Source organism: Sorex araneus, chromosome 4, assembly GCF_027595985.1.
Source record: "Sorex araneus isolate mSorAra2 chromosome 4, mSorAra2.pri, whole genome shotgun sequence".
NCBI lineage: Eukaryota > Metazoa > Chordata > Mammalia > Eulipotyphla > Soricidae > Sorex > Sorex araneus.
This window is the reverse complement of record NC_073305.1, coordinates 185,264,950-185,335,897: the sequence shown is the minus strand read 5'-3', so window position 1 is coordinate 185,335,897 and position 70,948 is coordinate 185,264,950. Positions and strand designations below refer to the sequence as shown.

Genomic DNA, 70,948 nt, shown 5'->3' with positions numbered 1-70,948 from the left:
ACCCACAGTGGAACCCGCAGCAAAGGGCGCCCGCCCTCCGCGGCCGTCGTCGGGGCTGGAGGGAGCGGTCACTGCGCCCTGGACGGGACTTGGGAGGGAAACAGAGGCCAGAGGGGTGGAGCTGCGGGGGACAGGGAACGGGGTTTGCAGGGGAGAAGCAGAGTCGGAGAGGGAGGGGGCGCACGGGGCCCCTCTGTGCCTTCAGCAACCCAGCAGCCCCCTGGGGACCTTCTCCTTTGCAAGACCCCCCCCCCCCGGTCTCCCCAATGCAGGCAGGTGGCGGGGCCAGCTGGGGGCGGGGTCCTGCAGAGCTGACCCTGGGCGCAGTCCCAGAGCGGTTCCCCGGGCCGGCCGCTGCACGCCCGCGGTTCCGCAGCCTCAGGCGGGAGTCAGGGGCCCCAGGTGACACGGCCCTTTCCCCTGTCACTTTCCGGGGGCAGGCGGCGCCGCAAGCACTTTCCCTGCGCGCCCGGCGGCGCCCCGCGTGGAAAGGGCCGGCGGAAGGGCAGTTTCCGAGCCGCAGCCTCAAAGGGCAGGTCCCTGCGTCACGGGTCCCCGCCCACTGCGCGCAGGCGGGGCTGGCGGCTAAGCGGGAGGGGGCGGCCGGAGGGAACGTGGGGACTGCGGCGGGGGGATGCACGCCCGGGAGGGGGGGTGTTGGAACAGTGCAACACTGCAAACCCCGTCAGGAGCAGCTCTGTGATGGGCTCCCTCGCCGGATTCAGTACAAGTGTTTAAAAGGAGAAGAAGCCGTGGCCGCGCTAGGCTGGACCGCGGAGGGGACTCTCGGAGCTGCCTGCGGACAGTGCGCCCGGGACGCGTTTTCAGCTGGTTCCCCCGGCAGCTTCAGGCGTCCTACTGCAACACCCAACCCCAGCCCGGCTGGCAGAGCACCGCAGGGAGGGCGCTTGCTTTGGAAGCCACTGGCCAGGGTTGGAAACCTGGCATCCCGCATGGTTCACCAGCCCCGCCTGAGCGCAGGCAGGAGTAACCCCCCGAGCACTGCCAGGTGAGGCTCGTATACCAAAATATATAGTATATATGTTACACACACACGCACACGTGCACACACACGCACACAAATACACACCACACACATGTACACACACATGCACATACACACATGGGCACACAAACACACTACATGTGCATGCACAGGTACACACATGCACATGCACATGCACACATGGGCACACACATGCACACACAGGCACACAAATACACACCACACATGTACACACATGCACACACATGTTCACTCACACACTCACACATGCACACACACTCATCTTCAAGTGGCAGCTCCTGTGCCATGTCACTTCCTGCATTCTATGGTGACAAGGGTGAATTGGGGTGTACTGGGGGGAGCTAGGGGGTCCGAGCACTGCCCTCCATGTGTGTGTGATTATTTAGAGTCACTTGACCTTGGCTAGAAGTTTGACCTATTGACTTCAATATAATCGGCAATAACATTGGCCCTGGGGCAGGGCATGACTTTCTGCCATGATCCACGACCCTCAAGGACCCCCTTCTCAGGTTACCCCCTTCCAGCCTGTCCCTTAGGGGGTGCAGGGGTCCCTGGATTGGGCAAGCGGGCTCTATGGGGTGTGAGAGACACCGTCGGACTCCAGACTCCTGGGTTTGACCTGAGTGTTTGTTTGGGTGCCGGGACTCAGGGTTACTCCTGGGTCTGTGCTCAGGGGCCCACATGTCCCGTCTCTCCAACCCTACCCTCCGTTTTATGACGACTGTCTGGCTTTTCCTCTGGGTCAGCTCAGAGTAACTCAAAAGGCATTTGCAAGCAGCAGAGAAGCCCAGCGCTCCGTTCCTCCAGCTGGGTCCCGATTCCTGTCACTCTCTTCCTCTCCCGAAGGACTTAGCGAGTCATCCGCAGCACTCGAAAGGGCCAGAGAGATTACCCAGGGGTTAAGGCACCTGCCTTGGATGCTGCCGACCCAGTTCACTCCTTGGCACCGCAAGAGGTCCTCCTGAGCACTGCAGAAGTGCCGCTGAGCACAGGGCCAGGAGTAAGCCTGTGAAGCAGCAGCGCCTGCTCCTCCAAACAACAACAATAACCCCCCCCCCTAAGAGTTAGCCCTCCGCAAGAGTCGAGAAGTCCCTGACTTGAGCACCCCGGGGCGTCCCCGTGCCCTTTCCAGACACCCGCTGGTGTGGTGAGAAGGGGGAGCGGGTGGGAGGTGTGGGGTGGGCGGAAAGGTCAGAGCAAGGCGGTGAGAGAGCAGAGCCTTTGCTGCCCTCTCCCGGGGCTGGGCCAGCCCTGCCACAGGGGTGCTGAGTGCAGAGGCTCCTGTTTGCTCCGCAGCTCCCAGCAGTGCCCCCAGCTGCCAGCCACCCGGCCCACCAGCCGCACCCTGTCCTCCAGGCTGGGTCGGTGGGGCCTCCCTCAGCCCACCCGCACAGCCCCGCCTCCTTCTCCTAGGAGAGGGGTGTGATCCCACTGGCAGTGAGGAGGAAACTGCTTTCCTCCTTCCCACCCTCGTCTGTCTGCCTTGCCCGTCCCCGTCACCTGAGAAGTGAGGCTGTGGCCCGTGGACCACATACCACCCGTCACACAGAAAGCCGGGACAGGGAGACTTGAAAGAGGTGCGAGGGAGCTTGAGCTGCCAGGGTCCGAGACCGTGTATTGCTCAGTCACAGAGCTGCCCGTGGGGCCACAGAGCGGGCTCGGACACTGCTGCCCTGCCAGCTTCACGGAGGAGTTGCCAAGCTGTGCCCAGGAGCCTTTGATCTATGTGTCACAGGGCGCAGCGCAGCCACCTGGACCTTCAGGGGTGGTGGTTTGTAGGATGACATTACTTTGCCCTTTCCCTCCTTGCCACAAGTAGCTTGTCCCGGTTTTACCCAGAGTTTAGGCTTACCCCAGTCTCACCCATCAAGGTGTTCCCGAATCTCTCCCATCCCTTTGTTTAGCTATAATCACTTCTCCATGCTCTCTTCCCCAAAAGAGTTAATCCTCGGCTTTCCCTTAATCCGACTCTGCTAATTTGCAAGGTCAGACCTTCCTAGGATACTGAATTTATATTATATAAGTTAATATTGCCTTTCTCTTCTTCTTGTGCCTTTTGAATAATTTACTTTAAAGCTATGACTGTTTTGTATAGACACAAGAAGACAATATTATGTTTCTATAACTTGGGAATTAATTGGCCTCGAATATTCCCTCCCGGGCCTCTGCTTTCTCCACTTAAGCCTCAGTTGCCCTCAGTTCCTAGCACCCCAAAGTAGGGTCCCCGACGTGGGACAGGAAGGATCCAGGGCAAGTGGTGAGTTATGTGCTACCCTGGCATCGAGATGGGCCTGGCCAAAGTGCCTAATTCTTAACTATAAGTTAAGGGCTTGATCATAGACAAATGCTGTCATGATCCAATAGTAATTATGAGACTGGGACCCTGCCAGGGATAGGAAAGACTGATCTGGCCTGAGCACTGTAGTCTGAGATTGAGATGGCCCCAGGAGAGCAATTCTATAAGCTTTAATGCATCTCTTATTGTGTCCATACAAAATAATTAATATTATGAATTCTTATATGTTTGCTGGCTGAGGAGAAGAGAAACACATTCATGGGACTCCGCCCTTGGGTGGATCCTCCTGCTGAAAGAGAATTAAGTCCTAGGAGAAGCATCCCCTAAGGGAAAGGAACCTTACCCTGTTGATGGTGACCACACCTATGTGTATGCCCCAACCCCCTGATGCTGTGGAGATTTAACTAGGCTGTGAGAGTGGGTTGGGGGACCAGATCGGGGGCCAGATCCACGAGCCAGATCCACGGGACAGATCCACGGGGAGAGATCCAGGAGAGCGGGAGAGAAGCGGAGGGAGAGAATGAAATAAACGGATCGAGCAACCAGTTTGGCCTTCCTTCTTCCTGCCGTCGCCTGCCCTCGACCGACGGCACACACTGCGGTTCCGGAGCACCGGACGCGGGTGGTGAAACAGAGCCGCCCAGAGAGCCCGCGAGTGCACGCGCCCCCTCGGCGCTTTTTAGTTTTTTACAGTGGTTCTCTGCCAGACGCAAGGTCACGCTCTCGAGAAGCCCACCCCGGTGCCGTACAGCAAGGATGACGCTGCTTGCACTCGGCTGACCCAGCGCTTGATCCTCAGCGTGGAGCTCGGAAATAAACAGCAGCCTTCACCTCAGAGGGGCTCCCGGCCGCACACAGCTTCACAGCCCTGCACGCTTGCTTCCGGTGCCAAAGGACGTGCCAATCCCGGGTCCTGACGAGGGACACTGCAGCTCTGAGGACAGGATCACTGTATCACTGTCATCCTGTTGCTCATCGATTTGCTCGAGCGGGCACCAGTAATGTCTCCATTGTGAGACTTGTTCCTGTTTCTGGCATATCAAATACGCCACAGCTAGCTTGCCAGGCTCTGCCGTGCAGGCGGGATACTCTCGGTAGCTTGCCGGGCTCTCCGAGAGGGATGGAAGAATCGAACCCAGGTCGGCCGCGTGCAAGGCAAACGCCCTCCCCGCTGTGCTATGGCTGCAGCCCAAGGACAGGATACAGGAGGGCAAAGGGATGCAAAGCCTGTGAGGTGTCTGGGCTCGGTAGAATCCCACATGAACTGGAAAGCCACTGGAAAGCCGTTATCTGGGAGATGGGGGTGGGGGGGGAGGGCTGCTGCTCAGGGGGAACCCTGTGGGCCTTGGGAAGGCAGCTCTGCTGAGACCCCCCTGCGCAGGGAGCCCAGGTTGTAGTTCTAGAGCACAGCCCGCTGGCTGCTGTGTCACAGTTATTTCTGCTTGGGGGAGCACACCCAGCGGTGCTCAGGGCTTACTCCTGGCTCTGCCCTCAGGCTCACCCCTGGCAAGCTCCGGTGGCCATATGGATTGCTGCGAATCCAACCCAGGCTGGCTGCGCGCAAGGCCAGCGGCCTGTCCTCGGTACTGTCTCTCTGGCCTCAACGTCACTGCTGAGTCGGGATTCAGGGGGCTGGATCCAGAGCGACCCGCGAGCAAAGCCAGAACTGAGCACCCCCAATTGGCCACCCACCAGAACAGGCGGCTTGGGGCTGCTGCTGGCTCCAGCCCCCAATTCCGAAGAGGGGCTGCGGTCAAAGCCCAGCACTGACCACCCAGTACTGGCCCTGGACCCTGGTCTGCGCGGCAGGAGCGCGCGTGCGTCTCTGGGACTCCCAAGATTCTCAGAGAGAAACGGTCAAGCACGTCTGAGCTTTGCATGGACGCAGGCTTAGGTCTGGGAGAAGCATCTGGAAATAGTGCTGCCTCGGGGGCCCCCGGAGTCAGCAGGGTCTTCATGCCAAGCCGGTCAGGATGGTGGAAGAGGTTGGGGTGGGGTGGGGGTGCAGAAAGCTACAGGCTGGAGGAGAAGACCCTCGTTTGCGTGGGCGTGGGAGGAGCTTTGGTTGGGGGCAGAGGTCTTCGGACGAAGACCACTTCCATCGTCCTTAGAGTTTTGTTGAATCTCACTGGAAAAGTTCTATTTTCTGCCTCTGGGGAAATGTTCACGTTTTAGATGCCTTCTCCCCACCTACCCATCACGATGGTTGTTTTTGAGATGCGAAGAGATTTCAAAGAATTCAAAACACAGCTGGCAACCCCCCCCACACACACACACACACCCCTCCAGCCGGGCCGGGATGTGCGGTTCGGGTGCCCTGAGAAATCCCCGGAGAAGCAAACAGCGCGGGGAAATCCTGCGGGTTTCTGTCTCCGCTGGCGCAGTGCACACCCCCCGGAGCGAAACGGGCCGGCTTCCTGCCCGGCGGCGCAGCGCTGTGTGCGGACGCGCCCTGGCTTTCCATCCAACGGCACCCCAGCCCCCTAGCCCACAGGCTCGTGTCCACCTGCCCGCAGGGGTGAGCCCCGAAGAGGATGCGGGGCAGCGGCTGGGGACCCTCCCCAGGGCCGCGGGCGTCCCGCTGCAGGACACCGCTACGCCGCCAGGGGGAGCTGTGGGCAGCTGCAGGCACCTGAGTGAGCCCCAACGTGGCCTCCGCGGCCCTGGGACTGAGCGCTTGCACCCTGGCCGGTGAGGGAGAGCAAGACTGGGCGCCTCCTGGCACCTCCCCAGGGGAGACCCCGGCTAGCAGCACTGTCTCGGGTCTATCCCTGGCACAGCCTTAGGAAACCACTTCATCCCTTCTCGGGGAGCTCGGCTCCTGCTGCCCCTGCACCGTCCCCCCTGCCCCTGCGGGAGGACACGGGTCCAGGAGGTGGGTCGTAGCTCTGCTTCCCGGAACCGCACTCCCAAGCCCCCTGGGATGCCCTGATGTCATCTGGAAGGCAGGGCTGGTTCCTAGCGCCCTCCTGGAGCCGCTGGAGGTGCGAGACTAAACGGTCTAGCTGGGGTTCGGGGGAGGCCGGCCCAGGGCAAGGGGTTGCTAAGAAGAGCAGCTTCTGGAGCGGCATCTGGATAGGCCGGAACCCCGGTGTAGACTCAGAAGGTAAGAAGGGGAGCGCAGCCTCCCCGACTCGCGGAGGCGCCCAGCTTCTGTTAGCTGCAAACAGGCCACCACTTCTCTCCCAGGGTTTGTCGAAGTCAGACCGCAGGTTCTCACAGTGCAGAGAGGAGGTGGACGCGGAAAATGCACAGCCCAGGTCCAAAGACACAGTGACAACCAAATCCTTCCACTTTCCTCTGTTCCTAAGCTCCTCTGTGCAGGAAATGCATCCCGATTATCTAATTTCGTTTCAAGCAGGGCTTCCTACCCTGTGTTTTCAGGATAGCCTTGGTACCATATTCAAATATGCAGTAAGAGAAAACCCGTTAGAAGTTTTACAGTATTAAAAGATTTAGTACCGGGGAGGGGGAGGGCAGAGATAGGATGGGGGGAGAGCTTCTTGCCTTGAGCACGGCCTACCCTCATTCAACCCCCCAGCACTGTACTGGGTCCCCCGAGCACCACCGGAAGTGACCCCTGAGTACAGAGAGGTGGGAGCCCTGTGGGCCACTGGTGTACCCCCCCCATAGTAAAAATGCAAGATGTAATATCATAGTTTCAAAGGGTCTTGAAGGAGAGTGTATCAGCCTTGGTGAGTGAAAAATTGAAGGAAATCCCCACCACCTGCTGTCCAGTGCGAAGAGAGACTGTTTCGGTTGCGCTTTACTATAAATAGCACAGACACAAAGAAGTTACTTGCATGTCATAACTTGTGCTTATGGTTTTGAAATATCCTCTTGGCCGCCAGGCAGACGGGCCATGACCAATGACCAGCACGCAGGGATGGACTCCGTCATCGGCAGGGCTCAGGAGGATGAGAACTCAGGGGCGGCCGAGACCGCAGAGCTAGAAACCCAGCCCAGGGCCTTGGTGAGCCTGGGGGTGAGCATGCCACAGGACACGCACCCCCAAGGCAGGCCCCTCCCCCACCCCTGGATTTGACAGATTCGAAGTCATCAGAACCACTGAAGAGCGCCCCAGTCTGGGCCTTACCTGCAGTGGTCAGCGGTATTCAACCCTGCCTGTGTTCTCCACAGACCTAATTTCTTCTTGGTTTATAATGGATGAAATTTAGCCTCAGTGGAAAATATTTTCCATCTGGAAAATAACTTCTGTCAGTGCCCTGCTGCTGTTTTCTTTGAGCTCCACAGATGCCTCGGTTTGGGCTGAAGGTGTGGATTCAGGGTAGACCTCACAACCGGCCCCCGACCAGGTGTCCCTTCGACGAAGGGTGCTAAAGCCAGGATGGGGAAAGACAGAGGTGGCCGTCTCTCTGAGTCAGTGGACTAACCTGCCCGACTCACACCTTCACAGGGTCCCTGTGGAGATTTAGCCCAAACAGCTCGTTGGGAGAAAGAAATCTTCAGATGCCATAAGTTGTTTGGTTTTTTGTTTGTTTGTATGTTTGTATTTGCTGGCCACAGTTCTAAGCCCCTTACTTGTAGCAAATCGTTTGTTCTAGAGAACAAAATCCCATCCAGAGGAAACCTGTCAACAGTTCTGCCACCCTCTGTTTGTAGAAACACGCCAGCATGCCCGGCCCCCTCTCAGAGGGCGGGCAGCGGGGATCAGGACAGGCCTCCCCTCTGCTCACAGTCCACAACAAACTCACGGACGTTCCCACAGGGCCCAGAGACATGTGCAGTGGGCAGGGCCCTCGTGTGAAGGGAAGAGAGAAGGGGACGAAGGCCTGAGCCCTGCTCACTTCCGCACTAAAAGGTTCTCTCAGATCTCTGGGGTCTTTTGGGAGTTGGGTTGGGCAGCCTCGCCCACACCCCCTGTGCTTCTGGAAGTCCTGACAGCCACGCCCACCTCCCACAGTCCAACTTGTGTCGACTCACCCGATCCCCGACACAATCTCCGCAGAGGTGCCCACCAAGCCGCCAACACTCACGCAAACACCAGGCCCTGTGGCTGAAGCCCGGGGGAAGCTTGAGGGGTGGGTGGAGCAGGTACCCTCCCTGCCGACACCCCAGCAGCTGCGCCCACACCCCACTGCTGCCGCCACGTCAAGGGCCCAACCCCACCGATTCTCGGTAGAGACGCCGACCCGCCCGGCTGAGAACTCAGGGTGGGTACCCTCCTGCCACCCCGGCACACTGCACCTGCCTCCCAAAGCCACCACCATGGCGGCACATTGGCCCAGACCGCAGGTCCTAAAGTCTCTGGACGATGCTGCCACAGGCGATACCTCCTACATCCTCAACGCTGAAGTTCTAGTGGGAGCATCAGATCAGACAGGAAAGTATCAGAAGCCAACTCCGCTCAACAGAAACAGTAACACAGGAGGCCCAACGAGCAACAAACGGCCCAGCAAATTCATAGACAAGGACTTCACCCCATGATGGGATATAACAATTCTCACACTCAAAAATTTATGTTTTCACAAGGGCATAATGGCTCCAGGGTGAGACGCAATAATCTTCACACACTTTCTTCTAAGGGAACTTTTCAAAAAATCATTTTTAGCAGATTATTCATAACAAGCAATCACAAAATAAATAATTTAGGGTCTGCTCTTGGGGTAGGCTTGGGTGGTGGTTGGGAAAATTTGAAATAATGGTGGTGGGAAGGTGTAATGGTGGTGGAATTAGTGTTGGAATATTGAATATAATAAAGTACTGTGAACAACTTGATAAAAATAAAATACAATTTTATTTTTGTCACTTGTCATCTTGTTGATCTTCGATTTGCTTGAGTAGCCAGTAACGTCTCCCATTTGTCCCTGTTTCGTGCTAGTGTAGCCCAATGATATCTGCTCGTTCCAGGAACAGGAAGAGCCTCAAATTGTTTATTCAGGGTTTTGCCGAAGAGGTCTGACCATCTCGTTGGTGGGCTGCCACACGGTCTTTTGATGTCCTGTGGAATCCAGTCGGTAACAGCTCTAGTCCAGCGTTTGTCTCTGAATCTCTTAATCGCATTACATGACCGGCCCATCTGATTTTCGACGCCTTGGCAAATGAGACAGCGTCCCTGATTCTTGATTGTCCACGGAGGTCGGAGCTCCAAATTCCTTCTCTCACTTGAGTGAAATGTGATATTCCCAGCATAGCTCTTTCATTTCCTCTTTAGGATACCCAAATAGTGTTCTCATCCTGTTTGCGTAGGGCCCAGGTCTCTGAGGCATATGTCAGTGCAGGAAGAACGGTGGAGTCAAAAAGATGTGCCCGGAGCCGGAGGTTCTTTATTCTCTTAATCACTTCTTCGATGCTCTTGAAGGAGTTCCACGCTGCTCTCTTCCTCCTGCGCAGTTCTGGCACCAAGTCATTCCTCATGTTGAGTTCCCAGGTACACACAGCTGCTGCATTCGGAGATGTTTCATTCCATTGAGAGCAATTTTTTCCACTTGCTCTCAAAATAAAATTAATTCTTAAAAATGATGTTCTAGTACTTTAGTATGGTAGCTTTGTTATGTAATCAATTTCAACTCCAGAATTGTGTCAACAGTTGCGGCTTTTATCTACATTAAAATAAATATTTTTTTTTAAGAAAATTTCTCTCCTTGCTCCACAGAAAGGTTGAGTCTTGCCGGTCATGCAGTTGGTTCCAAGCTGCGGGACCCCATTTCCAGCACCTGCACCATTCTGTGCTGATGGAAGCCCAGGTCAGCAGATAAATGGCCAGTGAAGAGTCACGGTGGCGCTCACCCTTCGGTCTGGCGGAAGAGCCCTGATGCCAGTGTTTCTCCTTGGTTCTCGGTGTCAGTGTCTGGCCCCAGCCCACCCCGCCAGTCCCGGTCTGCTCGTGGGCCTCTGCTCCTGTGGGCAGCACATTTCTGCTAAGCAGCCCTGTGGGCAGCCTTCTTCGCGAGCCTTGGGGTAAGCTGGCTCCAAAGCCCTGCTCGTGAGGAGTTCCTCACCCCGTGGCTCAGACAGGGAGGGGAGCGGCCTAGCAGACGATGGAGAGTGCCGGGAGGGTGCTATGACGGGGCCAGGCCGTGGACCGGGAGGGTTTAGTTCTTCTCACAGGAGAGGAGACGCCCCAGAGGCCTTGATGCATCAGGAGTTTGGAGCGAGGGTCTGGAAAGGGTGGGAGCGGAGCAGGGTGCCACTGGCTGGGGAAGTTCCCCCCAGCAGCGACCGAGGCAAGAGCACAGGCTACAGTGCTCCTGATGGGCGGAGGAGCAGAGGCCAGCGGGCCGGCAGGGAGCTGTGCGGGCAGAAGGGGCGGCGTGGGGCGGCCTGTGATCGGTGCCCTGTCCCAGGGTCTGGCGCTAGAGGACAGCAGCTTCCCCTTTGGCCGAGCAAGACGGGACACCGTTGAAAGGATTGTAACAGGCACCACGCGTGTATTTTCAAAGAATTGCTGCTGTGAAAAATCACCCAGCGCTGGGGCCACCCCAGGTGCTGGGCAGACCTGTTGACCACAGTCGCCAACTGTGGGCAAGGGCTGTGGCACAGGGCAGAGAGACTTGCCAAGGACGCGAGAGGGGGCAGGATTCTGAATCCACCTCGGAGACCTGACCGAGCTCCCCCGTGGGAAGCAGGGTGGGAGAGGAAGGCAGGAATCTGAGGACTCGAATGTGTTTTTTTGGCCCAGATAACCGAAAAGACAGAGAAAGGGAAGGCGAGAGCTAGAGGTTTGTCCGGGTGGTGTGTGGCATCTGAACTGTTTGTTAGGCATCGGAGAGAGTGTGGGCGACAGGTGGGTCCCGGCAGGCGGCCCCTCTGCTGACTCCCTCCAAGATGTAGCAGCCGGCAGCGACCGTCCTTGATGCGCTCAGCAGTGGAGTTAGAGTTCAGGGATCCCTCGGCTGGGTGGGTCTGGCTGCAACCAGGCTGGGCCTGGGGTCTCCAGCATCAGTTTGGGGAAAGACTCACTGCCAAGCTCACCCACCAGGCCCTTGGCAAGACTCAGCTCCTTCCTGTGAGGAGATGCCCCCGTGACATATGCCCCTGCTCAGGGCTAGAAGGGAGACTCTTCCAAAACGGAAGCCACCGTCTTTTACACCCCGTTCCTGGCAAGGGCGGCCGCTTATCTCCACCCAAGCGCATTCAGCGGGAAGCCAGCCGGCACATCAGCTCACACCCTTTTTAGGCCATGTTGGCACTGCTCAGGAGCTGTTCCTGGCTCTGCACTCAGGAATTAGTCCTGGTGGTACTTGGGGAGCCAGAGGGGGTTTTGATCTGGGGTCCGCCATGTGTGAGGAGAATGCCTTATCACTCCAGCACCTGCTATAAAGCTTGGAATAGCTGTGCACTGAGTATTTGTAGAAAACAATAACAAGATGAGCATAACTAAGATCAATAAGAAGTCATTGACATTTAAAGTTTTAATTTTTACTTTCTTGTATAGCAAAATGGGACCAATTTGGGCAATATTTCTTAAATTTTCAGTGAAAAACAAGCAGTCAGATTCTATTAATCAGTTTCTTATTCCTGATCAAATTGAATTCTAGAGTAAAGTACAAAGCAGTAATTCAAATAAAACACTGTCTATGGAGCAATGCTGTTTGGTTTTGCCACACCAGGGACAAACTTGAAATTACTTAACCTGGAGATGATGCAACATCAGGTCTTCGGGCACCCTGGAGGGGCCCTCAGAGGTCCTTGCTGAGGGACCAAGGGGCTCCTTCTCCAGGAGGCTGGTCTCTCTCCTGCTTAAACCTGCTTAAATCTCTCCATGGCGGGGTCCAAGCAATAGTACAGCGGATAGGGCGTCTGCCTTGCATGCTGCTGACCTGGGTTCTCTCCTGGTTCAACCTCTGGTGCTCAGAGGATTGAACCCAGGTCAAAACCAAAAATCAGAAAAAAAAACCTCTCCCTGGCTGCAGGTTATCACATCTTTATTCTCAAGCTCTTTTAACATAAATACAGTAAGCACCCAATTAGCTCAGTTGGTAGAGCATGAGACTCTTAACATAAATACGGTGAAGATTCCAACCATCTGATTAAAACAGTTAGTTTTGAATAAAATATCTTGTTTTTTATTTAAAACTTTATTGAATCATGAGTAATTTTATTTTATGATTATTAAAATGGAATCATTGTTTTAATTTATGTAAAAACATTAAACTAGTCCATGTTACATAATATTACACACTTAATATGCCATTATTAGAAAACAGTCACAATGCATGCAGCAACCCTTTCTTTAACTGAAAAGTGTAGGGAAGCAAAATGAAAATATATTCAGATGAGAAAGGAAAAAATAAAGCAGAAACAACTTCACATTGGAAATAAATTTAAAAACATAAAAATGAAAGGTTTTAAATACCTCCTTTGTATTAACAAACTAGTCCATAAATAAGGTGTAAAGTCTTATAAAGACTTTATGTAATATGGAAATATAGCTAGGAGAATATCAGAATAAATCTAAGGAGAATGTTCCAGACCTTTATCAAGAAAGCTTCAATTAAACATGGACTAAGAGCAGTTGCAGAGGTGCTGTGTTCATGGACAGGCAGGGTTGGTCGCTGAGTTACCACTTCTTCCCTATTTCCACATACTGGCTGGCAACGACAAATCCTCATGGAGAGGTTTTAATAGGAAATTCCTTCTCCTTAAACGCTTAAATGTGCGTATAGTCCGAGCAGCTCTCCACAACTGGAGCAACAAACGCAATTTGCTTTATCCACTTCTTGGGAGATGCACAGGGGGCAGAGCAGTGCCCCTTAGTGGAGGCCTCGAGGGGGCATGCGAGGCAGCCTCTGTGAGGGGTGTGAGTGCCGGGTGAGGGCAGCACGTGTCCCCAGCCCTGTCCAGTCACCCCTGAGCTCTGGAGCTGGGGCTCCGGCTCTGTCACCCACACATGGGGACAGTCCAGCTCCCTCTGTGTTCTTATTTTTTTAATTTAAATTGATTTTTATAAATATGTTCATCATGGTTTATTACATTCAATATTCCAACACTAATCCTACCACCATTACACCTTCCACATCATTATTCCCAATTTTGCCAATCACCACTCAAGCCTGCCCCACTAGCAGGCCCTAAATAATTTTTCTGTATTGCTTGTTATGAATAATTTGCTAAGGATGATCAAAAAAGATTTTCTTTAAAAAAAGTGTATCAATGCTTTAGAGGCGAGACAGAGAGAGAGAGAGAGAGAGAGAGAGAGAGAGAGAGAGAGAGGAAAAATACCTGCCACAGAGAGGGGTGAGGGGTGATGGGAGGGAACATGGGGACACTGGTGCTGGGAAACGTACACTGGTGGAGGGATGGGGTTGGAACACTGTATGACTGAAACCTAATCATGAACAGCTTTGTAAGGGTTTATCTCAAGTTAATTTAAAAAGCTTTTAAAAATTTTTTAATTGAAAAATAAAGCTTGCAAGATAACAGTATATTCAAGAGAATTTTGTCTTTGTGAAGGAAAGAACAGAAAATCAAGGAAATAGAATGAACTTCCTTCTCTGAGAAAAAAAAAGTGTGTGAAGATTGTTGTATCTCACCCTGAAACTCTTAAGCCCCTGTATAAGAGATGACTAACATGTTGCTACCGGTTAAGCCTTGTGTATTCATATTTTCTTCATCGATATCGGTAGCCTCTACTTTACATTCCCTCCTATGTGGTGTGCTTCCTCTGGGACACCGGTGGTGTAGAGTTTGAGTACAGTGCAGAGTGGGAGTGTGTGGCCGCATGCTCCGGGAATTCTAAAATTTCAAACGGGGTGATACAGCTTTCCTCCGTGTCCTCGCATCAAGACCTTGGTGCTTGACAGTTATCAGCTATTTTCCTTCCACACTGGACTTCAAAACTAAACTGGAGTGTCCCTGTGCGAGACGTCCATTGGTGCGGCCTGAACATTGTGGTCCTGGGGTTCCACACCCCCTGGCCACCCACACCCCCACCCTCAAAGCCATGCAGGTGATAGCAGGAAGCTGCTTCCTGCCCCGTGAGTGCCAAGCAATTCCCTGGTGCAATACCCAATGTCTCGGGCAAATCTTTGGATTTTGTGTTGCATTGAGCAGTTATAGATGCAAGTAAACTCTGAAAACTGTTAAAAAAATAAACTAGAGTGAACTTGGGGAGGAGCGGCAGCCCTCTGCGACATGTCAGTATTTCTAAATTGCTCAGCCACCATCTCTTCTGACTGTTGAGTCACGGACGCCCCTCTCCCAAGTCTGTGTTTTCCAGGAGCTCCCGAATGCCCAGACGAGGGACCATGATGGTCCAGTGAGCAGCCCAATCACAGAGCCCGGACAGGGCCGGAGCCTCTCTCCCTCTCCCCTTTGCCACTCGGAAGACTAGGTCAAGGGCATCTCCAGAAACACAGCACAGCTCGACGCGCTGGCCTGGTGGGCGGGTCTGTGGATGGTCTCCAGAGCAGGAAACAGAGAGGGGACTTTTCCTTCCTCAGAAGCCCTCTCTGGAAGCCCCAGGGCCCTTCTGCAGAGGGGAACCCCCTGAGGCCAGCCTCACTCGGTCACAACCGGATGTGGCATCTCCCCTTTCACAACACCCACCAAGAAGCCATCTCGGCTGTGGGCAGGCAGGGGACCGGCCAGAGTTTACAGGGTGGAGAGGACTCAGAGCTACTTAAACTTTTAAGAAATTTTTTTTTTTTAGTTTAACTTTGGCGCCATGAATAAAAGGGCTTCATGAATTCAAAGTTCCAGCACCACACTGGTCACTGGAGTGTCCAGTGCCTCCCCTCAGCCCCTCCCCCCACCGCTGTCAGCTCAGACCAGTTATGCTGTGCGTGGTCATCTCTCCTTCCCCTACTGCGTCTCTTTACATCACACGTGTCAGGGACCATCTGGGCCTGGCCCTCCCGGCTGACTCACTCAATGTGATTTTCTCCGGCACCTTCTATGATGCGCAGGTTTCATGATTCCAGCTGTTCTTGTGGCCAAATCGCATTTCTCTATGTGTAGACGTACCATCGTTTCTTTATCCATTTGTCGTCCACGACCATTTTTGGGTTGTTTGCAGGTTTTGGCTCCTGTACATAGTGCTGCAATGGAGTGCCAAAGTCTTTTCAAAAACAGAATTTTTAGGCCCTTGGGATAGACTCCCAGAAGTGAAATTGCTGGGTCTTATGAAAACTCAATTCTTAGTTTTTTGAGAAGTGTTCATATTTGTTTTCCAGAATGATTGAACCAGTGAACATTCCCATGAGTGGTGGCTGAGGGTCCCTTTTCCCCACATCCACATCAGTGCGGGATGCTTTTGTCTCTGTGATGTACGCCAGTCTCACGGGTATGACCTATGACCTGCACTTTAACTTCCTTACAGGCTGCGTCTCTCCTGCTACACTGTGACCCACAGGCCCTGGGCGACAGCACAGTGGGGTGGGTGCTTGTCTTGTGCACAGCCACGGGTCAGATACCCAGCATCCTGTATAGCCCCTGAGCAACTTGGAAATCAGAGCCAAGAGTTATCCCTGAGCACTGCAGGTGTCATCCGGACCCAAAAAATAAATAAGAGAATAAATAAAATGTGACTTAAAAAGCAGCCCCCCAGCACTGTCCAGGCCATGCTGCCCCTGAGCCAGGCCCTGCCCAATTCTGCTCCCCTGGGCTTGTCCTAAAGAGAGGCTCTGGGCGGCCTCGGCGGGACCTGAACTTGGAGCCCCTGCCTGTGCGTCTGCTCCCTTCGGGGAGAGCCGCCTAATCCGTGGCAATGAGCTGGACCTTGGCGGGGGGCAGGGGGCGCTTGGTACTTTTCTTATTAATGTATTTGGACCCTCGTGGTACCCCACTGAGGGTTTAAGACTTTAAAGACCGGGGCCCCCAGTGCCGGCCTGCTGCTGGCCCAGGACGGCCATGTCCCCAGCAGTGACACGAGAGGGACCCACTGGAGCCTGCGCGTCACTCACAGGCACTCACGGGTCCTGCCCAGGAGTTTATTCACACCAGGTTTACTGGATACACGAATGAGAAAAATACAAAACAAAAGAAGAAAGAAAGAAAGAAAGAAAGAAAGAAAGAAAGAAAGAAAGAAAGAAAGAAAGAAAGAAAGAAAGAAAGAAAGAAAGAAAGAAAGAAAGAAAGAGAGAGAGAGAGAGAAAAAGAAGAAAGAAAGAAAGAAAGAAAGAAAGAAAGAAAGAAAGAAAGAAAGAAAGAAAGAAAGAAAGAGAGAGGAAGGAAGGAAGGTAGGAAGGAAGGAAGGAAGGAAGGAAGGAAGGAAGGAAGGAAGGAAGGAAGGAAGGAAGGAAGGAAGGAAGGAAGGAAGGAAGAGGAACGGAGGGAGGGAGGAAGGGAGGAAGGGAGGGAGGGAGGGAGGAAGGAAGGAAGAAAGGAAGAAAGAAAGACCCAAAGAAAGAATGAAAGAGAGAGAGAAAGGAAGGAAGGAGAGAGAGAGAGAGAGAGAGAGAGAGAGAGAGAGAGCAGGGTGCCAGGCGGCTGTGACGCGTTTGCCCAGGGACTAGGAGACGGCTGCTTTCCTCTGACCATCTCCTCTCTGGTGCCCAGCCCTGTGCTCTCGGTGCCTCTGGAAAGAAAAGGGGCAGCGGAGCCGCCCTCTGGGAGTCCCACTGTCGCTCCCAGGTGTGGGGCGAGTCTTCCACGGGCCCAGTAACCTGTCAGCACCATCACACAGCTGAGCACACAAAGCCAGAGGCCCTCTGTACCTCTGCAGGGTCGACACGGGGCTCTCAGTCCCAAAGTCTATCTCCTCCCCTCCCCCTGGGGATGTGCTGTTTCTCCCCGACTCTGCACCCCAGCTCTCCGGCCGGGGCGAGCCTCAGTCACGCAGGATTCCAAGGAGCATCCCCGGAGCTGTCTGGGGCGACGGAGAAGCCGGAGCAGGGAGCCCAGTCCCAGAAGGGCCCGGGGACCCTGCCTGAGGGAGACCCGGGTACCGTCCCCTGCTGGCACGTCCCCAATCCTGAGCCCTGTCCCCAGGGTGTCCCCCGAATCCTAATCCAACTTGGGGGCACTTTCCCTTTTCAGCGGTGCAGCCGTGCCCCCCGGGCTCGCTGGGGGTGGGGGGTGGGGACGGTGAGAGGCCCCTGGCCAAGGGGTGGGAGGTGGGGGCCAGTGGAGCCTGGAAACCCCGAGGTTGGCCACGAAACCACGATGGCCTTTCACATTCTCACCCTTCCTACCCACCCTGCGGGGCCCAGAGGCGCCTGAGGTTTGACCTTGCCACCCGCCCACCCAGCAGAGCGGCTCTGGGGTACAGGGGCAGCGGGAAGCCCCGGCCTCCGTCTCTCTGAGGCCCTGAGGGTCCAGCATGAGCCAAGGTGGAGGCCCCCCGACCCCAGGCCACCCCCAGGCACCTCCTTGCCCCCAGCCTGGGTCTCTTCTTTCTTGGCTGTCTTTAGAGTTGACTCTTTTTAAAAATTTTTTTTATTAGTGGATCACTGTGAGGTACAGTTAGACTTATAAACTTTGGTGCTTGCGTTTCAGTCATACGATGGTCGAGTGCCCACCAGTGCCCATTCTCCACCACCAATCCCTCCCACCACCCCCAGCCCGTCTTCCTTCCACCCCACCCCGCCTCTGTGGCAGGGCATTCCCTTTTGCTCTTTCTCTCTCCTTTTGGGTGTTGTGGTTCGCAGTAGAGGCATTAAGTGGCCATCATGTTCGGTCTATAGTCTACTCTCAGCCCGCATCTCCCATCCCAAACGGGTCCTCCTAACACCCTTTACTTGGTGGTCCCTTCTCTATCTGGGCTGCCTTTTCCCCCAGCATGCGAGGCCGGCTTCTAAGTTGTGGAGTAATCCTCCTGGTACTTATCTCTGCTGTTCTTGGGTGTTAGTCTCCCATTCTGTTACTTTGTATTCCACAGATGAGTGAAATCTTTCTATGTCTGTCCCTCTCTTTCTAACTCATTTCACTTAACATGATACTTTCCATGTTGATCCACCTATATGCAAATTTCATGACTTCATCTTTTCTAACAGCTGCATAGTACTCCATTGTGTGGATGTACCAAAGTTTCTTTAACCAGTTTATAGATGTGTCCAACTTGTACCCATCCTTCCCCACCCACCTTGCCCCTCTGTCCCCCCCGGTAGCCTCGGTCTGTGCTCAGCGTCCAGGCCTTGGTTTTCTTGGTCATTACTCGGCCTGGTACTGGTACTTTCTCCTTTATACCCCACAAGGGAGTGGGCTCAGTGGCACTTGTCCTTCTCCCTCGGACTTGTCTCACCTATCATGACTCTTTGCTTCTCATAACCGAGGTGCTTCCCCCTGTGGATATGGGCCACGGTTTCTTTTATCTTCATGTCCGGTTTGTGGCACGTGGCTACTTCCTGATCATGGCTACCGTGGACAGTGCAGCAATGAGCAGAGATGCAAACTAGCTTTCATCCCCGCTGGTGTGTTCCTGGGGCAGAGGCCCTGGCGTGGGGCGGCTGGAGCCCGCGGGCGCTCTCCACAGTTTTCTGTAGGGGCTGAAGCAGACAGTGTTCCCCCCAGCTGTGAATTGAGGTTCCTTTTTCGCTGGACCCCCACTAACCATGTTTGGTCCCGGGATTTCTGGGCTACGCCGTTCTCGCTGGTGAGATGTATCTTGATTTCGTTTGACTTGCCTTTCCCTCATCATCAGTAACGATGAAACCTTTTCATAGGCTTATTAACTAATGCTGTGAATTCTTTCCGGAAGTGTCCACCTCCTTTGGAATGGGGTTGTTTGCTTTTGCAGGGCCGAGGGGGCAGGGATTGGGCCATACCTGGCAGTGCTCAGAGTCTATCTCTGGCTTAGTGCTCAGGGGACCATATGGAGTGCTAGGGTTTGGAACCAGGGTAGGCTGCACACAAGGCGAGTGCCCTAGCCCCTGTGCCCTCCCCTGCCTCATCTGGGTTTGTGTTATGAGACTGTCTTTTAAGAAGCCATTGTTCCTACAACGAGGTCGCAGGGCTGTGGATCCCTGAAGAAGCTTCTTTTTTGCAGACTTTCACCTGTAGTTGAATCCCGATGGGGCAGGCAGGCGAGTGTGTGTTGGTCCATCTGCCCTGCCCAAGTCCTCTCAGGGGAAGAGTTTCCATCCCCAAACTCCCGAGATTGAGTGAGTTTGGTGGCTGCTTTGCATGTGTTCTGAATTTCCAGAAAGGGTGAGATTCATTTTGCAAAGAAAGTCTCAGCCACGCCCGGTGGGGGAGCTGGTGGGAGCTGTGTCTCTGTGAAGTCCCCTTTCTGCGCCTCCTCACGAGCGCTGGGGGCTGCTGTGGGGGGGGGGGGAATTTCCCATCATCCTGCTCGACAGGCCACTGAGTATCTCCAAGGGCCGGGAAACCCAGGGGCCCGTCCTCTCTCCGTGTGTGCAGATTTGTCCCTGCAGTCTGGGCTCGGGGCGATGGTAAAGTCTATAAAAGTGCTAAGACGGAAGTTGGGGTCCAAAGACACAGGTTTCCATCCCAGTCATGCCATGTTAGCTCCCAGATTCCAGCAGCGTCCTGCAGCTTTGGCCTTTGTGGGCATATAGACACGTTGGGGCTGACAGTGGGGTCAGCCCTCCCCCACAGATTGGCAAGCTCTCACACAACACACAAATGTTGATGCTTTCTCCCTAGAGTTTGCATTCTAGGGTTTATTCATTTAATTTTGGGCTTTGGCCACACCTGACAGTGCTCGAGGGTCACTCCGGGCTCTATATAGCCTCAGGGATCAGTCCTAGCAGGGCTCAGGAAACCCCTGGGATGCCAGCGATTGAAGTTGGCCAAATGCAAGGCAAGTGTCCTACCCACCGTTCTCTCATGGTTGCCCCTACATTCTCTAGGATTTAAAATTGGTTTCCCATCCCCTCCTCCAAAAAGCTATGATTTCAAAAATGTCCATGAACTTAAGAAAACCAATAACATTTCAGCCAAAAGAACAGTTTCAGATGAAATAATAAATCAGGCAAAAAATAAAAACCTGTGTGAGGTTGGGGAGAAAGAACTTAGAAGAAAGAGTTTGAACAAGAGAAGGCTAGGAGAATGCCCATCACCAAAAAAATTCAAAGAGAAGAGGGCTGACCCAGAGGGCACAGAAGGTCATAGGGGTTGGGAAGGCGACCCCAACCACTATGCCCCCCACACTGTTTAAAGGAAAACAGTGGTGGGGCTGGAGTAATAGCGCAGAAGGTAGGGCATTTGCCTTGCATGCGGCCGACCCAGGTTCAATTCCTCTGTCCCTCTCAGAGAGCCCGGCAAGCTACTGAGAGTATCTTGCCCGCACGGCAGAGCCTAGCAGGCTACCCGTGGCGTATTTGATATACCAAAAACAGTAATAACAAGTCTCACAATGGAGATGTTACTGGTGCCCGCTCGAGCAAATTGATGGGCAATGGGATGACAGTGACAGTGATACAGAAGCAATACAGGGGAAACTTATAGACCAACCTCTTCCCCTACATTCCAAAACAATGTACTGCACTGTCTGCACTTCATCCCCGATGTTCAACGATTTGCTCAAGCAGGCACCAGTAGCGTCTCCATTGTGAGACTTATTGTTACTATTTTTGGCATATCGAATACACCACGGGTAGCTTGTCAGGCTCTGCAGTGCAGGCGAGATACTCTCGGTACCTTGCTGGGCTCTCCGAGAGGGACAGAGGAATCAAACCGGGTCGGCTGCGTGAAAGGTAAATACCCTACCCGCTTGTGCTATCACTCCAGTCCAAACATTGTACAAATTATATAACATTGTACAAATTATATAAATCCAAGTGCATGCAACTTATAAGTGGGCTCAATTGCAAGTTGGAAATGACACGGTCAAGAGTAATGAATTAGAATACAGGACTAAGGAAAGCTCTCAGAATGTGGTTTGAACATACAGAAGACACAGGGATAGAATGAGAAAGGCCAAAACGCACATAATCCGAGCTGTTGAATAGAAGCGAAAGACAGAGAGGCACTTTTCCAGAGAATGGTTGAGTCATTTCCAGGAGGCAGGAGAACCCTGAACTCCCATTGTCCACGGAGCCTGGGCCTGGGGTAGGGAAGAGAAGGGCGGAGGCTCCTGGGATTTAACCTACAGGATGTCGAAGCAGAGAAATATCCCACAGGATCTGAAAGCGAAACAAGGCCGATGGGCTTCAATTAAACTGATAGTGAGATACTGAGAAGCGAAAACAGACGTCAGAGCACTCGGGAAATACCTTTAACATCCTCAGGAAAGACAGTGGCCACCACAAGTGTCCGTTTTAGATAAGCGATCAAAGTTAAAAGCTATGAAGCCTGGGGCCTGAGTGATAGTTCAGAGGGGCGGGCATTGGCCTTGCACATGGCTGACCAGGGTTCAATCCCCAGCAACCCATACAGTCCCCCAAGCACTGCCGGGAGCGGTTGCTGAGTACAAAGCCTGAGCACCGCTGGGTGTGACCCAAAAAGCAAAAAAAAAAAAAAAAAAAGAGCTATGAATACTATTAGACTATTGGACTATTGTCCACATATGAAGATTAAGAAAACTGAGTCTAGTTTCCTTGGAAAGAGCAAATAAATACATAAGACCAACTGGTGTATTTTGTCAAGAAGGAAACTGAAGCCAAGAAGGAAATATAGAAATCCTGAAAAGCAATGATTGGCCAAAGAGCTTCGAGGCTAAGTCTGAGTAAGTGTTGACCAGCACATGACTCAGCGGCTAAGGGTGGCTGAGCACGGAGAGGAGAGGACACGGGACACACAGGACATTTGAGAGTAAGAGACCCCGGGCACATTCCACGGGGGAGTCACCCACATCGAAACATGCGGTGTGTCATCTCTGTCTCTGTATCTCTCTCTGTCTCTGTCTCTGTCTCTGTCTCTCTCTCTCTCTCTCTCAGCCCATGTTCTCTTGTGAATGTGCTACCTTGTCTCTTGCCCCTTTCAGTAACGTTTCTTTACTTAAAAGCAAGAAGAATCTAGGATGAAGTCAAAAGGGGGAAGTGATGGCCAGGGGTATGGCTTTTGCCTTGAATGCAGTTGATTTGGATTCAATCCACAGCAGAACATATGGTCCCCTGAGCCCCTGAGGTGTGGTACCTGAGCACAGACCCAGGAGTACACCCTGACGCTCCCAAGTGTGACCGCCCCTCCAATCAAAGAGAAAACATAGAATGAAGTTAAAGCAAGTTTTCCTTAATCAAGAAGAAAACAAATACTTACTTTGCCATCTTGTTAGAAATACTTCGGGCCAAGTATGCCAGTTAAAGGTATTGGGTGGGGGCCAGAGAGATAGTGCAGTGGGTAGGGCCCTTGCTTTGCACAAGGTTGACCTGGGTTTGATCCCTGGCACCCCATCTATGTCCTTTGAGCACTGCCAGGTGTGGCAAAAATAATAGCGAAGGAAAGAAATCAAGGGGGGAAGAAGAGAAGGGAAGTAATGGGTTCAGGCATCAGGACTTCAGTTGTATTGGTGGTATGGGTGAGTGGTGCCATCATGTATCCAAACACAGATTCAACAACACTGAAAACACGAGATCTAGGCTGCAGCCCCTGAAACTTTGTAATGTGCCTGTCAAGCTGACAGGTGGGAGGGAATCTGGGGACATGTGGGGAGAGAAGTTGGCACTGGTGGTGGGAATGGTGTTGAAATATTATATGCCTAAACCACAACCGTCAATAACATTGTAAATCACAGTTCTTCAGTTAAAAAAATTTAATATAGTGAATGATCGATTATTGACTGGACACAACTGTTCTGCGAGCAGTGAGCCCAACAGCGTTGAAGTGAAAAATTAGAGAGAATGTGGGGTTTCCTGTTTCTCTGGAAGGTTCAGGGACTCACGTCAAAATCAGATTAACTGGTTCTCCCCAGTAGAATTTAAGGAGAAAATGAGTGAATGACTTCTGTCACCGCTAAAATGGAATACACGCTTTCCGGAGGGAACGGGATCCAGGTTAAAAGGAGGGGAAAGAAAATGAAGAGAGGCAAACCGGTGATATCTGCGCCACGCCTACAGCTGCCCGGCCCACACGGTGCCACCTAAGTGCTCCACCGTAGGCTGCTCCCAAAGGACAGTGCTCAGAGTCCGCAAGAGGAGGGGGGAAGTGAAGCCGTGACCTGGTTGGTCTCAGCCACTCAGCCGCGAGGGACGTGCCCGGCACTCACCACCCTTCTCTGGATGGCCCGGCCGGTTGACGCCCTTCCTTGAGGCTGACCCTGGGGGTCTCCTGAGCCAGGCCCAGGCTTCAGCCACAGATGTCTCGGTCCAACACTGCCGCCGCCGAGGCTCAGGGCCTCCAGCCACAGGGTCCGGCCGCTCAGAGGCTGCCCCTCGCGCTGCTGATGATGACTCTATACCTGTGGCAGCACCCAGGGCTGGCCCAGAGACCTCGCTGGGTTCCTGACACCACAATGCCAGAATGCCATTCCAGAACGCTGAACGCCCCGGCTTCCGGACGCTTTCTCCGAGTGATTGGCTGGCCCACTCCCCGATTTAGGGGAGCGTCTGGGGGAGTCGGGGCTTCCTCTAGATCCCCACGCTGTCCCCAGAGTGTGGCATCTGGTCACTGGCGCGTTTCGCACGCATCCTGAAATTCCCGGCTGCTCCATCTGGCAGCCCCACAGCTCTGCACAGTTCTGAAACCAGCCGGAGTGGACGTGGCTGCCCCCAGGTCAGGGCATGCGCCCCACAAGACCACCCCCGCTTCGGGGTACCTGTCGTGCGGGGTACTTGTTGCACAGCCACAGCAGGGGGGCCACAGACCCCTCCTCGGCTTCCTGGAATCACTCAGAAGTGAGGGCGGGAAACACACTTGCCAGTTCCTTCGGTTGTCTTTTAGACCACATCTGGTAGTGCTCGGGAGATGCTCCTAGATCAGTGCTCATAGATGCCTCCTGGTGACGCTCAAGGAGCACTTGGTGCCAGGGATGAAACCTGCTTCTCCTGCCTGGCAAACTCAGCCCGTCAGTCTCTTTGGCCCCCCGTTTCTCAGAGAGCAGGGGTGAGGAGGCTGTTCTCTGCCAAGGGCCGTTTGGATATTTAGTTAGTACATCATTTGTGGGTCCGCCCATGTGATCCGGCCAATGATCCAGTGGCAGCCAACAGGAAGTCTGTCCCCTCATGCACCAGGGCCAGCCTACACGTTCTCATGGGCCATACGGGGTCCGCAGGCTGACTGCCCCACCCCTGCATGAAGGGGAGGATAGAGGAGAGAGCTGAGCAGCCAAATGAAGACGTGTATAGGATGAGGCCCAGAAGGCCCCAGGTGTACGAACCCCACAGGTGTCTGGGGAGCTGGGTGGGCACATGCTCACCAGACAGTGCTCTGTACCCTGCAAGACCGTGAGCCCACATGGTGCCACTTCCTCTCCGGGCAGGACCCACCCTTGACCCCATCTCCAGCCTCTCCCCTCTTTCACACGGCATGGAGGGGCTGAAAACTCCCAAGCTGCCGCAGAAGGTCTCAGTGTTTCTACTGGCCAACACCACTCCAAAGCTCCCTAGAAGCCCACCGAGATGGAAGTAAGAGATGCCCCCAGGCCAGGAGATCCCTAGGGGTTGGGATCAACTATTAGGAGAAAAGATGCTTCTCCCACGGAAACCCAGTCATGAGCAGCTTTCTAAGGGCCTATCTCACAGCGACTCAGTAAAACAAAATTAAAAATAAACTCATTGAGACATTTTACCCACTTTTAAAAAAAAGTTTAATTTTCCTTTTGAAAAGGAAATTCAGATTTCCTCCCCCAGCCCTCCCCCCTTTTTTGCTTACTGTTGTTGTTGTGATGATAGCGGATTCACACAAGCCCACGAGCCTGGTGAGTGATTGTGTGTCAGGGATCACGCACCCTGTGGTTGGGTCCCAAACACCAGTGCCCCCGGGATCCCACCCGGCACCCCACCCGGCACGTGGGCTGTGCTGGGGAGAGAACCCACAGCCTGACGCCTACAGGGGACACGGGCATCCCACCACAGAGCTCCGGCCTCCACAGGAAATTTGCCTCTCTAGAGAAAATGTCCTCTGGTAAAGAGGAAAAGTTCCTGTCACAGAGACAGGCTGGGATGGGGGGAGGGGCTGGGGGTGATGGCCCCAGGGAAACTCGGGGCATTGGTGGCGGGAAATGTGCACTGGTGAAGGGATGGGTGTTGGAACACTGTGTGACGGAAACCCAATCATGAACAACTTCGAAACTGTGTATCTCATGGTGACTCAATTAAATTTTTTTTTAAATGATGCTTCTTAGGTTCTTGTCACTTAGGAAATGAGAGCTCCAGGGGTAAAGTCAATAGTTGTGTTAGGAGGACAGGGACGCCACCAACTCCCAGCAAAGAAAAAAAAAATGGAGCACATCTCGATCTCCTTTGTTTTTTTTTTCCCCCACTGGAACAAATGTAAAATAAAAAGTAAGGCCCAACCCCCCGACATCTGGCTTCCCAGAGCCTGTGGCAGGCAGTGGTGGGGAGATAAGGTTTTGCAGAAGAAAATGACATGAAGATAAGAACCAGAGAAATGTGGCTGGTGACTTTCCCTCTGGCCGCCCTGCAGGTGCCCTGGGCCTTGGCTGCATCTCTGTACTCTGAGCTCTGCAGCTAAGTAAGTGTCGCTGCCGGGACTGAGCCTGCCCAGGAGCTGGGCTACTGCAGAAGGCCAGCGCCTCCGGGGCCCCTCTCTGAGAACTGTCACGGGGACCTCCACTGCCTTCCACCCAGTGCCCCTGGCCAGTTCCCGGTGGCCGGTCTGAGAGCCGCCCAGGATGTGGGGAGGTGGGCAGCTCTGAGCCCACAGGAGCTGAAATGTAGCTCCTGCACACCCCTCCCTGCCTCGTTCCTCCTATGCGGCTCCATCCACACCTGCAGATAAAACAAGCTCCATTCTTATCCGGGTATCGGGGCAGGAAGAGGTCACCCTGACCTTGCCAAAGCCACTCCCTGATGCCCACCAGCCTCACTTCCTGGAAAGGAGAGCTGGGGGCTGGAGAGAGAGCACTGTGGGTAAGGCTCTTGCCTTGCATGCAGCTGGCCCGGGTTCAAGCCTGGGCATCCCATATGGACCCCTGAGCATAGCTAGGAGTCAATTCACAGCCAGGAGTAAACCCTGGGCACTGCCTGGTGTGGCCCCCAAACACAACAAGACAAAGAAAAGATAGAAAGGAGACCTTGAAGGGGGGTCCAGAGTCAAGGGGCAGAGAAACAGCTCAGAGAAGGGCCCAGCCTGCACGCACGGTTTGGGGCATAGCCCCCCTGTACACGGTGCCCCCTAAACCGCCTGGGCATCATGGGTACTTCCTGGGCTGGGTTCTGCCAGGAGCAGCCCCTGTCACACAGAGGGACCCAACCTGCATGCGGCGCACGCTTCGCCTGAGCAGACCCACTTTCTCCCACTCTCCAGGAATCGTGGTCTGGGACGTGGTGGTGACCACAGCGATGGACAGTGACATTGGCAAGTCTGTCCGCGTCCGGAAGGAGTTTCCCAGCATCCGTTTGTGTGCCTGAGTCTTGACTTATCCTCCCGAGCAGCTCCAGTTCAGCCACGGAAAGGACCACAGTCCACAGGAGTTGACAGCCAGACCCAGGGCCTGGACATACACGCCCAGACACCCGGCCACAGATGGCACCGACGGTTCCAGCCAACGGAACAAGCTGTGCTAACGGCTCTCTTTCGCTTCTGGCTTGCTCAAGGCTGTGAGGAGGCACGTGGCGCATAGGCGGGAGGGCACAGGGCTGGAAAATACTCCCTGAGGGTGACTGGGGCTCCGAGTCTCTTCGGCTTGCAAACCCTCAGCGCTGAGACCCTCATCTGAATCCCTCAGCACTGAATCCCTTGAATGTGTGTGTTTCGGTGTGTGAATAAATCCTGGAAATATCTGTCCTGTCTCTGTGAGTCCCAGTCGGCGGCTGAGCTCAGACTTGTGGCCACTTAACATTTGAAGGTTCCACCGAGGTCTCTGGCCACTTAACACCACAAATGTCTCATTTTTATTTATTTTTATTTATTTTATTATTTGGCCGCTCGAGCAAATCAAAGATCAACGGGATGATAAGTGATACAAGTGATTTTATTATTTTTTTCTTTTTCTTTTTTTTCTTTTTGGGTCATCCCTGGCAATGCACAGGGGTCACTCCTGGCTCTGCACTCAGGAATTACCCCTGGTGGTGCTTGGGGGACCACATGGGATGCTGGGAATCGAACCCGGGTTGGCCACGTGCAAGGCAAATGCCCTACCCGCTGTGCTATCGCTCCAGCCCCAATATCTCATTTTTAAATGCCTACGACAGGCCTGGCCCCATGCATTGCTTCTCACCTGCCCTGTTATGCTTTGGATTCGAACCAGCACCAAAGCCGGCCATCTTCAGACAAAAGTGGGAGCAGACGCGTGAACCTTACTGCCTTTGGCTGGTCTGATGATGGGGGCAGCAGCCTGTCTCCCCAACCCCCAGCATCACTGCACTGGAGCACTGTCGTCCCGTTGCTCATCAATTTTCTGGAGCGGGTACTAGTAACATCTCCATTGTGAGACTTGTTGTTACTGTTTTTAGCATATTGAGGGGTTGGCTCAGTGGCTGACATCCCATCCTTGGTGCTATGACAAATCTCCCTTCCCACCAGGGCCTGGGCATCTGCTGGGGATTACTCACTGTGTCAAGGGCTCGGGTCCGCCCTCACAAAAACCCTCACACTTGTGGATCTAGAAATGTCACTAGGGAGTACCTTGTCTTTCCAGGCTGCAGGGGAAAAAGGGGCGCCCTGGAGCCCAGCTCTGGACAGAAGCAGAGATGGGGACAGGGCGGGTAGGGGAGGGATCCCTGGGGTGGGGGAGGCAGCATCTCTGGGAGAGTCCCCAGATCTCAGACTAGCAGAGTCCAGATCACATTCTCCTTCCCCTTCATTCCAGGTTCTCCAAGAACTCTCGGTCCTGACAGAGTCCATCCCTCTGACGTGAGTCACCTCCGGGGAGAGAGACGCAGGGCCGGGGTGCTCCCTGCAGCCCAGAAATGCTTCAGGACCCTCGTGCCGGCAGTCCTGTGTCCCGCGTATCCGAAGCTCACGGAGCCCCTGTCACTAAGGCTTCTCCCCAGTAAGGGAGAGTGTGTGTGGGCGGGGGCTGCCCTTGCTCAGAGCTATTTCTGCTTCTCACCTGCCTTTCACCCAGTATGGTTGCTTTTAAAGAAATAAAAGTAGGTTGTGGGCAAAAAATCAGGAAGAAAGTGAAGTAGTACATTTGTGTCACTTCATTACCAATTGTGGCCCGGGCAGTTGCTCTGACCATCTGATTGTCCTCTCTGCACAGCCCGAAGAGTTCAACTTGAGGCCAAGAGTTTGGGGTCCCACAAGGGAGTCTCAAAGCCTCACACTAAGGAGTCGAGGCCCCGCCAAGTCTGAGGTGGCGCTCGAGGGCAAGAAATAACTGGCATGATCCTGGTCACGCTGCTGCATTCTGGAAAGGCCGCAGACATTTCCCCGGCCCCGTGGGACTGGGGTCCCCACACGAGGCAGGCACGGGGGTGAAGTGCCCACCCCATGGGAAGGCTTCACATCGGGACAACCAGCAGCTTCCCGGGGCACACCCTGCCATAGTCAAGTCCGGCCCCGGGACACCCCTTAGTCACCCACTTCCTCTGACCACGTGCCTTTGTCTCTGGTGAGGCAAGAACCTTCCAAGTGGGGATCACCCGCGGAGTTTCCTTTTCCCGCCGGTTTTCTGCAAGTCACCCCCAATTCTTCCTCTTGACCTAAGTTGGAAGGCTCGCGCCACTCAGCCTCAGGTGACCAGCAGACCAGGGGGTGTGGGTGGGGGTCCTCTCCGGACCCCACGGGATGCCAGTCTGACCCAGCCCTTAGGTGGGGCCCTGCTCGTCGCCCTCTGACATCAGCACAACCCCCCGGGAAGCCCCTCTGCCTGGCGTGTGTCTCTGAGCTCCCGGGGAGGGGGCAGAAAATTGCAGAGAAGCAACTGCGGGTGGATGGCCCTTGGGGGGGGGGTTGTTCGGGGGGACCATGGGGTCAGAGAGGGGTTCCTTCAGAAGGGCGACCAACAACGCAACCCAGGTCACCTCCCTGCTGTGTCTGCTCCAGCCTCTCCCAAAGCGGATGACAGGGTCCCTCCGGGCGCCTCTTGGCTGACGGGGAGGGGGGCCGGTCTCGGGTGCCACCGAGGATGCTTTCTGCCTGTTCCCTCAAGGAGGTGGATAGCAGGACAACAGGACAGAAGGACAGCAGGCAGGGCTTTGGCCTGGCGTGCAGCCAACCAGGGTTCAATCCCTGGAATGCCACGTGGCCCCCTGTACCCCACCAGCAGTGAGCACGGAGCCACGGGTAAGCTCTGAGCACCACTGGTGTGACACTACCAGGGGGCGGAGGTAGATCCCTGTGGGCACTGAATGACGCTGGTCTCTGGGGATGGAGCTGGGTCCGATAAGGTTGAGACCTCTGGCCTCTACCCACTGCCACGTGTGCTTCATGCCGGGTCCCACTGTCCCCTGTGATAAGGACAACAGGCCCAGCTGGTCTGGGCGAAGGGGCTCATTTTAACTCAACGTTCCCTAGAAAGACATAATCTTGGGGCTCTGCCATATGAATCTGGGGTTGGCACCAGCCACATCTGAGAGGTGGAGGAGTTGGGGTGGGGGCCGGGAGACGAGTGTGACGAGCGACTGGGGACCAATTTCCCCCCCTCCCCTTGGCCTCCATGCTTCAGGCGACCCTAGGAGAGCGCCAGAGGCGGGTGAAGGCGGCTCAGGGTACCTCAGCTCATGCGTCCGCCCAGAGAGAACAGTCAGGGGGGCCAGTGTGCGAACTGGGGGTGGAGGCAGAGAAGACGAGCAGGGAGAGTTGGCAGCAGCACCCAAGACCTGGAGTAGAAGGAAGGAAGAGTGGCCAGAGAGGCCGGCCCTTCCTCTGGGCCCTTCTGTCCTGCCGCAGCCTGAACTTGTCCCAGCTACAGAGACATCCCGGGGGCCACGGACAGCAGCACCAGTGGCCAGCAAGAGGGACAGAGTCCAGAGCGACTTCCTGGAGCTGCAGTGACCGACGTGTGTTCTCTCCCCCCCACACTGGGCACCGTGCCCAGGGCTCCTGTTGGCAGACCATGCTTTGCCTAGCACGCCTGCCACCTTGCCCCCTCCCGCCTCCTCTCTGGAATATCCCCGAAGCACCCCAGCAGGTGGGCTCAGGGCGTTAGTGCGGGAGGAGCACCAGCAAACACTGTCGGGGGCATGGGGAGTGGGGGAGAACTTAGACATGTCTTTCGGGGTCTGGGGACTGTCCTCTGTGGCCATGAGCCTCACACGGGGAGAAGTGGCAAGACTTGGGGATGAAGAGCAGGGCTTTCCACGGAGAAGAGTGAGCAGAACATTCCAGAAGGGGAACTGGCCACCTACAGACACTCCAATCCAGCGGTCCACCGCACGGTTCCCTGCACCGTCATCAAGGTCACGGCCTGACCCAGCACGGAGTACTGTCACGAGACAGAGATGCTGAGTGAGAAACGTGCCACCACTCTGGCCTGTGTTTCCAAGAGCTGTTGACTCCAGTTCTTACTAACTCCCGTGCTCCGTCGGAAGTGGCCAGAGAGACCCGTGCACCCCAGGGGAAGCCCCCACCACAGCCTTCCAGAGTAAACGGATCTTCGATACGATGGTGACAAAACCTGGGTTCTTGAGAAGAGCACGACAGTCCTGTGAGACTCCTGGGAGAGGGGAGGCAGCATTCCTGCAGACAGCCCTCGCCGGAGTCCCGCGTAGAGAGAGGGCCACAGAGCGAGGCTTCGGGGACGGGCCCCACAAGGGGAGAGGAGCGTTTGTGAGGCCATCTTGGACTCCCACTGGGGTTCCACTAAGGTTTAGGAATAAAGCAAGAACACGAGTCTAGGAGTAAGCTGGGGGTGAGGGATCGGCACTGAGCTCCCGGGAAGTAACCAGACTGAGGCGTGACTCAGGCAAGTCACAAGCCTTGACGTGGCCGGAGAAGCTTCAAGGTTGGGTGCTCTGGTGGACGCAGGAGCCGAGGCTGGTGGGACTCCACCAGGCCCGGACCCGCCCAGAGGGCGGAGCCAGCAGGAGCGAGGGGCGGTGGGGAGGACAGGGGTCAGACACCAAAAGCCCCCGCTGGCCCTGGACGGCAGCCCTGTCCCCAGAGCGAGCCCCGAGTGGGTCTGTCGGGAGAAAACCTGTGGGACTGACTGCATGGGTGGGCGGCACTGCCCATTCTGGGGTCCCCCGCATCTCAGTTTGGAGTGTCATTCCTTTCTCTACTTTAAGGTGTGCTCCAGACTCTCACCCCTCTGAGGAAGCCAGGCTCGCTCTTGAACATGTCTCTCTGTCTCTGTCTTTCTCTCTGTCTCTGTCTGTCTGTCTGTCTGTCTCTCTCTCTCTGTCTCTCTCTCTGTCTCTCTCTCTCTCTCTCCACCTCTAAATAAAACTGTTTTCACTTGACTACCTGAAATTCTTTGCTGGGAGTTGAAAGCGCCTGGGCAGAGGTCTGGGATGGTTTTCCCTCCCAGCCTGAGTTTCATGACTCCCAAGAAACAGTGAGGAGTCACTCCCATGTCCTGTAGCTCACGAGGGACCCATGCACAGTCTGACGTCACTGAGCAGGCCGTGTAGGGCACAAGCACCCATGCTATGTGGGTGCTTATGGCATGTTTTCTCAGTCCTGGCCTGAAAGGCTTCCCTGGGTGACTGAGGCTGTACTCACCTCTCGGGGCCACTCCCTCCCTTCTCCCCACTTCCCTGAAGTTACCTGCCGCAGGAACAAGGTCCCCCTACAGGGGCGCAGGGGGGCAAAGATGGCTAAGCACAGTTGCCCTCAGGAAGAGCTCAAATGTCAGCTGAGGGACTTTGGGTTGATCCCGGAGCCCAGGGTCCCTCTTGCCTAACTCAGCTGTGCCGGGGTCAGCATGGGGTGCCTGACCGCAAAGAACTAGGCGCCAAAGGTGAGCCTGGTCCCAGGAGCTGGGACTCCAAGGAATACCTTTATCCTACCAACTGGCACTCACCTTTCACCAGCCACCCATAGATAGAGCTGATATAGCCTGTGCAAAGGAGCACTTGCTGGTGAGCCCGGGCCTCGCTGTGACTGGAACCCTGTCTGCCTGCTAGTAATGCCTCTGGCTGCTCATCACTGAGCTCCCCATCTGTGCTCTTACTGCGAAAGTTTGGTCAGGCTTTTCTCTAAAACCCACTCTGAGTCAGAGCGAGTGAGCTTGGGCCGGGCGTTTCCAATCACTGAGCTTCTTAGCCAGAGCGGAGGTGGGACCTTTCAGCACAGGCTACTGATCCCGCTTTGACATGAGACAGTCACCGCCCAGCTTACTGAGAAGGAAATTCCTGTAAGAGCAATTTTAATTTCAAAAGATAGTCTTTGCCTTTTCTTTTCGTTGGCCTCTAACTTTCTGGAAAAATTCTATTTGGGGCTCAGTTTTCTCTTGATTGTTTTCAGTCTACATTTGTTTTGCTTGGGGTTTTGTTAATGGAAAGTTCAAGCCCGGGGGAAATCCCTTTGGTGGCTTTTGAGTTATGAGACTGAACAATAAATATTTTTCCAATTAAAAGAAATATTCGGCCTTTGCTGTTCATTAGAATTTTCACATTTGAGAGCCATGCCTCTGTGGCCGACTCCTGGTTCTTGCAGAACTCCCTGCAGGGGTGGAGGGGGGGTGGTGGGAAGAGGGTCCTGAGTCCAGAGAACCTGGACTGGGTGCAGCCAGGGACCTGGGGACCTTCAAAGCCCCAGGGGTCTTTGATCAGGCACCTGCACCTCCAAACATCACCCAGAATGGAGGACTCAGAGGGGTACTGAGTTCTAATGGGGGTGGGAGTGGGGGGAGGATGGGAAAATCCCGCTGACCCCTGGGTGAAGCTCCAGGAGAGATGTGGGGGGCTTCAACCTCCCCCCATGGCCGGGCATCACTCTCAGACAGAGGCACATCACGCCCACCTGGCGAGGGTCCCGCCTGCCCCCCTGTGACGCGCTCTCTCTGCAGGCCTGCGCAGCTCCCGGGGACCACCGTCTCCTGCCTCTGACCACAGGGCTTTGCCTGGCGCTTCCTGTGTCCAGGCCACCCTGGCTTGGGCCCGAAGCTGGAACACAGACAAAGACAGTCCGGTTCCCGCCTTCGAAACAACTGTTCCTTAGAACCCATTGACTAAACCCGGACCCTCTGCTCCCTCCCTCCTGACGCAGAGCCACCTGAGGGGAGCTGGGTGGCACCGGCAGCCATGCAGACACGGCCGCGTGCGTGCTCTGCTCCCGGGTGGCTCGGCGGACAGGGATACATGCAGGGACACTTCCCTGCGTGACCTTACGGCTGGGAGTACGGGGAGAAGGTCTGTGGCAGGGAGGACCGAGAAGGCCCCTGGTGGAAGGTCAGGACCTGGGGCCCATGAAACATGAGTGTGCGTGTTGACCCACAGTGCCCCATGGCTGGGCCCCAGGCCACAGAGTGTGGCCCAGCTGGTGGACAGTGTAGACGGATCCACTTAGTTCCGACCAACAAAGGGGAGATTGGAGTTTCCTCTAAACAATAATCGTGAGTTTTTTGTTGAAATATTGAATGTAATCAAAGTAAAGAGAAAGTAAAAAAAAAATTTATCAGCTACACAGGTGGGGTGGGAGGCAGGGGGCGGGGTGGGGGGAGGTTTACTGTGGTTCTTGGTGGTGGAATATGTGCACTGGTGAAGGGATGGGTGTTTGAGCATTGTGTAACTGAGACTTAAGCCTGAAAGCTTTGTAACTTTCCACATGGTGACTCAATAAAATAAATGAATAAATAAATAAATTTTTTTAAAGTGGGAGCTTGGCCTGACACTCAGGAGAAGACCCTGCTTGGAAACAAAACAGGAAGCTCAGGAGGGGCACCAGGCAGGCCCCCGGGGGTGCTGAAGGCCACATCCACCCTCCCCAGCCTACAGGCTTTTCTTCTTTAATGTTTTTGATGTCGGTGGGCCCCATGGGTGACTTATGTGAAGCGGGGAGGAGAGAGACGGTCACTTTCTCTTGATCCACCTCTGTCCCCCAGGACCCAGGGTTACTGGGTTCTTGTCCCACCTCGCAGAGAAGAATTTCAGGAGTAGACAAGCGATAAAGTAAAACAGATTTTATTTGGAGGGTTTCTGAAGGTGTGGAGGGGGAGAGAGAGAGAGAGAGAGAGAGAGAGAGAGAGAGAGAGAGAGAGAGAGAGAGAGAGAGGGAGGGAGGGAGGGAGAGGGAGGGAGGGTAATGCACTCAAGAGAGAATGTGGGCTTCTCCAAGGAAGGAGAGAGACCTACACATATATCCCAGCATTAGACATGAAAGCATGAAAGTCCACATCTCAAGAGGGGAGATGCAGGCGACACATGTGCTCGGCCACGTGGGCACAAGCACCATATGGGCTCAGGAAGCATATGCGTGCGCTTCCTTTGTTCAAAGTAGCTTTTATAGTCTTGGTCTTTTTTTTTATTTTTATTTTATTGATTCACCATGAGATATAGTTACAAGCTTTCATGTTTGAGTTACAATCACACAATGATCAAATACCCATCCCTCCACAGTGCACACTCCCCACCACTTTCTAGCCTTTATAGAGTCTCGGGATGTCTTCGTCTGGAATGTTCTGAAGTCTTCTCTGGGCTGAATCACTGGAGTTAATCGACTTAAGGGAGAGGACTGAGGGTATTTGAGGAATTTCCTTCATGGGGACAGGTCCATTCTTCTTGGGGTCCGTTGCTGGAGCCAGGTGAAGGTCTTAATCAGATCTTAGATCCTGTTTCCGCAAGGTTGGCCTTTACAACTTCAGAGCTGTTACTTCCCAGGAAATAGGAAATTTACTGCCATCGCCTGGGGAGGGGCCTTCCCTCCCTGCCTGCCTGCACCACTTTCTCTCCAATCTGGCTAGAAAGAAATCGGGCTAAGAACGAGGAAGGCCCCTCTTAGGGCTCCTAGAGGAAGCTGGGGTTGGCAGCTGGAGAGAAGGGGCTGCCACCATCTGCCGCTGATGCTAGGGCCCAGTCCAGGCCTGGGCGGCCCTGTTTCTCATGCCTGGACTCTGGGGACGTTTTCCTTGTGTCCCTTTGGAGCCCGGGCTCCTCCTGTCGCTGTGGCTCCAGCCCTTCCGGCTGGGGCCTCTCCCTCGGGCCCCTTCTCAGTATGTCCCTGCACCCTACCAACATGGAAGCTGAACCAAGGTGAGAGAGCAGGGCAGGGGCCCCAGGTGAGGCCCGAAGAGACCACCGTGACCCCATCCGTTAGTGGGGTTCTGAACGAACACCCGCCTGCCCCAGACCACAGCAGGCCCGGCTATCTGCAGGGTTCCCCTCAGCAAGGATGTGCTGCTGCCCGGGCATGTGTCCACGTGTCCATCTGCCAGATGGGCTTTTATTTCAAACGCTCCCAATTAGAGAAAAAGGAACCCAAGATCCTTTTCAGGAAGTCGGTCCCCTTGTAAATAGCACATGGGACGGTTTAAAAAATGAGAAGGAAGAAAAAAGAAGCGCCAAAAAATGTAATTTCCTCTTTGACAATTCTCTCTGCATAGGAACTTGGGCAATCTCATCTAGAAGGTGGGTTTGGCCAGGGATGTGGTTTTTACCAAGGCTGTGGTGCAGCGTGTGCCTTGCATGCAGCATGCACAGGGAAGAGAGAGCCGGGCTTCTGCGCCAGTGCACTCACCCAGCCATGCAGAAATTTGATCCATGAAGAAACTTTTGGGCCAATCTGGCCGGGCTCAGGGCTTACTCCTGGCTCTGCACTCAGGGACCCCTTGTTTTGTAGTTTGTTGGGGGGGCACCACACCCAGGTGTGCTCAGGACTCACTTTCTGACTCTGCATTTAAGAATCACTCCTGAAAAAAAAAATCAGTCCTGTCTGGGCTTAGTAGATCATGTGGATGTTAGGGATGGAACCTGGGTCCACTGTACGCAAGGCAAGTGCCTGCCCGCTGTCCTATGGCTCCAACCCCTTCACCCATCCATAGAGCTGTGAGCCAATGCTTGCTGCTCAACCATCCGGCTGCCTGGTCTTTATTTGCAGGGATTCTGGCTTCATTGGCGCTTGCACCACAATGCTCTGCCGTCCCTGTCCCCTCATCCTTACCAACTAAATCATAAGGTTCTTGCAGAAAAGAGAGCCCCGGTTCCCCCCTGTCCTGTCCATAGGAAATCTAGAGACACCGCTGGTTGTCCCAACAGGGAGCCGAGGCGGCTCTCCTAGCCAGTCCAGCCTTGAGCTAATTTGCATGACCTAGAATGGGATTGTATTTTTCGAGGCTTTTCCAGGGGTGACTGAGTGAAAGGGGGCCGTGAGCGGGTCTCTCATGCAAGAATGACCAGTGTGTTAATACAGAGACTCCGGGGTGTGCCGGACTCTGTTAATCACACTCGGCGCCGTGAGAAGGAGGCCCGTGGGGGAGGGGCAGGGAGACCGCAGGGTGGGCCCGATCTCTACACCTGGACCTCAGATGTCCTGCTCCACAATGGAGAGAAGAGATTTCTAGGCCACCAAGTAAAGGATGCTTGGAGGGCCTGCTATGGAGGGGAGATGTGTGCTGAAAGTAGACTATAGACTGAGCATGGTGGCGACTTAATACCTGTTTTATCAACCACAAAAACAAAAGGAGAGAGAAAGTAAAAGGAATGCGTCTGCTGGGGGTGGGGGGGCGGGGGGTGGGGAGGGATACTGGGAACATTGGTGGTGGAGAAGGGGCACTAGTGGAGGGATGGGTACTTGATTATCGTATGACTGAAACATAAGCACAAAAGTTTGTAAGTCTGTAACTGTACCTTTATCATCATATGCAGACAATATATATTAGTTCTCTAGGATTTACATTACAAGGTAGCATCCACTAGGAGACTGAAACAGTAGAAATCTATTTTTTCCCTATTTTACTCTCCCTTTTTATTAAATATCTTTCTTAGGCATTTTAAACATCTTAAAAGAGTTTTTAAAACTATTTCCAAGTAGAGTTTACCTACCATTTATAGAATACCATTTAGTGCATCTTACAGTGCTGGTATAGTGGCCATCAAATTTTTTTATATAATTTTTTAAATTTTTTTAGTGAATCACCATGAGGTACAGTTACAGATTTACAAACTTCTGTGCTTATGCAAGGAAATCCATCTTACTGAATTAATTCCAGATTTCTGAATCATAGGAAAAATTACCTATTTTTGAGGATTTGGGGATCCAGTCCCTATTCCTCCCTCAGCCTATCTTTGGCCCCAATCCCTCCTGGGGACATCAACTTCCCTTCTTTTCTGCCGAAGCCACATAAGACATTTCCAGGACCGCTAGGTTTGAACCCAGTCAGCAGGAGTGAGTGCAGCTGGCAGCTGAGAACCCTGATGTGCTCACCTAGATTGACCGCCGCGTCTTTCCTCTGGCCAACCCCTCCCCTGCCCCCTAACGCAGCACCTGCCCATCAGAGAGACTCGAAGCATATTCATGGACTGAGCAACCACATCACACAAGAACTAAATGCCCCTAACTGTCCCGCTTTGGCTCACCGGGTCCTCAGAAAGACATTCTTTTTCTGGAATTTGTCAACTCATTTTGGAAACTCAACCAATTTTGCATCCAGAAATTTTCCTCATATACAATTTATATTCATAGATATTGATTCCCTCCTCCTTGGTATCTGCTGCTGATTGAGATTCTCTTCAGCTTAAACTTCACTATCATGAACACAGAGAACGTACACCAGGTCCTCACAGCCAAGAACACTGCTTCAATAGACTCCCACGGAGAGCAGGATTAACCCGGGCCTTTTAAAAATCAGTCCTTGCTAGTAGAAATGACATCTGCACTTGTGTGTTCATTGCAACACTGTTCACAATAGCCAGAATCTGGAAAAAAAACGAGTGCCCGAGAACAGATGACTGGCTAAAGAAACTCTGGTACATCTAGACAATAGAATACTATTACAGCTGTTATAAAAGATGAAGTCATGAAATTTGCATATAGATGGATCAACATGGAAAGTATCATGTTAAGTGAAATGAGTCAGAAAGAGAGGGACAGACATAAAAAAAATTGCACTCATTTGTGGAAGATAAAGTAACAGAAGGGGAGACTAACACCCAAGATTATTAAAGCTAAGTACTGGGAGGATTACCCCATAGCTTAGAAGCCGGCCTCACATACTGGGGAAAAAGGCAGTTCAGTTAGAGAAGGGATAACTGAGTAAATGGTCTAGGAGGATCTGCTTGGGATGGGAGATGCACCCTGAAAGCAGACTATAGACCAAACATGATGGCCACTCAATACCTCTATTGCAAACCACAACTCACAAAAGGAGAGAGAGAGAGAGAGAGAGAGAGAGAGAGAGAGAGAGAGAGAGAGAGAGAGAGAGAGAGAGCAGAAGGGAATGCCCTGCCACAGAGGCGGAGTGGGGTGGGGGGGTGGGGATGGTGGGAGGGATGCTCGGACCATTGGTGGTGGAAAATGGGCACTGCTGAAGGGATAGATACTCCACCATTATATGACTGAAATGCAAGCACGGAAGTTTGTAAGTCTGTAACTGTACCTCATGGTGATTCACTAACAAAAAGAAAAAACACTTTTTAAAAAAAATCAGTCCTTGCAAAAGCTACCCAAGAATATGACACCTGTGAAGTCACGAGTGCAAGTTGTGGCATTGTTATTTGTTCCAGGCAGGAATTGCCGAGTAACAAGCACCCCAAACAGTGATCATTTCTCATTTTCCGGTGGTGCGATTGGCTGGTTGGCTCAGCCGCTTTTCCTCAAACTCACTCTGGTAAGAGGGTGGAACTGGGGTCTGCGTGTGCTCGGAGCTCCTGCCTCCCCTCCAGTGCCAGGCTGCTTCCCGCCACGTCCAACACGTGGAGGTAGAAGCTGCCGGGCCTCTGGAGGGTCAGTTTCCAGAGCGCGCCTGACGGCCCTTCCAGCTGCTCCCCACTGGTCAGTGCAGTCAAGAAAGGAGGCGGGCTGTGAGGTACGGGGAAGTGGCCCCGTCTCTCTAGGGGAACGGCTGCCAAGAACTGATGCCCATTAAAATGCGGCAGATCCAGAGCCACCCTAAGTCACATTCTGAGCAAGAAAAGGGGTCAGGGAAGGGTCTCTTGCGCCCAGCCTCTGACCCTGGTGGGCAAGTTCCAGCTGCTTCTCGGGCTGTTCCTGACACTGGTGTCAGGGAATGATCCCTGATGGTTTCACCTAAAACACTGCTGCTCGCGGGTCCAGCCAGTGACCCGACTCTCGGAGACCCGTGAAAGTTGCCCCTGAGGCACTAACAGGGAACAAAGATTCAGGGGCTGTTGCAGAGACTCGAAACTCTTTTCTCACTTGGTGAGAAAGAGGGAACTGACCCTTATTTCTTCTGCTATGCTGATCACGTGTGATGTGTCGCGGGAGCACAATCTCACACATGTGTGCACACACATGCACACACATACATGCAAAGACATGAGCACATACATACGTGCCCACCGTGTATTCTGGGAAACGGTAATATAGAAAGCTTGTCTTCCGGTGTTTCAGGATTTGCAAGGGGGTGTTTTGCAGCGAGCTAAGCTACCTTCCTGAGGAATAGATACCCAGCGGCCCTCTCCAAGGGCCAAATCAGGCAACTTGCGGTCAGCTCGCCTAAGTGCAGGACCACAGGAAGTGAGTCTCGGATAGGGGAATACCACGTTCACTTGAGAGAAAAATCAGAATAAAATAGCGGAGGCTTTCCTTGCACCTTGGGACTGCCGCGCGCTGAGAGGTGAACAGGGTCTGCCTTGGGCTCCCTCAGGAAGGCTCAGGCTGGTTCCACACGCCAGGTAGCCCCCAGCCTTTGCGTGGGAAACAGCACCGAGGTTAGCGACGGGGAGCAGACATGTTTCCGAAGAGCTGAGAAAACAGAAGTTCAGCTTTCGAATGGGAACTTGGCCTTTGACTCATTCTCCAAGGGAGCTTTCACGGCGCTTCCTGGTGTTCGCACCCAGCCTCCTCCAGGCAGACTTCAGGGGGAAGACATGTGCGGGGAAGCCGGCCAAGGCTTGGGACGGGGAACACATTAGATGAGGTGAAAAATTCAGGGACCCAGCCCTGAACCTGTCAGGGGTCCGACACTGCTCCACACCCTTCAGCAGTGGATGCCCAGCCTGGAACGTCATGAGAAATGCACATCCCTGTCCGCAGGGGGGACTCCCAAGCAGTGCTCAGGCGGGGGTGGGGTGGCAGGACCACACCTGGCAATGCTCCGTTATGCAGGCCAGCGGTTCTGTGCTTGGCCACCAGGACTCACCAGCAAGAGACCCGGGGACCCAGAGCTTCCTATGTGCTGGGCATGCACTGTGGGCTCCAGCTGCCCCCCGTCCCGGGAAAGTATGTTCTTGGGCCTCTCTGAGAGACACTCCGATCTCCCCCCAGGCGACTCCCCGGGGCATTCCGCAGGACCCTCAGAGCTTGGCTCTGTTTTGGGTACATATATGGAAATTTTAGGAAAAACATAAAAAGTTGGAAAAACAGGTCTCCATGGGCTGAGAGGAGAATACAGGAGATCAGCACTTGCCGTGCACGTGGCCATTTTGCCCAGAAGCCTGTTTCAATCCCTGGCACCACACATGGTCCTCCAAACCCCGCCGGGGTGACTCCTGAGCACAGAGCTAGGAGGAATTCCTGAGCACTGCTGGGGATGACCCAAAAACCTAATAAATGTCTCCTGGTTCTCAGGGTCTGGCAAAAAGTTTGTTTGTCTTTGTCTTGGGATCGCGCTCGGGGCTCACTCCTAACACTACACCAGGGATCTCTCCTGTCAGTGCTCAGGGGACCATATGCAGTGGCAGAGATCAAACCTGCATCCACCCGTCATGTGCAAAGCAAACACGCTACCCGCTGTGCTCTCTCTCCACCTGCCACGTGGGAGGCAAGCATGCTACGGGCTGTACTGTCTGTCCAGCCCCTGGAATAATGTTTTCCACCCTAAGTCAGGATGAGAAATGGCGTGGGTCTCTGGCCAGGAGGAAGGGTGCAGGAGGAGCAGGGTACAAAGGCCACGGGAGAGCCCAGTCCCTCTGCTGGCCTCCGGGAGGGGGCAGTGGCCTGGGGAGGCAGGGCACACACCGAAACACCCTCCCTGCTCTCCTCTCCTCTCAGCAGGCCCTCAGCGGCCCCTCAGGGGCCCTACCTGTCCTCTGGACTCCAGGTCCTTCATGCGAGAGATGTCATGGGTTTGCGCGGTAGCTCAGAATTGGGCCTGGGCTCAGCATCAAAACCAGCCTCAACCAGCGCATCAGAAAACCTCCTGTTTGAGAGGAGAGGAAGCATCCCACATGCCCAGGCAGGGAACGGAGGCCGTGCTAGGGGCTGGGCGTGAAGGAAAAAGGAAATGTGGAAGTACCCAGTGAGCAAGTCATGGACACACCTGTTCGTGGACACATCTGTTCGTGGACACGCCTGTTGGTGGACACACCTGTCCAGGAGGGGCGGGATTTGCACGGACACCCTCTGGGTCCACCTATCCTTGCTGCTGGCTCCCCTGCCCAGTGTGCAACCATGCCCCGAGACCACGCCTGGGCACCTCCCTGACCAGGCCCAGCTGTGGGGGCCACACAGCCCGGGTGGGACAGCCACACCCCGGCCACGCCCAATCTGTGGAGCCCACACAGAGATTTTTCTCAAGACACCAAAAACGATAAAATATCTGAGAGAGAAATTACCCACATTCAACATCACAACACTTTCCTCTTGAAAAAAATCTTAGGACTAACCTTGCGCCCACGGAGTGGTTCCAAGTCAATCTGTCTGTGGGCTGAGAACTCTGGAACCTTCTCAGGATGGGGGCGGGCCAAGTTCCCTGCCTGCTGAGAGGCCTGGAGCCCCGCCCACACCCAAGGCCTGCGCCTCACAGCCTCACAGGTCCGCAGCTCACCTCACAGAGGGCAAGCGGCTGTCACCCCAGCGCCACCGCTCCGGTAGCGCCTGGCTCTGTATGGGTCTGCGTGACACCTTCGAATGTCACAGTGCTGACAGCCCAGAAGCAACACAGCAAATCAGATGGGAAAGTCGCGTGGAAGCCCACTAGGCTCAAAGAACGAAAGTGGAAGAATCAACTAGCCCGACGGCTCAGTAAAGGACTGTGACTTTAGTGACACCCCTGCGAGATGTATGTTGTACAAGCAAAGAAAGTAGATTATTTTGTGCCTATTAAGGGGGCACTGAGGGGGATGCTAAGGGGGTGGGTGGACACTGGAGACATTGGTGGAGGGAAAGTGGCACTGGCGATGGAATTGGCGTTGGAACATTGTGGGCCCGAAGCAACTGTATTATGAAAATAAATCCTGGTGTTTAATAAAATAAAAATAAATAAAAAAAACCAATGGTAGGGAAATAAAAATCCCTGGAGAAAAGAAATTTTTATATGACAAAAAAGAGTGATAAGTACATCAAAAAGAAAAAAATCAAAGTAAACCAAAAGTCTTTTCTTAAAGGCAAATGTTTTTAAAAGCACGAACTAAACACTTTCCCTTAGTTTCTCCCTTTTTGTTCAGATGTGCTGTGAATGCTACCCATGAATGTGACAGGCTGTTGGAAAAGAACCTGATTTCCATAAATTTCTTTCTTCTTCCCCTTCAAAAATGTGCTGAGTGATGCAGTAACTGATATTCAGGCCTGCTGACATACCTTCTTTTAAGAATCATATTTTCTTTTTGTCTTTGGGTCACATCCGGCGGTGTTTAGGGTTAATCCTGGCTCTGTGCTCAGGGCCTGGCGGGCTCAAGGGACCATACAGGGTGCTGGGGATCCAACACAGGTCGGCGACATACAAGGCAAGTGCCTGCTTGCTGTCCCATTGCTCTGACCCTTCACCCTATTTTCTTTGTGCAGTTTTTCATGAACTACCATGGGAAGGATGGGTTTCACTCTCCGGGTGGTCTCTCCAATTCAGCCCGGCCGTCAGTGAGGGCCCGAAGTAGGTGCCAATCGTGATCTGCAGACTGTGATCCCCTCAATGTCAGGGGGGCTTTACTTCATTCCTCTTCTCGATCTCCACCGACGCAGGCAGTTTAAAAAGATCGTTTTGTTCTGGCCTTATTTTCTAAGCCAGCTTTCTGAAAACACCATAGTCAACAAATATTATGTTAGACCGAAGTTTGTTCACATTCTAATACAGAGACAAACAAAATGTCAGAAGGTCTGAGAGGCGAATTTTAAAATACGTGCGGACACTGCAGTGGGAATAGCTTTGTGAGAATAGCGGGTGAGTCTGCAGCCTTTGAGGGATGCATGGCCCGGGCAAGCCTGGACCGAGTCTAGAGAAGCCCAGTGCCAGGGCAGAGGAAGAACTTGGCTGGAGAACGTTGCTTTCTCCCTCCACAAGCCCCAGGGCTGAGCAGGCAGGGCCAGGGGCGGGAAGAATCCCAGGCTGTCTCTGCCCACCTGCTCCTGATGCCCACACACCGAGGCAGGTCAAAGGCTCGGGATGCACCTGGCACACTTTCTCCTTCCCCCGATGGTCAGGCTTGGTCCCAGGAGGGCAAGTCACTGGGGAACCAACAGGTGGCCTCCGGGTCACTGCCCGGAAGTTGTATCCTGATTTGCCATTAGACTCCTCAGAGCCTGTCTTCGCTGCCTGTTCCCTGCCTGCAGCACACCTGGAGCGCCTGTGGGCTTAGCTGTCCAGCGCTGGGCTTGACGTCTGCTGACTGATGCAGAGCACCAGGCGATTACCCAGGCATCTCCACCCAAGGACGCCCAGGAAGGCCACAGACCCCCCCTGACAAGAACCATGTGGTGGTGGGTGGGGGGAGGCTCAGGGTTGGCATTGCTGTTGGGGACAGGCCAGGGCTGAGCCCTGGACTCTGCCTGGGACGGACCCGGCCCTGCTTCCTGGAGGTTCAGGCCGAGTTGCTCTGGTGGAATCAGAAGAGTTTGATTAGTTCTGGCGGATCGGGGGAACGACTGATGCATAGGGCGTGTGTCGGGAGGGAGGAGGTACCATCAGAGAAATGGCGGGAGGCTTGTTTGAGGGTCTTCACTCTACCTTGAAGAACTTTCCACAGAGCAATGCATGAAGCAAGCCTTAGGCAGTGGACACCGGGGTGAGGCAGAAATCCTCACAGAAGCGCCCCGTTTCTTGGGAGAGGGATGCTCTATTTAGGGTTTCGGGCATCTGGGTCCTGGGTGAGCTCAGCCTGAAGAGACTGGTTTGGGCCCAGTGACGCTCCAGGACACAAGGGAGGAAGTTCTGGAGTCTCACTTCCAACAGTCAGGAACCAAATAGTAACCGGGCACCTTTGAGGGGGGCAAGGCAAGGACCCCAACCTAGAGCCGGGGTCCTCATCCTGCACTGTCCTGCTGGCCAAATGGGACCAGTGCTTTGGTGAAACGTCTGTGCTGACCAGGAGCTAAAGGACAGCAGTCCGGGTGGGGGAATCGGCTTTGGGGGGTGGACTCTGGCCCTACCTTCTTCTGGGCCTCTCGAAGCCTGGAAACCTTTTCCACCGTGTGGAAACCCTTCCCCACGGACTCAGCCGGCTCTTCCAAAGAAACCAGAGGAGGAAGAGTCTGGAGGGAGGGAAACAAACCCTTCTTTCCTGGGTAGATATATACACATGCTCTGCCATGGCTCGGAAAACGACAACCAGCTCACACAGAAGCTTCCAGAATCCAAGCCCCAACTGTCAGTTTCCCCCTGGGAGCCGTGCTCAGGCAGGGCAGGTGAATGAGAGCAGATGGTGGCATTCCTTGGGGACAAAGCCCGCCTGCCCACGAGGGGCTCAGGGTCAAACTCTCCCAGGGAGTCAGAAAATGGTCCATCCTTCCTCAAGAGATTCCTGCTCTGAATGCGGGCCCTTAACTCCCCTCTTCCTGCATCCCCAGGGGGCTCTCACGTCCAGATCCCAGCAGTGAGGCGTCTTCCCATCCCACTAAGGGGACTAAGGACACAGAATTTCTGAGCCCGAGAAACGCCAATCAGATGAAAACAGTCTGTGCCGCTCACTGAGCCTTTGGAGTGATGAGTATTTTCTAAGGTGCTAGAAACTGACCCTATTTATTCTTCTTGCTGTTAATGAGGCTGACAGAGATGTCCGAGTTTCGAAAGGTGCCTTGAGCCTGGCACTTGGCAAGGGAAGGTCCCCTGGCTCCGTCACAAGACTCCACCAGGACTGGCCGCTGGATTGTTAGCCAGGCCTAGGCATCCGTTTCCCACAATAAGTGAATCATCATTCTTGAAAGTCATCAGAGAAGAGCACTGGACTTAGTGTCCAGGGGCCTGAGTTCCAGGCCACCCGGTGACTCGGATGAAGTGGTCGGTGCAGGGGGCAGGATGTGACACCTTGCTGTGAGTCAGCATCAGCAACCCAGCTTGCTGCTCCCACGTGCTCCCGGGGTCTCTCCCCCGCCCTGAGCTCTTCACCCCGTCCTTCAGTTGCAAGAGCCCTTCTCATGTGCTGTGAGCTTGATGTGCAACCAGGTCTAGTCATAGATGGTGGGTGTGGGGTGGGGAAGAGAAAATACAGCCCTCTGGGAACATTCTAGGGGCCCATTCTGCCCTAGGACTCTCTCTCTCTCTCTCTCTCTCTCTCTCTCTCTCTCTCTGTGTCTCTGTGTCTCTGTGTCTGTCTGTCTCTCTCTGTGTGTCTGTGTGTCTGTGTGTCTGTGTGCTGTGTGTCTGTCTGTCTGTCTGTCTGTCTGTCTGTCTCTCTCTCTCTCTCTCTCTCTCTCTCTCTGTGTCTGTGTGTGTGTCTCAGAGAAGCATCAACAGCAACCCCTCTGGAGGACTCTTCAGAGTTACCTCACAGACCCTGGAGAGGAACGGGACCCAGGTCAAAGAGATAGTACAAAAGGTAGACGCTTGCATGTGGCCGACCAGAGTTTGATCCCTGGCACCATACCTGGTTCCCTAAACTCAGCCAGGACTGATCCCTGAGTGCTGAGCCCCGCGCACTTCCTGGAGTGGCTGGGAAAAAAAAAAGGTAAAAAGGAAAATGATTCCCTGACATGAGATAAAAGAACCCAGCAGGCTCCAAGGACTCATCAGCCGCTGGTGCCAGCGCAGGTGGTCTCTCCCCTGGATACTCTGTTTCCTCCTCCCATCAACCCTTCTCTCTTGAGGACTTGTCCTGTGAGTGGCGAGGATGGAATTTGAGTTTGGGACACTATTGGGCCATGGAAAGGCAGACTTCAGAGTGTGTTTCAGTGGTTTGTGAGATGGATATTTTGAAGCATCGAGCACAGGCAGAGCACAGAGTCGGTGTGAGACGTGCTCCTCTCTTCTGCCCCACTGCTGTTGGCAGGTGCCCAGGCGTGCGATGGGCCAGGAAGGACACTGCAGGCTGGACCAGCGAAGGCACCAAGGAAGTGAAAGTTCTCGGGGAGGCAGACTCCCGGCGCCTAGATGAGGGAGTGGCTTACCCCATCACGAAGGGGCTTCAAGAACAGTCTACGGGTGACAATTTGGTAAGGGTTGCTGCTGCAGAGATTTAAGGCAAAGAATCAGAACAGGAAGAGAATCTTAAATTGGTTGGTGGCTTGAAACCCACTCAGGGCTGAAATCCAGTGCCAATGTATGTTTAAAATTTAGTCTCAAAAGAAGAAAAGGAGAAAGGGGGGGCAAGGAGGGAGGCAAAAAGCAAACTAAAGAGTTCTCCCTGAGTATGATTTCTCACGCACGACAGAGCCTGGCAAGCTCCCCGTGGCGTATTCGATATGCCAAAAACAGTAACAATAACAGGTCTCATTCCCCTGACCCTGAAAGAGCCTCCAATCATTGGGAAAGATGAGTAAGGAGAGGCTGCTAAAATCTCAGGGCTGGGACAAATGGCGATATTACTGGCACCTGCTCGAGTAAATCGATGAACAACAAATGACAGTGATACAGTGACAGTGATGATTTCTCACACTTTTAACCTCTTTTGCCTTTCCAAATGTCCAGTGAGCACAATCTTGTCATCAGACATCAAATCCTTTCTCCAGCATTCCTGAGTTTTTACCAAAATGAGCGTGCTCATGGAATTATATATATTATTGTTTCACAGTAAACTGAAAGACATAATCCTCTAAATAAGAAAAAATACCCCAACCACAATCATATTTATCTGAAAAGTACAAAACAATGGGAGTGGAGGCGGCTTTGCTTCGCCTGTGAGAGATCAGGTTCCATCCTGGCACCGCATCCTGGGTGACCCCCGAGCCCTTGAATCGACTGAAACCCTGAGTAGCCCTGAAGGTGGCTCAAAAAGCAAAATATCTGAGAACATCCAAAGGAGCTGGCGCTTTCTTACAGGCATGGGTCTTCATGTCCCCACAGCCCTGGTCGACACAGAGCTGGAGCAGAGGATGAGAGGGGAAATCTCACGCACGGGGCTGGATGCTTCCCTCCAAGATTGTCGACATTTGAGCAGCAGTGCGCAGGAGCGGACTCTCAGACCACACCACCCTGAAAACACTTTTCAGTGGAAACGGCTATGGCATTGTCAGGGACATCTGGGGCCAGGGGTTTCCCGGCACCCGCCCTCCTTGAGCGTCCCTCCCCCCCTCGCCCCCCCCGTGGCTCCGCCCACCACTGAGCTTCCCCATCCCCCTGGCCCTATGGCAGCTTTGTGTGCACATGCCACAAGTTTTGTTTATTGATTTGGAGGCCACGCCCACCCAGTCTCAGGGGTCACTCCGGCACCACGGTCCCCAGGGGTCTCTCTCAGCCGTGTTGGGGGGACCAGGTGGTGCGGGGATCCAACCCTGGGTTCCAACATGCAAAGCATGAGCTTCAGCCCTTTGAGCCTTTTCCCTGGCCCAGATCACAACTCTCATACCCACTTTGCCGTCGAGGACCTTGAGCCAGAGAGAGTCCCCGAGTTTATTGCCTTTGGTCACCAGGAGTGACCTCAGATGACACTCACCAACTCCAGTCTAGTCTGAATGCGTCTGGTCAAAGGATTTTTTGTTTATGTTTTCCTTCCAAGGTAGCAGGAGAGTTGATGAGACAATAAATTAGATATGAACAATTTGACCCAGGGTGAGAAAACAGCTGCCTTCCATCTCTACCAGCGTCTAAAGTGAAGTTCCAGGCTCAAGACCCCGTGCCAGGCTGAGTCTCATCTGGGGAACCCTGGAAGGGGGCAAGTGAACCCACCACCTGTCCTGACAGAGCTCCAGCAGGCAAAAACCTCTGGATCCCAACTGCCGCCATGCTCACAGCTGATCTCCATGACTCGGGATTAGCCTCACCCATGAGAGTGGATCTGCTGAAAAACTCAGGTAAAGGGTTTGTAATTGAAATCTCCAGGCTCTCATGGAGTCAGGAATGGGTGACCTCCCCCCATCTCCCTATTCTTCCGGAAGCCTGGCAGTCATGCGCAGGAACCGCCTATGGTGCCTTATAAGCTCATTAATTAAAATTTTAGAATTCCTGGAGCAACATCTCATACTCTACACCACTTATACACCAAGAGTAGCATACCACATTTGATAGAGTGTAAAATAGAAGGCAACTGATCTTATTCTGATCAAATATATGTGTGTGTGTATGTGTGTGTGTGTTAGTATACAATGGTTCAACCTGTAGCAACATGTTAGTGATCTCTTATACAAGGGCTCAAGGGCTCCAGGGTGAGATACAACAATCACACACTTTCCTCTAAGGAAACTTTTTGGGATCATTTTTAGCATATTATTCATAATAAGTAACACAAAATAAATTATTTAGGACCTGCTTTGAGGACATGTTTGGGCGGTGGTGGGAAGATTCAAAATAACAGTGGTGGGAAAGTGAAATGGTATTGGGATTGGTGTTGGCATATTGAATGCAATAAATTATTGTGAATAACTTTTAAAATATAAAATAATTTTTTTTTAAAAAAAAAGAAAGAAAAGTGCGAGGATATGCAGAGAAGGTTCCCAGGTTCTCTAGGAGAAAAGCATCTTACCCGCCAGTGAATAAACAATCAATGTCTGTGGGCTGATAGAAGGGTGTCCACCCACAAACAGGACCCTAAAAATAAACAGGCCCAGCTTTTGGCCAGCGAGTGTTACTGACGTGGGCAATGAGACCCGTGCTCACACATCCCACCCGTGTCATTCATCCGTCTTTACCTTTGCGCCCGTGTCATCTTTTCCACCTCTGGGAGTTTTTATGTTGTGTGTGTGTCTCTTTCAAGTAGAAGGGGACGGAAAGGAACAGAGCTGCCCTAAAAGGAATGAGGAAGTGAGCGCTCCCGGCTGGGCGGGCTGACTGAGCCCGTGCGCTTTCCGGTGCTGGTAATATTCTGAATTTCCACCTTCCCGCCCCCTACTTAAAAAGAAGAGCACATGTGGGCGCGGGCAGTCTCCTCAACACTTCACTCTGATACTGTTCCTCCACAGCTCGTAGGAGTTAAACTCACTCTGGCTGGAGCCCTCCGGGGTAAGTACCAGAAACCAGCACCTGCCTAACCCCTGGCCCCGGCTGCCCCCGGGAACGGCAGCCGTGTTTCTAAGGACTCCAGGCAACAGAGCTCTTCTCTGGATCCAGCCCGGCTCTCTGGGGCACGGCCGTTTTGTCACTATTAGCTATGTGGCTTTTGTCTGCTATAAGTAGTATCTTGGGGATAAGTTTTTTTTCTTTTTCTCTTTTGGGTGAAATGAGAAAAGCCAAGGCATTTACACAGGGCTGGGCAGACTGCACCTTCCAGATGGGTGTTGGTTGTGATTGTGATTGTAATTATTGTCCCCGTTATCACTTGGTGTGGCTTGGCCCAGTGAAGCTATCTATAAATAATTTTGAAGTTTGTGTACTGGGGTACCATTTTAAATAGCCCGAGGCATCTGGTATCATCTACCAGACTTTAAAGGAAACCTTTCTACCTAATTAAGAGTTCCAAACTTTGTGTGTTTTGGCTAAGCGGCCCTAAAGTTGGCTAACTCAATGCTCCATCTAACTCTTGTCTCTGTGATTTCTTGTAGACGGAGCCAAGGTCACTTGGCAGTGGAATTCATCACTGGAAGTTAGCCTTGATTCTAATGAAATTAAGAAGCAGTCACAATACTGTACGTGCCCCTCTTGCGATTATTAATTCATATTTTCCACCAGCAGGAGTCAAAAGATGTTTACCTAATTTGATTCTTTTTTTCTTTTTTAGTCAAAAACACTAAATGCTGAAAATATGGAGACATTAATTGAATGTCAATCCGAGGTAAGGAAGCAATTTTTTTAAATCAAAATAATTTTTATCTGAACCCTGAGATAAAAAGCTTTGTGTTTTCATTGTCATTGGCACGACAGTTATCAGAGTAGAAAGATAGCACTATATCTATGCAGTCAGTTCAATACATTATTCAAGATCTTATCTGATGATAAGGAAGACTTGAATCATGATTCTGAAAGCTAGAGAAAAATCCGTGCACTCTGTGGATTCATTTTTAATATGAATAAAATGTTTTACGTGTACTTTGAAAGGAAATGGAGAAAGAACTGAATTAGAACCAATATATTTTCAGGGGGACTTGAAGGAAAACAGGGTGTTGGCATCATGTGACAATGAAGATAACATCTGCCAGCTAATTGGTGAGTTTTGAAAATGTACTGGCCTTTTATGTAAGTGCTAACAAGGGGTGTTCTTGGTTCGCAAAACCACAGTGCTTTACTAGGAATTTTTTTTATAAATGTTCTCTTACTGACCACAGAACATTAACACTTACCTGACAGGCATGCTCCAGTTCACTAGAGCAGCGAGGCACTCTGACAGATCAAGTCCTCTCGCGGAGTCAGGCACCCACTCAGCTCTCCGGAGGTTGTTAGTGGGGCTGGGTATCTTGTGGCCCTTCCCTTGGACCCTGAAAGCAAGAACTGCCCAGAGCTTCGTCCCGATTCTTCCCTTTTTTGTTATCATTGAATCTAAGAACTCAGATGCAACTCTTGTTGATCTCAAGTCACGGAGACTCTCCCCAGACTTTCATTAGTGTTTTTCATAACGCATTTCATTGTATGGGGACTCCCTTTGTGCCCCGCATGTACCCCTCCCTATTATAAGAAGTATCCATGGGCAGTGACCAGGTTCTCCCCCTGGGAGGGGGGCCCTGCACCCCCAGTCCTAGGGACTCTGTACCTGGAACCCTTTCTCTCCTGTTCCACCAGACCTCGAGGGTCACACCCTCACTCCCCACCACTGGCTGGAAGCTCTGCCTTGGCTAGGCCAGTGGGTGGCTGACCGTCCTGATGGGCTGGATTATACATATGTTAATAGTGCAAACCCAAAGCCACATTTTCATTATTGTGATTAAACTTTATTGCACATGCAAAAAAAAAAATGAGGCCATAGTAAAAGAGATAGGGCATTTGCCTTGCACATGACTGACCCAGGTTCAACCTGTGGCATCCCATATTGTCCCCCAAGCATTGCCAGGAGTGATTCCTAAATGTAGAGCCAGGACTAATCCCCAACCATTACTGTGTGTGACCCAGCCCCACCCTTCCAAAAAAAAATCATAACCTTGTAACATAATTTTGACCCCCTTCTCCTGGACCATAAAGAAAAGCCGCTTTTCTATCTTCTTCTACTTGGCAGTAGAAAAGTACAGACTCTAACGGTAATGCATCTAGAAAATATTGCTTTTATAATTAGACTTGAAAAGAAGAAGAGAGAGAAAGGAGGAAGCTGAGGGATGCAATACCCATTGCACGCATATGTCCCATTTGGCAATACAGATACTCCCTATTGCCCAGTCTGTGTTCAAGCCTTTCTAGAACAGTTTCTGCTTGTCTGTCCCCAAGCATCTTGGGGCGGGGGTGGGTCTGGGCTGTGGGATGGGAAACGTGCCCATCCCTAGAAGGACGGCAAGCAGGCTGAATGCTAACAGCTCCCTCTAGCAGCTGGTGCCACTGGCAGTGGTTGTAGAAGTCGGTGGCTCCCCTGAGTACCTTCCTCCCCCATCTTAAGCAAGCCAGCTTCCTTCCAAGTTTCATTCACTGGTTAAAGAAGGGAATTAGGTAATCTATGTCATGCCAACATTTTCCTCTACATTCGTTAAGACTAAGATGGTTGCATGGTTGTTTATGGCTGCACAGTCAAGCTTTGCTAATTTTCAGCAGCAAACAGCTGCTGAGCTGTGAAAACAGGAAAGGTGGAGCCCTTGAGCCTTGATGTTGCTGTTTAGGGGCTGGTTGCCCTGGTAGCAGCACAGTTGTTCTGGGGGGCTGATTTTTCTAGAAGATGCATTCCTTTTGCTTTCTTACTTTTTCAACTTCCCCCACACAGCGTATTATAAATGGCCTTATGTGGTGTATGATATCCACTGGGCTGGAGTGATAGCACAGCGAGTAGGGCATTTGCCTTGCACACAGCCGACTCCTCCGCCCCTTTTGGAGAGCCTGGCAAGCTACCGAGAGTATCTCACTTGGCAAGCTACCCGTGGTGTATTCAATATGCCAAAATCAGTAACAACAAGTCTCACAATGGAGACATTACTGGTGCCACTCAAGCAAATCGATGAGCAATGGGATGACAGTGGCAGTGATACAGTGATGATATCCATTGTCTTACCTAGATCTCTGTTAACTAACATTTTAACCAAATCTTTCCCCTTTCGCCTTATTTTCTTGATTGCAGAAGTTAAGAAGAGAAAGAAGGGGCTATCCTGGCCTTCTCTCATGAGAAGGCTTTCTCATTTATCTGATTTTTCTGGAGCTTCAGAACCAGAACTGAAAACATCCCTCTTTGATCAGCCCTTGTCAATCATCTGCGGGGACAATGACACCCTACCCAGACCCATTCAGGTAGGGGAGCATTCACTTGTACATGACCTATTTCTGCTCTCTGTTGAATGGGAAGTTTTTGGGAAATTGGATTCTTTCCCCAAGAGGACTCAGGGCCACACTCGGCTGTGCTCAGGGCTTATTCCTGGCTCTAGATACAGGAATCACTCCTAATGGGACTTGAGTGACCACAATGGGGTGCTGAGGATAGAATCCGGGTTGGCTGATTCTAAGGCAAGCACCTTGGCTGCTGTGCTATTTCTCTAGCCCTGGAAAATTGGAGTTTTTCAGGAATGTCATTCTAACTTATTGGGACCAACCTAGACTTGTTTGCATAGAAGGGCAGTTAGGAGAACACCGGACTTTATACCATCTAGAAATTACTCATATCTGCCAATGACCTCAGATTGATGGCTCCCCCCACCCACCCATCTTTCAGACTTCCTGGGGTTAAGAATGTTCAAACTCTCCTGAAAAATCAATAGGCAGAGGTGGTGTAATGATATAAAGCAAATGATGAGAAACCCAGTGTTTGTCTGTGATGATTTGAAAGGAGGCAGGTCTGGGATCATTCCACAGTGTGTAAAATTAGAGCATTTTAGGACTTGCCTCTCTTGAAAAAATGGGAGAATTGAGGAAGACAGTTGATAGTAATTAAACTGAAAGTGAGACTTGGATTTCTGAGTCTCTTGTTAAGACTGACACCAGATGACAGAGAGGATACGATAGCAAAGTTGGCTACTGTTCTCGTGCATAATTTTCCTTCTCTTTCTCCCACCTGAACATCAACTTTTCATTCACTGTTGGCAGCAGAGTGTGGGTCTTCAAACCAGAGGTAACCTGTCAACCCTACCCCATTTCCTGCAGGATATTCTCACTGTCCTGTGCCTTAAAGGACCTTCCACCGAAGGAATCTTCAGGAAAGCCGCCAATGAGAAAGCCCGGAAAGAGCTCAAAGAGGAGCTCAACTCAGGAGGGGCAGTGGAGCTCCACGAGCAACCAGTACACCTGCTGGCCGTCGTCTTCAAGGTGAGCTCAGTACCACGCCAAGCGCGTCCCCAATAGGCACGTGACACATTAGCTCTAGGAAGGAAAAAAAAGTATGCTCTTCTTCCTGGTAATCAAGGTAAACTCATCCTGGGGTTGAATTCTTTCTAAGTTAGGCCTTTGTTTATATCAGCATCTCTGTTTTCAGAATCACAGATTCTAACAGAAAAAGATGCATTTAGTCATCCCTCACACACACACCCCACACACACACACACACATACATCATTGAGGAGAAAAGACACTAGATTATCCTGTGGCCAAGCCGAGGCCGCTTAGCTGGTAGCTTTCTGTGCCTAAAGTTTGGAAGCTGCTAAGAGATTTCCCCCGAAAGATGGATCAAATGCAGAAGGAAGTGGGTGCGTATGGCTGGGTGAGCTCAGGTCTCTGAGAGGGATGACGCTGCCGGAGGTGGGGGATGCCTGCATATCAGACAACACACATAGGCCAACCCCTCTCCGTCTCATCCTCAGGACTTCCTCAGAGGCATCCCTCAGAAGCTGCTGTCCTGTGACCTGTTCGAGGAGTGGATGGGGGCCCTGGAGAAGCAGAATGAGGAGGACAGGATCGAGGCCCTGAAACAGTAAGTGGGCAGAGCCATTTCAGACAGGAGGCCTGGAGAACCAGGGAGAAAGCCACAGTCGCTAGGACAACATAAAGCTCTTGGCAAACAACAACTCTGCAGAACTTAGAAATGATCTCGAACCACCACTTTCTTAATTGTTCCCCTGATCATGTTGTAAACACTATCACTATCATTCTGTTGATCCTCAGTTTGCTCAAGAGGGGGCCCAGTAACATCTCAGGGTTCGTCCTAACCCTGGGATTTTAGCAGCCTCTCTTTACTCGTCCTTCCCAATGGTGCCGCATTAGAGGCTCTTTCGGGATAAAGGAGAATGAGGCCCATTATAGCTTATAAATATCTATTTTCCATAAAGACTTCTCATAAGAGCATAAAAAATGCTTCATCTTCGTTTGATGATCACAGTTCAAAGTGAAGGCAAATGGTATGCCCAGAACACAGTCCACCTGATGGTATTTGAAACACAAAGATTTTCTACACGGCTATCAGATTACTCAAAGAGATTTTACAAAAGTTTTAACTCTGCAATTGAACACAGGTGTTCACCCTTCATAACTGGAGGGACTATGCAAAGAATCAAGGCTGTACTGTTGGTGCCCATTACAGGAACTGGTCTCCTTGGTCTCCAAGACCTCATGGTTAACCAGTTTCATTCCAGGTCAGCTGCCACTGAGTTTCTGAATGAGCATTGCACAATGCTACTTGTGAAAACCCCCCTTCCTCATTTTAAAGGAAGTCTGGATTAGGCGGAATCTTTCTATCTGCTACATGAAGTCCCCCAGGCCTGGGGCTGCCTCCAACTCTAACTTCCTTACACTTGATTGCAGGGTCGCAAAGAAGCTTCCCAGGCCCAACCTCCTGCTTCTCAAGCACCTGATCTATGTGCTGTACCTGATCAGCAAGAACTCAGAGACCAATAAGATGGACGCCAGCAACCTGGCCATCTGCGTCGGACCCAACATGCTGGCCCGAGACAATGACCAAAATCTGTCCTTTGAAGCCCAGAAAGACCTGAACAATAAGGTTTGTTCTAGCTTCTCCCTGGCCAACTCCTTATTTAATAAATAAGGCAATGCCTCACTTTTGATTTGCAAAAGTAAAACCCTGGGGTGCTTCTGAATTTGTTTGACTCCAGATCACAGGGACTCTATGATATTCTTTTGCCAGAAATTATGTGCATTTAACTGAACTGAATAAGTCTAGGCCTTTGTGCTCTGTAACCTCATGAGACCTAGGAGGACACTACAGATATTTGTATCTCTGCCCCCCCTGGATGCAAAGGCCCTTTGCCTGGGTCCCCCCCTTTTGCACACTGAACTCTGTTGGTCCAAAAAATTTGAAAACAAATTTGTAAAACTGACTAATGAAAATGTTCCAGTGTTGTTTGTATGGTTTTGTCTTGGGGCCACACTCAGCCCTATTCAGGGGTTATTCCTGACTCGACACTCAGGAATTACTCTTGGAGGTGCTTGGGGGACTATATAGGATGCTGGGGATTGAACCCAGGTGGGCTGCATGTCTACCCACTGGACTATCTCTCCAGCACTATTTAAAAAAAAAATTTAAATCACAGTGCATACCTCAAAAATAACTTGAATATATGCGATTCTACCAAATTCCCATCTGCTCCTTCACATAAAGACATCTTATGCTTATCCTGACACTTCCCTACCAGAGGCCCCACCCCACAATATCCCGACTCTGCCCAGTCCGAAGAGAAAGAGAGAAAAAAGATGTCTTTGAGCTGACAGCCTGCTTATTCTTCCTCACAGGTTAAGTCACTGGTGGAATTCCTCATTGATAACTGCCTTGAAATATTTGGGGAGAACATTCCAGCACATTCCAGTATTGCTTCTGATGATTCCCTGGAACACACTGACAGTTCAGGTACGGAATGTGAACTTGACTGTGATGATGGGGCAACTCTGTGGTAGCCTCCAGGCCTCCCCAGCACGGTGAAGCCTCACCGGTGCTGGAAACAAGTGACCATCACACATTACCAAGTCATGGAGACTCCAGACAGGTGGCAAGTGGGAAAGCCTTGCTCTCAAAGTCCCCTGCCCCGTCTCCTGGGCCTACCGAGTCAGCCTGCAACTCTCTCCCTATTCTCAATCTCGAAGACCTGCAGATGTCCCTAAATTACCTTTAGCCAGAGGCTTTCAGTAAGAAAAAATCTGGTTCACACCGTCTGGAAAATGGGTCCATTAAAATTCACTAACATGGAAAAGAACTCATGGAGAGAATGATCCACAGCAGAACCCCTTTTATGTTTAAAATAAATACATTTTTAGTGAATTTTTCACTTCTCACTTGTCCTTCCTCCCCTCCTCTTCTCCTTCTCCTTCCTCTTTCTTTTCCTCTCGGCCCTCTCTTTCCCTACTCCTTCTACTAAAAATGTGGAAAGAAACAAAATGTTAATATAGAGGATTTCTTTCCTACCAAACCTCAAAGTAGCATCAACAAAACGCCCCTGGGCAAAAGCAACAGAAATGAAGAGTAGGAGAACTGGTCTTCAGTGGGAAACTGGGATGGTGTGCGTGCGTGTGTGTGCGCCCGTGCGCCAGGGAAGAGGGCATTAGGACAGCGGAGAGAACTCTAGAACAATGGTGGAGGGAAGTGGTCAACCCAGACTGGGGCTGCTGATAGGTCAAGTCTTATCCATGAAACCCCATCAGTTACAGCGCCTTAAACCACAGTGCCAATAGTGGTCTCAAGTGTGTTTGCTCTTCAAACCCCGTTTTCCCTTGCACTCACTGGCTTGCCTCTCTGCTTCTTTGCGTGCTTATTTCCACTCTGCAGGAGCTTGTGTCCCCACTGTGTTCTCCCCTTTCTCTCCTCTCACATCTTTCTAAACAAATGTCAGTCAGTAAAAACTATCTTGCGTCACCCAAAAAAAAGTGCCTCTCGGGGCTGGAGTGATAGCACAGCGGGTAGGTAGGGCGTTTGCCTTGCACGCGGCTGACCCGGGTCCGATTCCCAGCATCCCATATGGTCCCCTGAACACCGCCAGGAGTAATTCCTGAGTGCAGAGCCAGGAGTAACCCCTGTGCATCGCCGGGTGTGACCCAAAAAGTAAAAAAAAAAAAAAAAAGTGCCTCTCCTAGAGTCAGGATGGTGGGTAGGCGGGAAAGTGGGGGCACTGGTGGGAGGAAGTGGACACTGCGGGAGGGCCTGGTGCCGGGGCTGGTGTGCCCGAAACCAATCATGGGCCTCCATAAACCCGTCCCCGCCTTCCCTTTCCTGCAGACACGTCCACCCTGCACAACGACTCGGCCTATGACAGCAATGACCCCGACGTGGACTGGGGCAGCGCCCTGGGCTCCCCGTGCAGTCAGCGACAGGCGCCCTCGGACAAGGCGTCCAGCTGGACCCCCCGGAGCATCGAGCGGCAGTCGTGGGAGCCGAGTCGGGAGCCCGCGCTGGGCAAGGTGGCCAGGCTCAGGGGCACCCTCGGGGCACCAGACAGGAGCTACTCGGAGCCCAGCATGCCGGGCGCTCGGGGCGACCCCGAGAGCCACAGGCTGAGCCCCCCGCTTGCAAGGCGGGCGCCGGGCTTCCAAGGCGCGCACTCGGACAGCGAAGACGCGGAAGACCCCTTCCCAGAGGAGGAGGCGGAGGGAGAGGAGGAGGAGGAGGAGGAGGAGGAAGAAGAAGAAGAAGAGGAGGAGGAGGAGGCGGCGACTCCCGGCGCGGAGAGCCCTGTCCAGCGCCCGCCGGACCCCAGCGGGACGCCCCCGTGCCCTCGGGCTCCCCAGGCGCCCCGGGGCTCCCTGGACGCCTCCTCCGAGGGCTCGCCCGCCGCGTCCCCCGCCAGCCCCAAGCGGGGCTTCTTCGGCAGGCACCAGTCCTTCACCAGGTGGGAGAGGCGCAAGCCGCCCCGCGCGCTCAAGAAGCACTCGCTGTCCTTCTCCTTCCCCTCGCCGCCCGGCGCCGGGCCCGCGCCCTGCAGGGGCTGCCCGCGGGGCCAGCCCGCCAAGGGCCCGAGGAAGGACGCGCGGCTGGCCGGGCGCGTGGTGCGGGAGGGCCTGTGGGACTGGCCCGGCCCCGCGGCCCCGCCGGAGCCCGGCGCAGCGCGCCTGCTCGGGCGGCCGGACCAGCAGCCCGCCGGGCGGCCTCCCTCTTACCAGGAGGCCATCCGGGACCAGACCTCGGGCCTGGCGGCCAGCGAGGGCAGGACTGTGGGCAGCATGAGGGCCCGGATGCTCAGCCTGGACGCTGGACGCCTCCCGCCGCTTCCTGCCCAGCACGCGGGGGCCGCCCTTGACGGACACACCAGCTGCCCCCAGACCGGGAGCTGGGAACCCAGGGGCACTGTGTGTGCTTCTGCGGACACTACAGAGCCGGGGACTGTCCCCCGGCGGCCGGAGCCGCACGGACTCAGAACCGTGGCTGAGTCCAGACCCGAGGACAAGAGGGACAGTCTCGTCTGGAGGTGCAGCCAGCCCGTGTTTGAGGCCGAACAGCTCCAGTATGCTAAAGAATCCTACATTTAGGCCCCGCCCGGGCACCAGCCCCGGGGATCTCCGAATGCTTGGTGGTCTCCAGAACGTCTGTTTTCTAAGAATAAGCTCCTTTAGAAAAGTTGTGGAGACGCCTCCTCCAGGAAGCTAGCTAGCCACAACTTGCTGGGTACTGCCCATTTACGCCTGAATTTGTGCAATCTGTAGCAAGTGTGCAAAATGCATTCTGGACAAGACGGTTTTGCAAAGAAGCCTTGGCCCGTGTCTGCCATTTGGAACTTGCATCCTCATGAGGGTGGTGTTGTTCTTTGCCTCCTTGGCACTTTTCGGTTGATTGTTGTTTACAAATATTTATATAGACAGATACATCGATAGATATGGATATCTCTATATATACATATATATACATGGAGAGAGAGAGAGAGATGTAGTCTTCCCCCCCCCCAGTTTTGTCATTCCAGTCTTCCACAACTTCATTGTGGGCAAATATCAGAAGTCCTGTCAGAAGTTTCCTGAAGTAAGCAGCTTGGTGATAACCAGTGATCACAGTAAGGAGAGACATAAAGTTCACTGCCTGGGGTTATCAAAGACATTACCAACTCCAGTGAAAGAGAAGGCCCTTGTTAAAGGGTGTGATGAATGTTTGAATCTGCCCTTTCAATCAACAAGTTTTAAACTGGCATGAATGAGTGAAAGATGTGTTTGTGTCTCTGGTAACTGAGTACTCCGAGCTCCGTCGTGCTGGTAACAGGATTTCTGAGCACTTCAAGCTTCTCTGTAGTTTAATTGATGTTTGATCCAGGCATGTGGAAGAAGTTACTTTATATGCCATGGGGGTCATATAGATAACCATCAATATAAGCTCACTACAATAAATTGCCTTTCTTATTTCAAAGTCAAAGAGTGGCTTCTTTCTGACATGTGGCCTCCTCTTCTTAACTCAGATAACCATGTGAAGAGCTTTCCTGCGTTGTCTCATCCAAAAGCTTCTATTGCTTATGCATTCATTAGGATATCCTAAGAGACAGAGGGCCACTACTGTTTTTCAGTGGTAGAACATTGCTTCACATGTGTGAGACACTGGATTATATAACCGGCATGCATGCACGTGCGCGCCCTTGCGCCCTTGCGCGCGCACACACACACACACACACACACACACACACACACACACAGGTGGGTTGAGCATCTTTAGACAGAAGAGTTCATCTGTCCCTACCTTCCAATCATTTGCAAAGCCATAACAATGTCATTACTTTAAGCCATTTTTTTCAGGATATGGTCATTCAGATGCCAGAAAATTAGGTATGTAAACATGATTGTTGTAGAATAGCAAGTGTTTTCTGGATTCAGTAGATTAAACTTTACAGTACTTTTACCCACTCTTAATTTTGTAATGATGAGTTTTCTTAATTTCTACCAAGGTATAACAGTAAAAATTTTGTATACATTAGTTGTTCAATGATTAGTATATCTATTTAGCATCTTTAACATACTCCTATTTATTGACTTTTCTCATAAAACACTATATTTTGTTTTATCTTTTAATTGAATCATTATAATTACTAAGCTATAAAGATATTTATGGTTGGACTTCAGGTGTATATTTTTCCAACCCGAATCCCTCCACCCGAGCCCATTAGACTCAATCAATGTCTCCAGTTTCCCTCCCACCCCCAGCCTGTCTCTGTGGCAGGCACTTTCCTCCACCCCCACCAAGCTCCCATTGTCCTAGTGCTCCCTTACCCCCTCACCTCTGCCCCTGTGCCAATCTTCCTACTGCATTTCTCTTTCTTTCTTTTTTTAAATTTTTTTTAATTGAATCTCCATGTGGAAAGTTACAAAGCTTTCAGTTATACAATGCTCAAATACCCATCCCTTCACCAATGCACATATTCCACCACCAGGAACCCCAGTATACCTCCCCCGAGACCCCCCACCCTTCGTTTGTGTAGCTGATAAGTTTCACTTTACTTTTCTCTTTACTTTGATTACATTCAATATTTCAACAAAAAAGTCACTATTATTGTTTGGAATCCACCCCCCCAAGTCAGACCTGTTGAAAAGGAAGCATTTGATAATTTGTTTTCCATTGTTGACAATGAAAAGATATGAGGTCGCGCGGCTGCGATAGTGGCCGTGCGGCTTTGGATTTCTGTATTTTAGTAACTAAGTCCAGGGAAATTTCTGCCAAAAATTGCATCACTGCAGGCTCATACCTCCCTTTTGTGGTTGTCACAAGATGGCGGCCGGGGCTCAGTTCACAGTCTAGAGACATTTCTGCAAGAAGCTGCTGGTGCCCAAAGTAGTTTAGCTGCCCTCTGGGGCCATGGTCATTCAGCAGCAGAGAGAGCATTTTTATTTCTTAAGAAAAATGTATGTGTTGGTTAGCTACCAGAGTGTGAAGATCTATCCTTTTGGGTGTAAGTTACTAATAAGTAATAGAAGCTTTAAAAACTGGAGCCAAGATTGCTTGAGACAGCATGTTCATATGTAATACCACTAAAATTACTTTTTTCAGCACTACAAATAATGCATAAATTCCAAGAGTCAGATTCTTCCCCTCCCACCACAGACTTTTTTTTTTGGGGTCACACCCAGTGATGCACAGGGGTCACTCCTGGCTCTGCACTCAGGAATTACTCCTGGAGGTGCTCAGGGGACCATATGGGGTGCTGGGAATTAAACCCAGGTCGGCTGCGTGCAAGGCAAGCGCCCTATCCGCTGTACTATTGCTCCAGCCCCCTACCACCGACTTTTAAAAAGTGATCTTTTTCCAGCATTGAACGCTAGCAGTTAAAGTTACAATTTTAAGCTTCTGCCATGTGTCTGGCACTGTTCTAAGTGCTTGAAGATTGAAAGAAAAATTTCCTGACGTTTTCAGTAGGTGCTTAGAGCAAGTCAGAGAATGATCAATAAAATGAGACAATAAGCTAAGAAGTCTCCAACCTTTTCTTCTTGCCTGATCGCTATAAGACCCTTCTTAAATCATGAAAACCATACCCAACACTTCCTTAATTTAAAAAAAAAAAGTGGGAGTGAAGCAGGAAGTCTTCTATGTGCTCCTTAGATCCCAGCAACTAGAGGAAGATGGATGAGCGTTTCAAATACTGTACAAAATTCTATTTCACCTCCTAACCAGTAATCTTTAAAATTTGTGTTGTGGGGCTGGAGCAATAGCACAGCAGATAAGGCATTTGCCTTGCATGCAGCCAACCTGGATTTGATCCCCAACATCCCATATGGTTCCCCCGAGCACCACCAGGAGTTATGTCTGAGTGCATGAGCCAGGAGTAACCCCTGTGCATCTCCGGGTGTGACCCAAAGAGCAAAAATAAATAAGTAAAAAAAATTGTGTTGCCCTAACCTGCTTCCCAAGCATATCCATTTGTGAGGGCCACCATGACAAAGTACCACTAGGTGATTTGACCACAGAAATAGATAGACTCGTGGCTCTAGAGTTTATAAGTGAGACCAAGGTATTGGCAGGCTTGGTTCCCTGTGCGGACATGTTCCAGGCTGTCTTCTCTGTGCACGGTCCTCTCTGTGTCACCACATCCTGGCCTCCATGTGCACCAGTCCCCATATTTTCCTTTCTTAAAGGGATGTCACCCATATTGGATTAAGGTCCATACCAATGACTTCATGGTACCTGTTTAAAGTCACCTTCTGAGAACTGAGTTAGGGCTTCAATATATGAATTTGGTGGTAGAGTGGGCACACATTTCAACTCAAACACTGAATTTCAACATTCTGTGATAGCTTGGGTTTGCCAACAATTTTTTTTTTTGCTTTTCAGGTCATACCTGGCGATGCTCAGGGATTACTCCTGGCTCTGCACTCAGAAATCACTCCTGGCAGTGCTCAGGGGACCATATGGGATGCTGGGAATCGAACCAACAAACGCCCTACCCGCTGTGATATCACTCCAGCTCCCTACCAACAACTTTTAACATTGTCCCAGAACTAGGGGGGCCAAGATTATTGTTTGGATGTTATTCATATTATGCAAAGACCCAGGAACACCAGACATCGACTCTTCTAGGGACCACGTAGCTGTCACACTGTCACCAGTGGGCCTGGGAAAACCAGGTAGGAACCCAAGGCGTAAGACTGAGCTTGCGGCAGACATAAGCCAAGGGCCAGTCTCCATCTTCAACCACTGGGTCTCCCCAGCCTCCTGCCCTTGCCCAACTTAGGAGTGACCCTGGCTGCCTTGCAACTGATGCAGGGAAGTTTGTATGATGAAGATGCCATGACCAACACCCAACCTCACTCCTGGGTGGACTGGAATGTCTTCCCCTTAGAAGAACATTGGATGTTTCCTCTCCTCCCATGGAGAAAAAAAGAAGTGGGTGGGGTGCCCCTGCTGTTGCCAACATTCCTCATGATACTTATGATGACCTGACATGTGCCCACCCCAGATCTTGGTCCAGAACTCTGGACACATAGAGGTTAACCCTGGCTGTGGACTTGGGCCGGAACTGAGCAACAGTGCTCATATACCTCAGGGCTCACACCCGGCCAGCACACCCATCTTACATGGGGTCCCTAAGGGCTGGGAGCAATGGCAGTGGCTTGAGGACTGACAAAATAAACTTGAGCACGTGGTCAGAGGTGAGACTATCCAGCAGGCCATAAACAGTCTCTCCTGACCCCCTCTAAGAGGTTAGTCTTGAAGAATTCCCCTGATGGTGATCTCTCTTGCATGCGTTCTTCCTGAAAGGGTCGGGTCAACCGCAATCTGCATCAAATGGAATCACCCATAACTTGAGCTTTCTTTTGTAATGAAAATATGTAAGATCTTGATCTACAAAGGGAGAGTTATGGGGGAATCCGAGTCTAAATATTTTGCAAGAGGAGGAAGCAAATCCATCTGGGGCAAATTTTTTATATGTGCACAGAGTCCCTGCACACTGTTTGCTGGAAAGCAGAAATAACACGCAACAGAGGAAACGGCAAGGGGGTGAAGTGTCAGCCTCCTCCGGAGTGAGGCTGGGCAGACATGGAGCCCTACAGAATGTGGCAGAGAAAGAAAGGCAAAGTATTAGCACAGTAAAGAGGTTGTGAGCACGTTTGTGCAGAATGGGTAAGTCCAATGTCTTTAAAATGGCTAGAGTTCCATGGTGACTCAGTGACTGGGAAGGGCAGTGATCTTGAAGGGGAGTGACCCTCAAACACCACATCTAGTATGCCGCCCCAAAAATAAACAAATAAAAAGTGGCCTGATAGGGGCTGGAGCGATAGTACAGTGGGTAGGGCGTTTGCCTTGTACACGGCCAACAGGGTTTGATTCCCAGCATCTCATGTGGTCCCCCGAGCACCACCAGGAGTAATTCCTGAGGCGGAGTCAGGAGTAACCCCTATCTATTTCTGAGTGTGACCCAAAAAGAAAAAACAAACAAACAAACAAGAGAAGTGGCATGACAGACAGTACAAGGAAGCCCACGAGAGCCCGTCTTAAAGGTCAGACCTTTCCTTCCATGCAAAATGAACAAGTAGAGACTCAAGCTCAACAGCCAGTGTTGGGTTTCAATCCAATTTGGAGTTTCCTCTGTGAAATCTCCAAATCTGAAATGAAAGCTTTCAACAACACAAAGCATCAGAAGTGATGATGAGAGGTGCCAGCTAGGTATACTCAATAGACTGCATCATCTTTGAAAAGAAAATAGGTTTTTTTTCTGAGTTTTGAAGACTAGGCATTTCCTATCCCCACGTTGCTTTTAAAAAGATAAAGGGGGGAGATCTTGGGATGGGGTGTTACCAGCATGCTCTCCGCCCAGACGAGATCTGGAGCAGCTGCACAAAAACGGCTCCTCTGCTTCTTAAAGACTATGATCCTAGAGGGCTACTAGCCACTTTTGGCACCCAGTGGCTTCTTATAGAAATGCATGTAGACTGTGAACTGAGCTACAACCCCATCCCACCCAGGGAGGGGAAAGGTTTTTCTCTCTCGACCTTTTCTTTCAGCTGGGGTGGCAGCAGTGGCGGTGGTGGCACCTACGTGGCGACCAACATCTTCTAGAACCCACTACAGAGAGGTAGAGTTTGCAGTGACGTGGTGCACAGGCGACCTTGGGATGGGGGTGTTACCTGCATGCTCTCCGCCCAGACGAGATCCAGAGCAGCCATACACAAAACTATGAACTGAGCTAAAATATCAGAAATCCAAAACCGCGCAGCCGCAACAGCAGCCATGCGAGCTCATATATTCTTCATTCTCAGCAATGGAAAACAAAGTATCAAATGATGCCTTTTCAGCAGGTTTGATTGTTGGGGGGAAATTCTAAACAATAATAGTTTTCTGTTGAAATATTGAATGTGTTCAAAGTATAGAGAGAATAAAGTGAAGATCATTAGCCACACAGTTAAGGGGGTGGGAGGGGGGTATACTGGGGTTCTTGGTAGTGGAACATGTGCACTGGTGAAGGGATGGGTGTCTGATCATTGACTGAGACTTAAACCTAAAAGCTTTGTAACTTTTTTCATGATGATTCAATAAAAAAAATTTTTTAAGATAAAGGAGGAATTTATAAGGTATCTCAGTGGGCTGAGCACATGGTCTGATGTGGGGGGTCTGGGTTTAATCTTTGGTTCCCCCAAGTACCCCAGGGAGCCCCCCACCCAGAGGTGGAGCCAAGAGTAGACTCCAAATTCCACTGGGTATAATACAGAAAGAACCAAAAGCAACACAAAGACAAAGTACTAGCCATGTGCTACTAAGTATGTTGTTTATTTGTTTATTTTTAAAAGTAGCACTTTTATCTTATAACTTTCCCAAACCAAAGCTCATGGGGAGTTTCTTAACACTAGTGTGTTATCAAGTATAATATGCTCTACCTACCACCTACAGCTCAAAGACCACTGTAATCTAGCCTCATCCTGAGTAACCAAACATTTCATTATTTAACTCTCCAATGGCTTTCTACCACAAATTATAACAGCCACAGTGAACATGAAATATGTATATGTATGCTACTATCACAGCCCTGAGCTATACCTAAAATGGCATTCAGATGAAAATTGGTGTCTTTGTATAATTAATTTTAAAATGAATGAAGTCAACATCCATGAATGAAGAAAATGAATAATCAGAGCTGAGGGTGTGGCTCAAATGGCAGAGCAGAAGTTTAACCGGGGTAAAGCTTTGGGTTGGATCCCAGCACCAGATTCCTCCCCCACCCTACAGCTGGGGATAAGCTTGGTAGCCCCTGAGCTCTGCCACAAGAGCCCCCCAAAAGAAAAAAATAAAGGAAATTGAAATTAATATTTAAAAATCCGAAAAGTAGGGGTTATGGAGATAAGATACAGTGCATGTACCCAACTCTATTCAACCCTCCACACTGTGCTCACGCCTTGGTATCACACCCCTTGGCATCACGAGGCCCTAGAGGCCTCGGAACACCCCCGAGATGACCCTGGTGGTCCGGAAAGACAAAACCTTAGCAGCACCACTTCCTTTGGCCTTGCATTGAATCTCCAGCCTGATTATCCAAGAATCGTCTAGAGTGGCCCCAGGACTCCCTGAGCACAATTTAGGAGCCTCCCTGGCTTTCTGGCACCAGAAAAGAATAGAACTGGGAAACAAAGCCAAAGCTGCTCTAACACACGTGGTAGTTAAAGCCAGGAAAAGAGAAAAATCAGAATGCACAGTGTGGCAAACGATCATGGGAAAACAACAAGACAGAGCATGAAGTGAATCAAGTTCCTTTGCGAGAACTCTAAAAATCCTTAAAAACATAAAATAAATGATCATTTTCCTAGGAGAATATGATGTTTCCGATCTAATTCCTGAAGAGTAGCTAATAGTCATTACAGATATGCAACAGTGAAAGTTGACAAAGAACTAGCCCAACTCTTTCCTGAATCACCAGGTGTGGTGGTTTCACAAGGATTTCCCCCCAAAACTTAAAAAACAAAACAAACAAACAAAAGCAGATGATTCTAATGCAATAGAAAATGAAAGAAAACTCTTAAATTCTTTGTATAAAGCAAGTATCACACTGCTACCAAAGTCAGCATGAAAAGGAGATCTACAAATTAGTTATATAAATATCCATGCAAAAATCTGAAATAAAAAAATTAGCAGATGGACTGCATGGGGACCAAGTGAAATTAGTACAGGAGTGGAATGATTCCATGTGGGAAATTTACTAAGTCATCACTCTGTGAGTTATCAGTAACGTAATGTGTTTCATAGGCAGCTGTCAAAAAGTAATCTACATCACTGTCACTGTCACTGTCATCCTGTTGCTCAATTTGCTCGAGTGGGCACCAGTAACATCTCCATTGTGAAACTTGTCGTTACTGTTTTTGGCATATCAAATACACCATGGGTAGCTTGCCAGGCTCTGTTGTGTGGGCGAGATACTCTCAGTAGCTTGCCAGGCTCTCTGAGAGGGGCGGAGGAATTGAACCCGGGTCGGCAGCATATAAGGCAAACTCCCTACCCGCTGTGCTATCACTCCAGCCCATATCTACATCGATGAATTAAAACAAAAATCCTTTGGGTAGGGACAGGAGTCTCCCAGTAGTGCTCCGGGACTCTGAGGGCCCCTCAGGTTCTGTTCAAGGATCTGGAGATGAGGTGCTAATCCTATGCTGGGGATTACTATGACACTCTGGTGATAGTGGGGGTAAGATGTGGGGACCTCCAAAGATGCACCCTGTCTGATGGTCTTATGCAGGGGACCATGTGATGCCAGGATCGCACTGGGGTCAGCTGAAAGCAAGACATGTGGCTTATCCCCTGTCCTAGCTTTCTGAGTCCTAAAACAAAACTCCTTCGTAGCAGAGAAGTCACTAATTTTGTTATCACTTATGAATATTTTAAGTTATCAATCTCAAACCAAAGGGAGTTTCTAGCTTTAGTGAGACAATACTCTGAAATCCCACTGAAGACAGAACTGAAGCAGGTTGACACTATTTTCATTTATTATCTAACATTGTGCTAGGGGTAGTGCCTAAAGTAATGAGACAAGAGAAAGAAATCAGAGTAATAAATGGTTTAAGGAGCAGGTGAGTTTATTGCTACGAGACATTCAGGAGAATCAACTAAAAGCAGCAGCTACTAAAACTTAAAAGAAAACCCATTCGGCTGCATAGTTTCCTGATAGACCAAAAGCGAAGGCCTCATGCAGGCAGCATTAGTAGAATTAAGTGGAAGAAATCGTTCCATGCACACTGGTAACAGATGAAATAAGGAATAAGCTTAACTGAGCCAATCTGACAAAAGCTTTAAACCATTCCTGCAAGACAAAGAAGTGGAGCTGGATGAATAGAACATGCTTTACTCTTGGAGTGCAAAAAGTCAAAATCATAATATATGATTTTATATTTTCCTCAGTTAATATAGAAATGTACAGTATTTAAATATTTTTCTTGGTTTGTATTGTTTTTGTTGCTAATTGGAGTCAAGCAAATTCTCAAAAGAAGCCAGGAAATTAAATAAATATGAACAGGAGGAAAAATCTAGAAAAGAGGAGAAGCAAATAACTGTTTTGTAAGCTAGGGCTCTCAAGTGGGTGTCATGTGGCTCCTTGTGGACCCCAGAACATTCCAAAGGTGCCACAGGTAAAACTTGCATAAATGGGAAGAGATCATGGCACATTTTATTGATGCTGCATATATCGAATGCTTTTGCATTATACATTTAATTGTACATTTAACACTGTCCATGTTATAAAATTATTATATCATCCTGTCACTGTCACTGTCACTGTCATCCCATTGCTCATCGATTTGCTCGAGTGGGCACCAGTAACGTCTCTCATTGTGAGACTTATTGTTACTTTTTTGGCATATCGATTACACCACGGGTAGCTTGCCAGGCTCTGCTGTGTGGGCGCAATATTCATCCTATTCTTGATATTTCATCTTAATAAGCAATTGATTTGGTTGGACTCAAATTGCAAAGTGTCTCATTTTGAGTGGTAAGCAATGAAAAGCTAATTTTAGAATTCTTAACTCCAAGCTGCTCTACAGCTTTTCTTTTTATTTTGTTTTTGGAAGTCGTTCAAAAATCAGCTAAAAACCTGAGCAGGGTTCAGGCATGGAATTTGGGTCAGCCTTTTGGGGAGATAATCTCTCCTTCTCTCTTGGCTGGATCCCTTCAGATCCTGTCATCTGATTCCTAGTACAGAAACATGGCAGACATTCTTCCAAAGTCACATGTTGAAACTATGACTTGGCCTCTAGACAAAAACTGAATGTCACAAAATTTGACCTCCTCCAAGACCCAAAGCCCCTCTGCTTTTGTTCATGCTCCAGTTCCCTGAGGCCACTGTTATTGTTCCTTCTCCAGAGTTTGCAGTTATAGTTGGCGGGAAGATTGATCTTCTAGGAGCATCCTTCACCCTGTCACTGGATATGTCCTCAAAGCCGTGTATTTGCTGAGTACAAGAGCTCTAGGCCATGGGTTAGGGTATCCTTCATACCAAACAGATTGATTAAAAGGACAAAATATAATAATGTTTTAGCACATGCTATGAACTGCAAAGCATAAGGAAACATATAGACATATATAGAAATAGACCATTTCCTCAAACTATAAATATAGTTCCATCAACTGTTAAGAAAAGTATCTGAAAGTCTTAAAGATCCCCAGAAACACATAAAGTGGAGAGATGGACACGGGAGGGTGACAGGGATGCCATCTGTCATTTTATTTGAGACCAATTTGTTTTCATCTGTGAATCTGCAGTTAAAAAACAAACCAACAACAACAACTGATGATCCTTCCATTGTGGTTGAAAATGACAAAAGTAGTAACTCCATTTCTGGAAAAAAATTAGGTAGTATGACACTTGAATTACTGAGAAGAATTCTATGAGGCAAGACTCATCAAATTTTTCTCCTCCTGGATACAGTTCCCAGCCCAAGACCTTGGAGCACTGAGATGCAGATGAACTAAATTCATCCCTTTCAGGAGACTGATTCACGAAGTTTAAGAGCTCCTTTAAAGATAGGGAATTCTGGGGCTGGAGCAATAGCACTGCGGGTAGGGCGTTTGCTTTGCACGCGGCCGGCCCGGGTTTGATTCACAGGATCCCATATGGTCCCCCGAGCACAGCCAGAGGTAATTCCTGAATGCAGAGCCAGGAGTAACCCTTGTGCATAGCCGGGTGTTACCAAAAAGAAAAAAATATTCTTTTAAAGATGATTCCCGAGACCAGGAACTTTGCCAATAGACCCATCGCCGCAGATCTGAGGGAGGAAACAATCTATAAGATTAGATATGTAGCCCTGAGAGAGACTCCCCCTCTCAAATTACCGAATTGCTGTTGCTAAGTCTAGCAGCTCTTGCCCAGGAGTTTTCACAGGTGTTCATTTGCATGTAAGAAATCCCATCTGTTCCAGCAGTTTTTTAGTTCTTTGTTTTGTTTTGCTTTCTGGGTCACACCCAGTGATGCACAGGGATCCTCCTGGCTCTGCACTCAGGAATTACTCCCGGAGGTGCTCAGGGGACCATATGGGATGCTGGGAATCGAACCCCGGTCAGCCGCATGCAAGTCAAACACCCTACCCGCTGTAGAGCGCTCCAGCCCCTGTTCCAGCAGTTTTTAAGCATTGTTTTGATCTGGGTTCATGTCAAACCTGCAAAATTTGGTGTCTGTCTACCCCCAGAGCAGAGATAGTAATTTTTCAAATTCATAGTCACTCCTGACATGGAAGGCACAAATTTAAACAGATCTGAGCTTATAGCCTCGGATTCTTAGGCTTATGTCTTCTTATTTCATATCCTTGTTTCAATTGTTTTCCCCAGAAAATTGATAACAATGTTCAGTGACTAGATGATCCACTTCCAAACCTTATGCAACCAGGTGTTTCCAAACCTTGCGATTCCACCCCTTGCCTAGGGGCTGTCTCTTTGCTCCTGGAATTCTGCCCTCCCATCCCCCGCCCTCCAGCCCGCAACCACCACCATAGTCACGTCCTAACTCCCAGTGAGGCCCTTCTCTGACTTGTCCTCCCCCAGTGACCTGCCTATTTCTCTACTCAGCTGCTCCAGGTATGAGGTCTTAGCAAAACTAGGCCA

At 51.4% G+C, this 70,948-nt stretch overlaps 1 protein-coding gene across 1 annotated transcript; it reads left to right on the top strand.

Annotated features, from left to right (window-relative positions):
• Positions 1–49,432: 49,432 nt before the first annotated feature.
• On the top strand, positions 49,433–59,868 carry TAGAP (T cell activation RhoGTPase activating protein). Its single transcript, XM_055136751.1, has 11 exons — positions 49,433–49,494; positions 50,034–50,117; positions 50,210–50,263; positions 50,568–50,634; positions 52,676–52,842; positions 53,689–53,850; positions 54,342–54,451; positions 55,279–55,474; positions 56,224–56,338; positions 57,698–58,062; positions 58,117–59,868. The coding sequence occupies exons 2-11, from the start codon at positions 50,091–50,093 to the stop codon at positions 58,942–58,944; spliced, it is 2,091 nt and encodes a 696-aa protein (XP_054992726.1). The 5' UTR covers positions 49,433–49,494; positions 50,034–50,090; the 3' UTR covers positions 58,945–59,868.
• The last annotated feature ends 11,080 nt before the right edge of the window (positions 59,869–70,948 follow it).

Coding starts and splice junctions, on each gene's coding strand:
- TAGAP (XM_055136751.1), top strand. CDS start 50,091: ATGAAATTAAGAAGCAGTCACAATACT. Junction 50,118..50,209: donor TAAGAAGCAGTCACAATACT/GTACGTGCCCCT, acceptor TTTCTTTTTTAG/TCAAAAACACTAAATGCTGA. Junction 56,339..57,697: donor GGAACACACTGACAGTTCAG/GTACGGAATGTG, acceptor CCTTTCCTGCAG/ACACGTCCACCCTGCACAAC.